The sequence below is a fragment of the Trichosurus vulpecula genome, chromosome 1 (genome assembly GCF_011100635.1).
Source record: "Trichosurus vulpecula isolate mTriVul1 chromosome 1, mTriVul1.pri, whole genome shotgun sequence".
In the NCBI taxonomy this organism is placed as follows: domain Eukaryota; kingdom Metazoa; phylum Chordata; class Mammalia; order Diprotodontia; family Phalangeridae; genus Trichosurus; species Trichosurus vulpecula.
The window spans coordinates 190,951,560-191,023,648 of NC_050573.1; the positions used below are offsets into that span (position 1 = coordinate 190,951,560).

A 72,089-nucleotide genomic window follows, 5' to 3' on the forward strand; every position below is an offset into this window, starting at 1 on the left:
CTCTGTCTATATATATATATATATATATATATATATATATATATATATATATATATATACATACATACATACATACATACACATATACATATATTCCCTTCAGCTACTATGATATTGAGGTCTCATTAATCATACACATCATCTTTCCATGCAGGAATGTAAACAAAACAGTTCAACTTTAGTAAGTCCCTTGTGATTTCTTTTTCTTGTTTACCTTTTCATGCTTCTTTTGATTCTTGTGTTTGAAAGTCAAATTTTCTATTCAGCTCTGGTTTTTTCACTGAGAAAGTTTGAAAGGCCTCTATTTTATTGAAAGTCTATATTTTGCCTTGGAGCATGATACTCAGTTTTGCTGGGTAGGTGATTCTTGGTTTTAATCCTAGCTCCACTGACCTCTGGAATATCATATTCCAAGCCCTTCAGTCCCTTAATGTAGAAGCTGCTAGATCTCATGTTATTCTGATTGTGTTTCCACAATATTCCAATTGTGTCTTTCTGGATGCTTGCAGTATTTTCTCCTTGACCTGGGAATTCTGGAATTTAGTGACAATATTCCTAGGAGTTTTCTTTTCAGGATCTTTTTGAGGAGGTGATCTGTGGATTCTTTCAATTTCTATTTTACCCTCTGGCTCTAGGATATCAGGGCAGTTCTCCTTGATAATTTCTTGAAAGATGATATCTAGGCTCTTTTTTTTGATCTTGGCTTTCAGGTAGTCCAATAATTTTTAAATTATCTCTCCTGGATCTATTTTCCAGGTCAGAGGTTTTTCCAATGAGAAATTTCACATTGTCTTCCAGTTTTTAATTCCTTTGGTTCTGTTTTATAATATCTTGATTTCTCATCAATCACTAGCTTCCATTTGCTTCAAGCTAATTTTTAAGGTAGTATTTTCTTCAGTGGTCTTTTGGATGTCCTTTTCCATTTGGCTAATTCTGCCTTTCAAGGCATTCTTCTCCTCATTTGCTTTTTGGAGCTCTTTTGCCATTTGAGTTAGTCTATTTTTTAAGGTGTTGTTTTCTTCCATATTTTTTGGGTCTCCTTTAGCCAGTCATTGACTTGTTTTTCATGGTTTTCTCACATCCTTCTCATTTCTCTTCCCATTTTTTCCTCTACTTCTCTAACTTGCTTTTCCAAATCCTTTTTGAGCTTTTCCATGGCCTGAGACCAGTTCATGTTTTTCTTGGAGGCTTTTGATGTAGGCTCTTTGACTTTGTTGATTTCTTCTTGTTGTATGTTTTGGTCTTCTTTGTTACCAAAGAAAGATTCCAAAGTCTGAGTCTGAATCTTAGTCCATTTTTGCTTCCTGGCCATGTCCCCAGTTTTTGTTGACTGCTTGTAGAGTAGAGAGTACTTTGTTCCAAGCTTGAGGGGATGCAATGTTGTTTTCAGAGCTATTTCTATACAGCAAGCTCTGCCATACCAGCACTCCTCCTCTCACAAGAACTGCCAGCCTGGACTGGACTCAGATCTTAAGCAGACTCTGGACTCCTGCTCTGATCTGCCACTGAATTCCTCCCACCAGGTGGGCCTGGGGCCAGAAGCAACTGCAGCTGTAGTTCTGTAGCTTCACCACCCCTCCTGCCCCTGGGGTAGTGGCTGAACTGTGAACTCTTTTCACTCTGTCCCCTGCAGCTTTTTCTACTAACCTTCTCTGTTGTCTTTGGTGTTTGTGTGTTGAGAAGTCTGGTAACTACCACAGCTCACTGATTCAGGTCACTAGGGCCTGTTCTGCCCAGCTCCAGGTCTGGTTGGTCCTGCCGCCACCCACGCTGGGCTCTGCTCCATTCTGCTCCCAGCTCTGTGTGTGATAGACCTTACCCAGTGACCATCCAGGCTGTCCTTGGGCTGAAGCCCTGCTTCCCTCTGCTATTTTGTGGGTTCTGCAGTTCTAGAATTTGTACAGAGCCATTTTTATAGGTTTTTGGAGGGACCTGGAGGGAGCTCACGCTGGTCCCTGCTTTCCAGCTGCCATCTTGGCTCTGCCCCCATAGGATTTGAATTTGTGTCTCCTTGACTCTAAGTTCAGGACTCTATCCAATGGGCCACCTAACTGCCTTACCTTACCAACTCCCATCAATACTATAGAATCCCTGTCCCTCACCAAAAAAAACAACAACAACAAAAGTCTTGAAATATATGTGCAGATTGAAGGAAATATGTCAAATTATTTTTTTTAGTTTGAGGTGTTAATAGGAAGAGAGTGTTAGGTATTATGTTGAATTGTTTAGAGAACTGTTACATTTTCATAATTCCCTTTGCCTAAATAAGCATACAACTCTTTTATGGCACTAGTCCCTAGCTTGGGTATGAGTGGACCAGCAACTTCCTCTTCCAAATCTATATCGTTTAGAGATGAGTTCCTGAGGTTACTTTTCTTTTAGCAGGCTCCATCTATCTAATTCAGCCTTCTTTATTTTCATCAACAAGGTTGCTTCCACCTTTTGAAAACCATGTTTGATAGAGAATAAGGATGCTAACTTGCATAATTTATTTTTATTTAACAAAGGAATCAAACCTCCTGTAGATCTATGTCTGAAAAGCTGTTGCAATCCCATTCTCCTTACATGACTTTGACCCATCATCAAGATTTCATAGTTTCATAGATTTGGAGATGTAGGGGACTTCAGAGGTCACCTAGTTCAGCTCTCTTATTTTACAGATGAGGAAACTGAGGCCACAGAGGCTAAGTGACTTGATCATAGATTTACAACTGAAGGAGACCTTAAAAGTCATTTAGTCCACAGTCCTCTCATTTTTGGATGAAGAAACTAGGTCCTTTTTCTCCAAATTCAGATATCTTTTCCATTGTATCATACTCTGTCACATTCCCTCAGAAGTCATTTGGGGCTTACCAAGCCCACATCCATCTGGATCTCTTATTGATCCAGCCAATTTTTGTGGGGAAGGAGAGATTAGGAGTAGGATAGGAAGCAAAGAGATGGGTCTCAGAGGGTGGAGACACCTGAGTCAGGTTTCCTAATGGAGAGGATAAAGGAATGGAAAGAGGTAGGGTGGGTCTGAATCAGGAGAGCAGGAGAGGAAGCCTGGTAGGGTAGATAGAGGGCAATCCCAGGTGCTCTTTCAGGCTCTCTTGACTCCTATCTGAAAGCCTGCTGGGTAGCCTAGATGGATGGATCATAGATGTTTGAATTTCCCTTCTCCTTTATCCCCTTTTTAATTTCCCTGGAAAGAGAATATTTCTCAATTATAACTCTATCACTACTCTGTGTTTGTTTTTGCATGATTTTCCTTGCTGTCAGTTAGACCTTTATATGGTAAACACTTCAGGCCCAGCTCCATTATGAAATGTAAATTTCTCAATAGCACTAGATTAGTTGATGATAGTATATTAAAATACAAGGCAACCAGGGATTTCTTTATTTGTGAATTCCTGTATCCATAAGGTTATATGATTTGCAAAGCCAACTATTTTTAGCTTGACCTTTCTTAGTATCTTAAGAAAATGTCTTCACACAATTTTAACTCTATTTCAACATTTTTATTTGACTATTTTTCAGAGAGGTTGTAGAAGGATTTCATCCTTGGAGGCAGGGGCTTGTACCATGTGACCCTCTCCACCTCAAAATCTGTCTTTATATATTCTTTCCTTCTTCCCTCCAGTCCCAAAGGATGAAGTGGTTTCCCTTTGTTGAGGGTAACTCTTCTGCATGTGCTTTTGATCTCATCACCATAAAATATCTCCAGGATGCTGCTATATCCATCATTCCCTCTGTCTTTCACCATAACAATAATGGTTGACATTTTTATAGTAGTTTGAGGTTTGTAGTGTTCATGATCTGGTTTGTCTTTCATAATAACTTTGAACCACAGGTACCCAGCCAGGTCCATATTGCCTAAATGAAAATAAATGAGTCTCAGACTAGTGTAGTCATGGTTGCCCAAGTAGCAGTAAATGTCAAAGATGAGATTTGGACATGACTCTCTCCTGTCACCTAAGCCAGCACTGTCTCCACTAATCCTTTGTTTTCTATTGGCTCTTTTCCCCCTAAGACTAAGATATTCAGATTTAACAAATTCTTCTTGCCTTAATGATCATTTCATGTCTTGGAAGATGGAGGAAATGGTGAGGGGAATGGCTAGTCTAAACCTGATTCTTGACTGAAAAGGAGATGTAATGCCTGAGAGACGTATATTTGACCCTGCAGCACTACCAGTTTTATCAATGCCTTTGAAGAAGGCACAGATATTCTAAATTTGCAGATGGTACTAGCCTGGAATACATAGCTACCATGTTGGATTACAGAATCAAGTTCCAAAAAGTATTTTATAGGCTATGATAATGTTTCAAATTTAATAAGACAGAATCTAGCAGAGATAAATGTATAGTCTGAACCCCATTTGGGGTTTCTTGGCAAATATACTGGAGTGATTTGCCATTTCCTTCTCAGCTTATTTTACAGATGAGGAAACTGAGGCAAACCAGGTTAGGTGTCTTGCCCAGGGTCACATAGCCAGTAAGTGTCTGAGGCCAGATTTGAATTCAGGAAGATGGCACTCTATTCACTGCACCACCTAGCTGCCTACGAGAGGTCTTGAGACAACACAAAAAAAGAATCAACTAAAGGAACTGAGAGTATAAATTGGTGGGGTGGGAAAAATTGGCACAGGGGACTCAGGTTCAGATCAATTCTGGCTCTGCTATTTTTATCTTTGTGACCTCCTGCAAGTTGTTTGTTCCCATATGTAAAATGATGGCGTTGGTGGGAGGTAGGGTAAAGGATCTGTGACCTGATGAACTCTGAAGTGTCATCTATCTCTAACTCTACAATCCTGTGGACAGGGGATGTTTAGCCTTCAGAAGTGGGGGTATGAGTGGAGAAACGAGAGCTGTCTCCAAGTATTCGAAGTGTTGCAATGCAAGAAAGGGATTATGGTTGTTCTACTCAACCCCTTGGGCACTAAGAACTATGAGTCTTGAGTGGAAGTGGTAGAAAAATAGATTTAAGTTTGCCATAAGGAAATTCTTCCTAACAATGAGGGCTATTCATAAGTGGAGCAGACTGCCTCGGGAAATACCGGGTTCCCCCTTGTTAGAGGTCTTCCAGTAAAAATCGACCACTTGATGGGGATGTTCAGGTTGAGACCTGCATGTCCTCAGAGCTTCCTTCTGACCCTGACATTTTGTAATTCTTCCATGCTCTCTCCCTAAGCTACTTCCTTAGATCTCTACTCTCTCCATGATCACCCCCATAAATTCCCTATCCTAGAGAAAGCCTTCCCTCCAACTGAAAGCGCTCTCTCTTTCCTCACATTCAGAATAGCACTAGTTTGGGCTTAACCTCCACCTGTACTCATCATCTTTTGCTTTTCATTTCACTTATATTTATCACCCTGTATGTCTCTTGAAAGTAGAAACTGTATTGTTTTTATTTTTTATCTCCAGTATCAAATGTAGTGCCTTGCCAATGGTAGTCATTTGACAAATGTGTGTATGTGTATTTAATGGAATAGAATTGCATAACTTTAAGATCTTTTTCATACCATTCATAATGAAATAGAATTGTGTAACTTTAAGATCCTTTTCATACCTATGATTCTAGCATTCTTTTGAATCATAACAACAACAAAAAATTGTCCTGCTGGGTTTGAGGTGGCATCTCAGCTCATGGGCCTCTAAGTCAAAAGGACAGGCTACAGTGATGTACCATGATAGGCAGGCATGTACAAGTACGCACGCGCGCACACACACACACACACACACACACACACACACACCCCACATGGACACACACAACTGATCCTTTCATCCCTTTATCTCGTCTTCATCTGGATGCCAGTTTCCTTGTACCTATGTTTTTCCATGCCTTAGTGGGTTAAGGACTATACTATTGAATGTGGTTTGATTTTATAGGGTGGGCTAAATACTTGAGCAATTGAGTTAGTCAGTGGACCTGGATTTGAGTTCCAAATCTACCACTCACTACCTAGGTGACATTGGACAAGTAACTTAACCTCCCTCGGTTTCCTTATTTATAAAAGGTGGAACTAAGGCTACTTGACCTCTGAGGTCTGTTATAGCTCTCAATTTATGATCTTAGGATTCCCCTCCAAACAGAATGAGCAGGCAAGATATGACCCCCAAATATTCGCAACACTTTACACTTGTATTCTTTGGCAATAGTTTATTTGTCTAATATGCAAGTGTGGTTCTCAATCCTTTAATGGTATAGCTGACATGAATCATTAGAGGGTAATAGCAGTTTTACTACTGATTTGCCATTCAATGAATTTGGGCAAATTGGCTTTATGTGTCTTTAAGGTGAAGTAGCCAATTACAGTACTCTAGGAATGCCAGTCTTTGTTTTATCTTTTTGTTTGTTTTTGTTGTTGTTGTTTTTTTTTAATAGGAGAACCATTTCAGAAAAGCATACATTATGAAGCAAGAAAGCCAAAGATCTCCTCAAGGGAGGGATCAGCAAGGGCAGTGAGACTATTTTGGGGAGGAACAAGGGAGATGTTGCCTTAGCAATTACTGTCATGAATAAGCCTGCATTTCAGGAGCTTCAGGTAGTTGTCAATCTTGTGTGAGTCTCTGCGTAGACAGTGTAGCAAATTATAAAATGCAAAGAGACGTGTGTCCTCATCAGCCATCTGCAGAGACGGAAGTCCTGACCAGACAGAGTAGACCTCATTTTCTCTGTCACCTGGATGAACCTAAACCACCAAAGGGACCAGGAAGATTTGTTAATTTTTGTTTATTTCTCCTTATTTCTCCTGATAGACTAATCAACAAAATACAGAGAAAGGATCTAAGCATAGGGAATTCTTTAAGCTAATTATATTAGGAAGTCATTGTGGACTGTTGGTCTAACATTGGGGGCTGTGCGCTGTATTGGGAAAAAGCCACTGTATTTGGAATCATGGTACCTGGATTTAAACCCCAGCTTTGTTATTTACTACTGTGTGACCTTGGGAAAGTCCTTTAACCATGCTAGGCCTCAGTTTCCTTAGCTATAAAATAAGATGGTTGGCCTACATGACTCCTAAGGCTCTACTTAAATCTATGACTAGACCACTCTTGCTAACTAATCACTGCTAATCACTAGGCACCTGGATCAAACTATCTTAATGATTTCCTCTCTTTTTTGTATTTGCATATTTGGCTTTGAATGCTTGGAAATGAAGTTTATGTGTATAGGAGTAGAGAGGTGGAATATAGGTGAGGGCTCAAAACTATGTGTTGCTATTAAATCTAGACTTTGGCATTTCCATATGAGGTCAGAAAGAGCTCTTCACTCTTACTCTATTTGGGTGGCTCTGGCTTCTCTGGAATATGTACTCGTTGGTCCTTCTATTTCTCTTGGCCATTTACCATAGCTTAACTTCTGTTTTGTTGGCTTTTAAATCCTGTTTCTGTCTATTCTTTGTATAATATAATTCACATGTGAAGGTGATGAGATGAGTATCCTATGAGTTTTAAGGTATTGAAGAAACTACATGATGAGATAATAAGAGCACTGTCCCAGGAAACAGAGGACCTGTGTTTAAGAAGAGGAGGACCTCTGCCATTTCCTTCATGTATGATCTTAAAGAAATTCACTGTCTTTTAACAAGCATTTGTTATGCTTCTACCATCCTCTGTTTTAGTTTTCTCATGTGTCAAGTGAGGATAATTATGGGGAGTGCTACCTGGCACAATTGTCTTAAGGATTAAAAAAGAGAATATATATGGAATCACTTTGTAAACTGAAATGTCAAGGACCTTGACCTTTGACACAGTTACACTGAAGACTATAGGGAAGGGGGGAGGTATTGTTGGGGGACATAGTTTTTGTTGTCCTTGTGACAATGGAATTATGACTGACCAACTCTTCAGTGTTTACTGAGCCCAAGACTTTTGGCTACTTGTAGCACAACCCAACACATGGGACTTTCTCAGGTACACATGTAATGCAGGGGAAGACAGAGTCACAGAGAGATAATGGGAAAGCAGAGCCCCAAAGAGATTGTCATTCAAGAATAATAGAATCCCAAAGGCTGCCCTGCTTTCTGCCTATTTCTTTCTTTGTTGCCGTTGTCATTTTTTTCTGTATTTCTCTCCCCCGCCTCAGACAATTTTCTCCTGCATTATCATGGGACTTTCTATAATTATGTTAGTCCAGAGTTTCTGACTCTCCCTGCTCAAATATGCCACCTATAAGCAGTCTCAATAAAAAAGTAATTAGTGAGCTCATTAGCTCTACAAGTAGCAGATTCTGCCATTCGGGCCCACAGATTAACTGTTCTGCTTCCCTCATTGGCATAACCTAAAATGTAGTGAAAATATATGTAAGTTATTGTTATATTATTGCTAATAACAATAAACATTAAATCCTAACAATCTAGTAATAATGATTAATAAGACCTGTTGAAATATTTAAGATTGAGAAGGTAAATGAGAAGACTTCTAGGATAGAGATTCTGAACCTTTTCCTAAATAATTCATATTTTCCCCAGTTCTTGAGAATCCTGAATGTGGCTGGAGGGACTGGTATTGGCATTGAAGTCCCTGAATCTTCGGAATTGGGGAAGGGTTCCTGACCCTAATGCACATGTTAGGGTTGAGGGAGGGAAGGGGTGCTACCACCAGGTAAATACTGGCTCTCTTGTTAAGATTCCAGGCAAATGAAAGATGGGCACAGCTGAGGAAGAAACTCAGTGCCAACAATGAGCTCAGAGGTTTTGAAATCTGCTGGTAGAACTGAGCCTGTTGTTTGGACACCCATGCATGTTCGAGGCAGTTACTTATCCTTTTCCAGGGGATGCTCAGTCTCCTAAATTCTGACACTCCAGGCTCACCTACCTTTTAAAAGTGATTCCTTTGTGGAGTAGAGCTCCAAAATGGATCCCTTACTGGGAGGTTACTAGAGTGTTGCTTTGCTAGGTATATTTATTTTAATGAATTTTTAATGGATGTTTGTTAAATAGGCCATGATGGGGCAAGGGAGGAGAAATAGAGGGGATAGAAGGGGAGGAAGAAAGAAAGGAGGAGAGAGAAAGAAAGGGAAAGAAAGGAGGAGAGAGAAAGAAAGGAAAAAAAAGAAAGAGGACGAATTGAGACAACCCTATCTTTCGTCAGTTCCTTGCATTGCAGGTGATGAATATAAATTATAATTTTCTCATCATTTCAAGTTTGTAGAACTGTCAACAAGAGACAAAGTATTCTGATAGCGTCTCACGTCCCCTTTCTTAGTATTCTCACCCTTTGAAGAGGAAAAAAGAGAAATGGAACCATACTGCACAGTGGAAGTCCTTTGAAGTTCTGGGAAGGGCCCTCAACATTAAGTGCTGTCAAATATTTGATACTTTATTCTGAAAACCAACTTTACTCACCTATAAGATGCCGAATCCTAGATTCTCATGGATATAAATTTAAATCCTAGTATAGGGCATCTTCCTTTTTGGCTCTCTCTCTCCCTCCCCTCCCCTCTCTGTATCCCTCTGGCAGTTTGGTGAAGCCAGCCTATGAGTCTTTTCTCAGAATGATGTTTTTAAATTATTGGGGGGAAAAAGCTAAAGTTTATTTAAAAGTTAGTATATATGTGTATATATATGTCACGTATAAAGCATATATAGTATTATATATGAAGAATTGTATCACATATAAGTACAAAAACACATAAAATTATGTATTATATAAATATATAAAATTATATGTAAATAGATGTAAAATTACATATTATATATAAGGTATAAATATATACTATATACAAAATATAAAGTATATATACATATATGTATATATGTATTTTATACATATGTGTGTATATATACATATACACACATATGTGCATATATATATATATAAATTTTGTGTAATTTTTTTCACATCGAAGTTCATAGACTCTGTGATATCTATCCATGGACCTCTTTGGTGGGAGGTTAAGAATGCTTATGCTAGTGCCTCAAGCCAAACCTTGTAAAGGGTCTCACTCTCCAACCCACTAGCACTCATCCCTCCATTTCCCAGCGTACTTCTCTCTACATGTAGGTCTCCAAGCAGTGCAGGAGTTGCTTATAGAGGAGCTCTGGTCACTGTTGAATGACTAACTCAAATGGCGCAGGAAATTGAAAGTGAAACTATTATAAAGAACCTCAGTGGCCAGGCTTCCAGCTTTCTACAGCCCTCTACTTCTCTAAGGGGTAAGATAGTAGAAAAAAGTTGGTAGAAGCATTCTTCCTGGACAAGAGGAAGGACATTCTTGTTTTCCACACCCATCCCTAGTTCCCCCATGCCATTCTGCCTTTTATTATCATTAATGGGAAAGGCAAAGAAATAAGGAAGAAATGAGGGTTCTTCTCACCTGACCCACAATCTTCTCCATGCCTTCTAGAAGTCGTTTGTTTTGCTCCTCAATCTCCATGGCTTTCAAGAGGATGGTGTCAGGGGCTTCTTGCATACTCCGCACTTCAGTGACCAGATGGTACAGGGGCTCATTCCAGGAACGCAGGACCCCAAGCACTAAGTTCAGAAGGTCTTCATGCTGTGCAGTGACATCAAGAGGATACCATTAAAACCAGTTCTATGGGAAGAACATGATCTTTTCTCCATCTGATCAGAGGAGCATAGAATAAGGGCTGAAAGAAACCTTCAAGGTTATTTAACTCTAACCCTCCATTTTACAGTTGAGGGAGCTGAAGCCCAGAGATAAGTGACTTGCCCAAAGTCATGCAAGAAGTAGAGAACTGGACTAAGATTTGAAATCAGATATTCTGTCTCCCAATTTAGCTATATTTCCACTGTAGCATGCAGCTGCCTTGAGAAAGCCAAATGGTTTATTATATATGGAGATAATTTTAAAATTTGGGAAAATGGAAAGAAAAATTTCATGATAAAAAAGAAATAATTATTCTATGTAACAAAAAACTACCTTCCAGGATCAAATGAGGTAATAATTGTAATGCCCACAGTGCTGTGGATGCCACATAGTAGGCATTATATAAATGTTAGTAGTTGTTATAATAATGAAATTATAATAATATAATTGCTGTATCAATTATTCTAATATTAAATCATATGAATTATAATGATATATGACATATAACATAAATCAATATAAAATTATAACATAATTATTCCACAATTGGTACTGACAATTATAATAAAATATTTTATTATTATTGTTTTTATTATTATTTTTATTTAAAGTAGAAGGTCCTGGAGTAAAAAGCACATCGCCCTCACTTTGAGTTTCTATTTACAATGACAAGCAGAGAGCGGGACTGTACTTCTGTTTGTCTCTCATCTGTGCAGTGATTGAATCATCTAGGGTCTGGTGGATTTGTCTGGGTTTCTGGAGACCAGGCATAACTTGAGTTCCTTAATAATTCAGGGCAAGAGTAAGGTTTAGATTGAAGAAGAGGAAGAAGGAGGAATTTTTAATTAGGAGGGACAAAATAAGCGATCAAAACCATGTTTTCTTTTCTGGGGGGTAGGGAAAGAAGGAGGGAAATAAGCATTTATTAAGCACCTCCTATGTCCCAGGTACTGGGCTAAGAGCTTTACAAATACATTATTTCTTTTGATACTCAACCCTGGGAAGCAGGTGCTATTATCATCCCCATTTTATAGTTGAAGAAACTTAGGTAGACAGTGGTGAAATGACTTGTCTAGGGTCACACAACTAGGGTCTGAAGCCAAATGTGAATTCAAGTCTTCCTGACTCTAGATCATCCTCTGCTCTACCTGACGGCCTAGCAGATCCTTCTAGCCAGATTGGAGAGTCTGATTTGAAGAACCCAAGGTCACCTCCATACCACAATGAGGCACTGGTGTAAGACTTTAGTGCAGATGGCTATAATACTTTTATTATATTAATCATTTTCTGATAAAATTTCCCCTCCATAAACATGTATGTTATAAACAGAAGGTTCCTGAAGATTTTTCTGGCTTAATATCCCTGATCCTACAGTTTGAAATACCATGTACCATAATGCATACATATAAAGAACTATTTACAATTATGTGAGGCAGCACAATGCAGTGAAAATGACTCTGTATCTGGAATAATAAAATTTGAGTTCAAACCTTGGCTCTGCCTCTCTGTACCCACGTGACTCTGGACAAGTCACCCTTGGGGCTTCTATAAAATGAGGGAGTTGGATGAGATGATTTCTGAGCTCCCTTCTGGCTTCAAATCTATGATGCTCTGATGTGCTCCTCTCTATCGTCCCTGTTAAAGAATTGGAAATAGGACTCACGTGGATCTGTTGAGCTTGCTCTTTGTCTTCAGGAGTAGAAAGAGAAGAAGTATGGCAGCTATTGATGGCCTTGGTTATGAATCCCCTGCCCTGGGCATACCGTTCATCCTAGAAGTGTCCAAACAAGTTATTAATTTTGGTTATTAATGTACCAAATGAAATGATTAGCAGGTTAGTAGCTGTGATAGGACAATGGAGAAATTTAAGCTAAAAATAAATAGTGTAGATAATGCTTTTTCCAACTTATTTTCCTATTATATCCATATTTTCATCTTTCCTCATCCAAACACCAAATGTAAATATTGCTGTTAGGATATAGGAATTAATGACTTCTTGGTATATGACTGTTGAATGATGATTATGAAGAAATATGTAAAGGACGGAGGGCAGATGGAACAAACATTTCCAGGAAATGAGTTTCAAAAACTGAGTAATCAGTCATAAAGATGGAAAAAAAATAAGATATAGTAAAAGTTTTGAAAGATAAGTTCACTTTTATAAAAACTTTGCAAAAATGTGAAACTTTAAGACTTGGAAGAGAAAAGGAGTAGTACAAAAAAAGAGAAGGTGGAAGAAAAGCAGTGGAATCACGGATATTCATATGGTAAATACTGTATCAGATTTTCATTTGGATATTACAGAATTCAATGGAGCCATAAAATATGAGATGGCACTTGATGACATAGGACTTTTAAAAAGTGCTCCATCAGAAAGAGAACAGAACTTTCTTCCCTTCTTCTATTACTAATGACCCTAGCTAACCCTATTATTGTAATTAGAAAACTCAATTTTTTTCTGACCTGAAATTCGCAGTGTTTTTGGATTTGTAATGTCCCATTGTTTTTTGACTTCCTGACATCCTTTCCTCCCTCCTCCTGGCTGTATCACATAAAAAGTGAATTAAGTAAAGTTTGTGTTTAATTTGATTAAATCCCTCCAGACAAATCACTAATTTACAATGATTAGGGGATATTCCAAGTTTCACAAAAGCAGGTGTGGGGATCCATGAGATAAAACTGATGGGACTAGAGGAGGTAAATGGCTGTAGGAAAATCCATTTAACTGAGTAAACATTAACAGGTGGCTAGCATAACTTCAAAACAGCCTTATTCTTTCTAGTGGCCCTGTTCTTAGCATTAGCCATGGATGTTTTCCATTGACCACTTTTGACTTGTGAGGTTTCTGTTTGGTGTTTTAAAGTTCAGTTACCCCAGAGTTCAGATGAGGGGTCATTCTGGGATGGAACAGATACTTACAAATTCATTGAACATTTCTGAGGAAAGAGAGTGGATGTAGTGAGAGAGCATGACTGCACGGTCAAAAAGGTCGCTGAGGGACACCTGGCAGTTGACAGCCCCACTGGGACAGATGGGAAGAGATTCCACACTCCTTGACAGGAGGAGGCTTGACATTAGCAGCAGTAGCAGTAATGACCCTGTATGGGTGAAAATGGACATGTTCAGAATGATCTATTCAGAAGACTTATTGAAAGTAATGGAGTCATATAGAGTGTTATCTCTTACCAATGTGCTCTGCTTTATGATTTGGCACTGTAATAGCTGGGGGGAAAGCCAACACCTTCCACTGTGTAAATTTAGATCTATAATTATATTTGCACATATATACAGTTTGAGAAGTAGGTCACTCCCTGCATTTTTGTATTGCTCCCGAGAGTGCTTCTATTCTTTGCAAACATTTGGAGCTTAAATTAATTTTGAGGCAGGGTGTCCAGGTCATTCTCTTAAGATAGCTTAATGTCCTGGGAATTCCTGCAGAAAATTTCCAGCAGCTGTGCTATGTGGCTGTTTGAAAATTTAACCCTCTATTGTCCAATTGCAGCAACAGTTAGGTTTTGTGAAATGAAGAATGATTGGGACAACCAACCTGCTTATTTTATCTATCATAAAAACCAAGGGGAATAATCATTGTATTTATTTATTTAATTAATTATTTTTGTTAGTATCAACTACAACCCGCTGGGGCCTAGCCCCCCTGCCTAATATAGAGATAGCCTTGAACTTTGCTTACAAGAGGTTAGAACAGGGTTTCATGGAATGTATGAGAGATTCTAGTGGGTCAGGGATTATCAGAAAGGTCACTGATATTCCTTTTAGAAGGCAAAATTTTAGCTTATGTAATATGCCAGAAATTCCAAAAAACTGAGTATCTCCATTCTTTTTGTTCAATTGAAAATTTTATACTTCCTAAATAACCATCAAAGAGGGCATTGTGCTTTGGTGGGAGATGGGAGGACAAAAGAGAGTGACAAAAAATACCACTTAAGAATACATGGGATATGAGGGATGTGAGTACATGTTAACAGGGATTATTGCATCTCTTTTAAAAGAAAAGGTATATAATTGAATTATCAAAACAACGTTGTTTCATAATTTTGGTGAAACTTATCCATAAGAACATCTGAAAAAACATTTTTATCTTAAGCAGAAGTTTCCAGTAGATATAATATATATGGTGGAAAATGTCCTAGAAAAAGTTAGATAAATACTAAAGGTTTATGTTTGGAAAATCCTACAGTACACATATTCCATTAGGAAAAAAAAAAACCCTCTAAGTTGTAAAATTGATTCATTTTAGTGCAAGGTGGATGATCCATTTAAGAGTTTTTATTTTTCAAAAACTTGAAACTTCTGAGATGATAATTCAGCATCTATATACATTATATATGAGGAAAAACAAGTTCTCAGTAATATAGCACATATAATATATATTATAGAGACACTGGAAATATTGAACCCAAGAAATGTACAATTAAGTCATTGTTTCTCACATCTGTACTTTCACTCATACATTAATCTGTTAACTTTTAGCTGACATTTGTTTATTTGTTTTGAGGATGGTGGCCTAGACCTTTGATTTCACTGGGATAAGGAACTCCTGGCAGGGGAAGCACTCTTTATGGATGCATAGGCAAAGGCAAGATTTGAACCCATGTCTTACTGAAGGCCATATCTTATTGACACAAAGGCCTTTATCCCCTGATTTCGCCAAGGTGCCCCTTATTTAGCTGTTTTTTAACTGTGATTTTATTGGTATAACGGATGACTGATAAAGAAAATCCCTCTACCAAAGAGTAGCTGTCATAATGCGAGTAAAAATGGATCAGGCTAACTTTGCCAATTTTTCTTTTCTTGCAAATTAGCCAGGAAACCACAGAGGACTTCAGTAGTTACTTGCTGTTCAAGGTGACAAATGATTTGAGAGAAATTGAGGCAGTTGTGTAAAGGAAATTCATGCTCTATTGTTCAACTCATGGTTATGTCTACATGAGTATAGAAGAAGTGAATGTAGTTTCAGTTGCTCCAATTTACTGTGGCTGGTATTGATAATGTCACAGATGTTAGGGAGCTAGAAGTTCAGTTCTTACCACTTACGGGCCATTGAATAGAAGACTATAACACCATAAATCTAGATTGATGAGCGTCCTTATAGGTTGTCTAGTTTGACCCCTTCATTTCATAGATGAGAGGCCTATGGCTCAGAGAGGTTAGGAGCTATCCTAGGTCATATGAAGAGGTAGAACCATGATTTGAACTCATATTTATTGCCTCCAAATATCTTTACACTGTACTATGGTTCAAACCAAAGCAAATTCTTAGTAAAGTCCTATTTTGCATGATTATATAAACTCATACTATGACTGCAGAATGAAGAGAGAATGGGCAACATATAGCTAGGCTATAACCCTGAAGACCCTCATTGACACTATATTTCCCACAATACGAAAGAAATGGAAAGGCTAAGGAAAGCCAAAGAAGTCAATAATTGAGATATTTTTGAGGAGTCGTACCTACCTTTCAATGATGACCTTTTGGTGCACATGGTGGTGATTGTAGCTTGCTCCGTGTTTCACCAGAAGGAGTTGGTGGTCCTATAGTTTCCTGTTCCACAGAGAGTGGCTTTATAAGGTCTCAGAAACTCACACTGCATATGTTAATCAAGTTATTCCCAACCCTTACCTGGGCATCCACTCCCGTCATTGAGATTATACACATAATTATAAACATCAAATGGCATTTTATTTCCTATTCATATTCAGGAAGACATATTGGTCAGAAATTGACATTCTCGGAAGGATTTTGATTAATTAATTTCAGTGTGGTGTCTTGGACCAGGAGCGTAGGTGAGAAATGAGAAGAATCAGGAGAATTGTGAAATCTGGCGGTTATGATGGGTCAGAATAAATATAATAGAGATCATTTATGTAACTACCTGCCTTCATTTTCTTTAAAGTTTCCTTTATGTGGTGTCCTTTCTCATTCCCTCTTATGTGACTGTGCCATAGTCTTAGGTACTATTGAAGGGCTTTCTCCTTCGTGCCAAAATTGAGTCACAGCAAATGAATCCATACCCGCAGATTCCAAAATTAAGATACTTTTGAGTGGAAGTTGGGAAAATTAAAACAAGATGTACAATGAATGAGAAAATAAAGTCAAATCAATAAATTCCCCCCAGGGTGGTAGAAAACTCATGAAAGTGGATAGGACATGTAAGTAGACCAGGCAGAAAATAAAAAGTCAAAGAAGGAGAAGAGGCCAGTTGAAAGTGAAAGAGGAAAACTGAAAATAAGTCTGGGAAGATCATGTAGGATTGAAGAGAAAAGGAAGAGCAGCAGCAAAGTGATGAACATGTCAATTGAAGAAAAAGGAAAGAAAACACAGCATCTAAACAATGGTCATATCATATATTTTGAATGTGAGTTGTATTCACGCATTCATAGAATTGTAGTGTTGGAAACCAACTATTCCAGCCTATAACTACACCTGTAAGAGACTTCTCTGAAGTATACCTAAAAAGTGGTCACCCCATTTTTACTTGAAGGCCTTCAGGGAGAGAGAATATACTACCTCTGGCCACCCATTGCACTCTGAACACTTCTAATTCAGGGGTTCTTAACCTTTTTTGTGTGTCATGGGCCCCTTGGCAGTTTGGTGAGATCTAGGAACCCTTTCTCAAAATGTTTTTAAATGCCTAAAATAAATTATATAAAATTAAAAAGGAAACGAATTATATTGAAATACAGCAATCAAAACTATTTTAAAGTTCACAGACCCTCTGCTCTAATAATTAGGAAGTTTTTCTATACATCTACCCCAAAATTTTCTCTCCATACCAAACAGAATAAATGTAATGCTGCCTTTAGATGATGGCCTTTCAAACACTTAAAAGCAGGTATCATATTCACCCTAAATTTTTTTCATCTCCAAATGAAACAATCCCCATTTACATCAAGTGATGTAACTATCCTTGACTATCCTCATTGCCCTCCCATGGATGCACTCAAGCTGTGCAACGTCCTTCCTAAAATGTAGCCCCAAGAACTGAGAATATTGCACGTGTCCTGATACAGGTAGAGTACAGTGGGATTATTACTATTCTGCCTCTATGGCTGTCTCACTTTAGAGCAAATCCATTATTTTGGATGCTATATTATCACACTGATCAGTCACAAGTATGGACAAAGGGAATGCTACCATGAGTAGAAGAGAGAATAACAGAGGACAGAGGAAAGAGAAAAACTATTCAAATATTACTTTGATACACTTTATTTCCCAAGTATTTTTTAGTGCCTTCTATATTTAATAGGCAGCTGGGTGGTGCAGAAAGAATGCGGGCCTGAAGTCAGTGAGACTTATATTCTTGAATTTAATTCTGATCTCGGACACTTACTCTCCATCTAACCCTGGGCAAGTCACTTAACCCTGTTTGCCTCAGTTTCCTCAGCTGTAAAATGACCTGGAGAAGGAAATGGCAAACTTCTCCAGTATCTTGGCCAAGAAAACTGTAAAAGGGGTCATGAAGACTCAGATGATCCTGAAAATGAGTCCAAGGTAGAGATGATATAGGTTTGAACTAGTGTATTTGTTGCTTGAGCATAGAGGAGACAGATTTGAAGAATGTTGTAGAGGTAGAAATGGCAAATCATTTCACTTCTGAAATCATCCCTTTCCTCATCTGTAGAAATGAGAATGCTTGACTAGGCTATATCTAAGTTGTAACGTTTATTATTTTAAATAATACTCTCAGTTAATTTCCTCACGATGTCACATGAGAGGCAATGTTTGATTAAGGGAAGGGGGATTTAAAAATAAGGACAGAACAAATTAAGGCAGAAAGTGGGTGACGTGTGAACAGTTGGAGAAAGTTTAGGAAATCATTGCATTTTAAATAAAATAAGCCTTTTGCGTCAGTTAGATATTGCAATATCCTGCTAACAGGAAACATGGCATGATGAAGCAACAAGGAAGCAGGCTAATAAATTTATACAGAAAATTCATGGTTCTTTGGAGCCAGATAAATCAATTGATCGCCATTGAATAAACACAACTTGGGTTTTTCTAGGTAATTTCTACTGTAGATTTCTACAGAAATCACAGTGCCTTTATTCTTTAAAAATACATTGCCAGTTCTTTGGGAGATTTCCTCATTTTTAAGTTCTTAGGAAAGAGGGGGTTGCAGGGAGGTGTATATTTGTTTGTCAAATAGCACAACTCTCCTAACAGCACAGCAGATAACTAGAATCCACTTATTTCTTCTTGACTCGGGTTTTGGATGTACACAGCTTATAAATCACTCCCTCTGATAGCAGACTAGCCAAAAATCTAGATGCATCTAAGCTTCATTCTGTTCACTCTGAAGCAATTAAAAAGCGAGCTTTTCTGTGAAGTTAGTCTTCATTACAATTATGATCACCAGGTCCACACCAGAGCAAGTAGTCAGATTGTTGCTATAGGGTGGCTGTAGCTTAGGAACTACAGTGATAGTAAGCACCTTAGAAAGAGATAGATTGATTGCCAAGTAGATAATAACCTTAGTCTTTATTTTTAATTACCTCATTCCTCATAGCCCATTGCTAAGGCTTATGGACATAGAGACATTGAAGAACGTAGCCAGTCCTCTGTGCCCATCACGTGGGCTTACAGCAGGTTATCTGAAATGAAGGAGGTCATTAAATGCTTAGTTCTTATTCATTGCAATCATTTCATTTAGGAGACTGTTAATGGATAAATGGAATGCAAGAACAGATGAGAGATTAGGGATTTATTATTTTATTCATATAAGGGCCACTGAGTTGGCAGAGAGGAGGGACAGGTGGGGTCTAACACAGGTTAGGAATGGCCCATTCACCCTCACCCTCTAGAATAGGAAGAGGAAGGATACCGAACTTGGATATGTCATGTCAAAGATGCCTTAGAAGGAATATTTTACACAGAGAGCTTTGACAGCTAAGTTCAATGCCATAGTTTGTAGAGAGTCATAAATATAGTTGTTCCATTTCTTCAGTCATGTCTGACTCTAGCTGCCCTCTGGACTACTACAATAGCCTGCTAATTGGCCTCCTTTTCTCACTCCACTCCAATCCATTTTCCACATGTAAAATGTTTGCTTAAAATATTTATTGATTGATTGATCTTGCATGTTGGGCCAAACACTGTTCTCGACATCAGGAAGAACTGAGTTCAGTTCCTACTTTAGACCCTTACTTTCTATATGATCTTAGACAGTATGATACTCTGGACCTTAGTTTCCTCATCTATAAAATAGAGGTGGTAAGACCCATAAACTTAGACATATATTTATATATATTTATGTATAATTATATACATATACTTAGACAGTATGACCCTCTGGGCCATAGTTGTGAGAATCGAATGAGTTCATTAACATATGTAAGGTGCTTTGTGGAACTTAAAGCTTGGCATAAAAATGAGTAGCTACTATTTTGGTGATATGACTATATCACTCAGGGTGTCTAATTGTCATCCCTCACTATCGTTACATGATTAGGACATTCCTCTTCAGATATAGATAGGTTGAGATTAGTGCGAATAATGAATTCCATGACATGGTGGAATGTATTCAAATTCACACTATTCAAAGTTATAATTATGTAAAATACAGTGATTGGTTTTAGCCCAATTTCAAATATGAAGTTCAAATTCAAATAATGCAAACATTTCACAGAATTCGTTATTCATATTAATCAGGACCTAGTTGTAATATATGTACCCTATTACATCCCTTATGGCACCTCTTTTCCAGAAGTCATTATTGAAAATATGCTGCTGATTGCATTGCTTCTCCGTTGTTCTTTCGGTCATTTTTTCCTCTTCCCCACCTCCCTGAAGTTGTGTATTTTTAATGGATTTTTTAAAAGTCCAGTCATGTTCTAAAACCTAGAGTCAAATATTTTAGATAGTCATGAGTTGAATCTAAAAGAAAATATGCCATATATTTTGAAGTGAGAGAATGGGTACAAATTGTGTTGGGCCATTTGAATGACTACATTTACTCTTGTTTAATACATCAAAGGTTTAATGCATTGAGGAAATAGCTGTTGGATTTCAGCATTTTAAAGAATCAATCCTCCAAAATGACTCTTTATTTCACTCAGTCCAGTTAATTTCTGCCATATTATGACTATCAAACAAGTAAAGGTAGCATGATGTAGTGGAAAGAAAATAAATTTATTCTTAGACTTATACCCAGTTTGGAGGAAGACTAGGCTTTTAATTCTGGCTTTGGTACTGTCCATATGACCTTGGGGAAGTCACATCAACATTTTGGGCTTCAGGATCCTCTTCCAGAAAATGTGAAGGCTATGCTAGGTGATCGCTGAGATCCTTTCAACTTTGAAATAATATAATCATAATTTATTTTGTCTAGACTCTTTGGTCTGGTCAAATTGGTTGAAAGTTTCTCTCAATGATCATAGGAGCCCAGGAATGTTTCTCAAGTATTCAATACTGTGTGTTCTATGGAGTTCTCCCACCCTTAGGAAAGGTGTATATTTCTACCCTAATGGGAACATATGAGAATTCCTATATATTATTCTTAGACTGGTGGATTTTTGACTTGATCATTATAATTATACATAATATAGTGATTGGTTCTAGCCCAACTTCAAATATGAAGTTCAAATTCAAATAATTAATACAATGGTCAATTATTAGGGCAGCTAAGTGGTGCAGTGGATAGAACACTGGGCTTGGAACCAGGAAGACTTGTCTTTATGAATTCAAATCTGGCCTCAAACACTTAGTACCTGGATAAGTCACCTAACCCTGTTTCTCTCAGTTTCCTCATTTGTTAAATTAGCTAGAGAAGGAACTAGAAAATTACCTCAGCACCTGTGGCAGGGGAACCCCAAATGGGGTCATGGAAAGTCAGACATGACTGAAATAACTGAACAACCATCGAAACCAATGATCAACAAAGCCTCATAGGTAAACACAATATATACCTCTGACAATGTATGTTAATGTTAGAGATATGGGAGATATGTCCTTGGCCTTCATAAATTCCTTCTTTACGAATGTAGTACTGTATTAGCAAGGCAAGATTTGTGACCTTGAAGATGACTATGAACATGCCTGTGTAGTTCGGAATTGCAAAGTATAAGGGATTCTCTAGGTAGAAGGCAGAGGAAGTATAACATTTATTTAGACACCAGAGGATCAAATTTCAGAACCAATAAACCCAAACCTGACATAGGAGTAATGGTATTCCAAAACCAGTAAGTCCACCTCAATGTAACAACAAGGAAATTATAACACAGTATTACAGCAAGGAACCAAGTCATCCTGTAACCTTCCCCCTTGCTGGTGCCACCCCATAAACACTCACTCAGAATCCCAACTGTCTGCTTGCCTGAATTCTCTCCCCACTCAGTTCTCTGGTCTCCACAGCATCCTGGTTTCCACTCTCCTCTTTGCACTCTCTCTGCAGTTCTGTTGTCTTGGAGTTTTTATTTCTGCTCCTTGGGCTGAATTTTGACAATGGCTACCTTCTGGGTATATATACTCTTTTTAGGGCCTGAGGCCTTCATGCCCAGTCAGCAAAAGGATGTAGGTCATGGGGCAGCTAGGTGGCGCAGTGAGTAGAGCACCGACCCTGGAGTCAGGAGGACCTGAGTTCAAATCCGGCCTCAGACATTTGACACATTTACTAGCTGTGTGACCTTGGGCAAGTCACTTAACCCTAATCACCCTGCCTTCCCCCTCAAGAAAAAGGAAAAAAAAACCAAAAGGATGCAGGCCTGGGGCTTAGCAGTAAGTAAAGGGTGTAGGCCTGCCTACAAACAAACCTCTAATCAAGCTTCCCTTAACTGGCCCCACCTGAGGCCTATTGAATGGGAAGGAAAGATCTTTTATCACTGATTAGCATCATAAGTACACAATTCAGAGGAGAGAATTTATCTAGAATGCTTGGAAGTGAGTCGACTGGGTAAAAGAGAACATTACTGCTATAGGAACTGGGTGATACAGCAGACTTGGCTTTAAAGATCTGGGTTTGATCCCTGGCTCTGACACCTATTAATTGTGGGACCTTGAGCAGATGACTTAATCTCACTGAGTCTTAGTTTTTTCATTTGCAAAATGGGCATACTAATTCATACAGCAAGGTGTGGTATAGAGCACTGGCTTTGGAGTCAAGATGGCTCAGCTCAAGTCCTGTCTCCAATATATAGCATCAGTGAGACCCTTGGCCAATCAATTTAATATCTCAGTGCTTCTAGGAAATTCTCTATGACTATGAGTTGAAGAGTATTTGCTGATCTGCATTGGTAGAAGTTTCCTCGCTGGGAAGCTCCCTATGCAGAAGAGATTCGGGATCTGGATAGAAACACATGTACTTGTGGTACTTTATAAACCTTAAAGAATTGTAAAGACTGTGAGTCAGGAAGACATGAGTTCATATGACCCTGGGACAGTCACCTAACCTCTCTATGTCTCAGTTTCTTCATCTGCAAAATGGGAATAGTAATAACACATACATCGTATGGTTGTTGTGAGAATCAATTGAGATAATACATGTCAGTTGCAAATCTTCATGTGGTATATAAATGTTAGCTATTATAATTAGCCCTATATATGTACATAATATGTACATACACATGTATGTATAAGTATGTATAGATTTTAGAACATAAATTTCTTGAAAATATAAGTGACTTCATTTTTTTGTCTTTATATCTCTGATACCTTGCACAGTCCTTGCATATAATAGGAGCTTAGTGAATGCTCATTAATTAATCAATCTAGCTGTTTATAATATTGAAAACAAAACAATAACCACAGTGATATATATTAATTACCAAGGATGATTAGTAAAAACTCCTCATACTTTGTTTTTTAAATCTACTTTATTTTGAACTTAAGAAATGAAAGCAACATTTCTATAAAATAATACAATAAAAAGACTACTGTACATGAAACTAGAAATCTATGATGTATAACTTGCTATTTCTTTTAAATAGATAATAAAGTTATCATATAGCTTTCTTTTTTCCCCTTCCCCCCTCAAGATGGCTGCCATTAGATACAAATATGTTTATATGTAAAATTATTCTATACATCTATTTATCCATTCTTTCTCTGAATGCAGATAGCATCTTCCTTCACAGGTCCTTTGTAGTTAATTTGGGTATTTATAGTAGTCAAAATGATTTAGTTCCTCAAAATGGTTTTTAAAACAATATTGCTGTTGCTGTATACAACACTCTTTTGGTTCTGCTCATTTCTCTCTTCATTATTTTATGCAAATCTGTTCATGTTTTTCTAAGATCATTAATCTAATCATTTTTTATAGCACAGTATTATTTCATCACTATGATATACCACAACTTATTCGTTCTCCAATTGACAGGCAATGTGTAATAGCACAGTGCTTGGCAAAAAGCAAAAAGAATGACTTAAATTCTTCATGTGGAAGACAGCACATATGAGGTCCTCATGCATGTGTGGAGAGTCATAAGTGAAGCCCAAAGAGGAGGAAAGTTTGACTGACTTGGCCCTTTCCTCAAAATGGAGGTTCTTGGAGGAACTCACCTAGAAGAGGACCTATGGGGAGAAGGCAGAAGGACTTTCCAAGATAAGAAGGCAGCTAGACACTGTGACAAAGTTGAGAGACTCCAAAGTACATCAAGGAGATCCATGAAGAAGCAAATGGTTCACCCCCACCCCACCGCCAGAACACATGGGCCTCTTTTCTTTTCACTTATCTAAAATAACTGTTATGTCTGCTTATCCTTTTCTCTTATTCACTCACTTTCAGAATATTGATCCTTCCTTAAGTGTGTATGATCCAGGGGTGAGGAACCTGTGGCCTCGAGACCATATATGGTCCTCTAGGTCCTCAAATGTGGCCCTTTGACTGAATCTGTACTTCACAGGACAAATCCCCTTAATAAAAGGATTTGTTCTGTAAAACTTGGACTCAGTGAAAAGGTCACATCCAAGGACCTAGAAGGCTGATGTGGCCTAGAAACCACAAGTTCCCCATCCTTGTTTGGTCTTCAGGGATTAGGTAAAACAAGTGACTCTTTTTTCTTTCATTGATCATTAGCATTTTTACAGCACAATTGAGAGTGTATTGCCATGGAAGCAATGGAATTTCCTAAATGGAATCTTTATATTTAAGCAAAAGTAATTTAAAATATACATCTAAAGGATTTTCTCACATTTAGATTCCACATAGAGACAAAACCTAGGTAGGAATCTTTGAGGAGGCTTTACCTTCAATAAATTTTTAAGTATTTGCATGACAACTGAATAATAGAATCGCAGAAGCTTTCTGGTTTCTCCAACCTCTATTCTTGCCTTCTTGCCTGAACTTTCATAATAGGCTTTTAACTTGTCTGTCCACCTCATGGTTATCATTCTCTCTCCAATACACATTTCACAGCACCTAGGTTTAGTCATGTCCAATCTAGACTTCCCTGGAAGCCAAAAATGTAATCACTATTCAAGGCCATCTACAACTTGGTTAGGCTAATGTTGAAGTTTCATTTGCTACTTATTCCTTCCTTGTTTTCTACATTCCAGCCAAATTTGACTCCTCTCTACCCTCTATTCTTGACATGACCTTTCCCATTCCTGTGCTTTTCTGATACCATCCCAATAGTCCAGGAATGGATTCTTCCCATCATCTCCATCTCCATTTCTTAAAGTAAAAGTCTTTTAAGACCCAGCTTAGGTCTTACTGTGTTCTACTGTCTGATCTTCTCAAGCTCTAAAGATTTGGAGTATGATCTCTTGGACAGACTCTGTGATTGTTATTGGTACCAATCTTGCTAAGTTTAGACAGATTCATTACAGATAGTGATACATTTTCAGCTACAGCCACTCATGAATGCAGTCTACTAAGGTGTAAAGGGGTTAAAAAGTACCCACATCAAGGAAAACATGGATCCATTATAAAATAATTTTCCTCAGTATAACTATATATATATATATATATATATATATATATATATATATATATATATATATATGAATATTTCCCTCAATATAACTATTTATACAAATGCCCATTTCCTCCCTCTCAGGCTAACTTATCCCAATTCTTTCCATCTAGTTCTATTCTCTGCAATGTCTCTGATGTTTCTAATTAATAGACAATCTTGGATTTTTAAGGTGGAAGAGTAAGTGGAGATCATTTAACTCAAAACTTTCACTTTGGAAATGAATAAAGTGAGCTATAGAAAGACTTTTAAATGACAGATCAAAGGTCATATGGTAGGAGAGTAGCAGACTGGGGATAGAGCCCAGACTAGCTGAATAACCTGGAACACTCTTCTCTTTTTCTGCTAATTTTTTAACTCTATCACACTCTCCTCATGTACTAATACTGTACTTATGTAAACACTGTGTTTTTTTTTATCCAGATGGTGCTCTATGTCTTTGAAAATATGCAGATGTTACCTTAAAAGGACATAAAAATTATTCTATATAAAACCACCCAGCCCTTAGGATGCCTCTAGGCTTTCCCTTTTTGGGGTGGGGAATTGACATCATAAGAGAAAATTTGAGGACTATTTAAAAGCACATTAAAAATAAATTTGTTAGGAAAAAATTTCTGATGACTGAAACAGGTAAAGAAGAAAAATCCATTAACAACTTAACTTTAAAAATATCATACTTTGATTTATCTGCCATTTTGACCTCCAAGACCTCTTTCACTAATATGAGTATTGCACCTGTCATAAAAACTGCATTTAACTTTTTCACTTGTCACTTTTACATCATTAGTAGAATGAAACCCAATGAATTCATGTAGATGAAAAGGTTATCTGTCGGTATTTTGAGTGAAGAAATATAGTTATGTTATTCTTGGTGATGGGGCATTTGAAAGTTCTTTCGGCTTCAAACCCATTGTATTATTATTCCTTATAATGCTATCTTTGAAAAATAGAAATGAAATGAATATTTTAGAAAAAGGGTGATGAGTGGTCCATGAGGAAAGGTGAGAGAGGTGCAAATAGCAACGGGCAATGCAATTAAGAATTACATCCATAGACCAAAGGACAGCTTTTGCATGTGTGGGAAAGAGCTTTTTCTCAGCCATATCTTCATAGTGGCAGGTCCTCTTTGAACATAAAGAAAACCAATATCTACTTATCTATATAGTGCAATTATCAAATTATAAAAATGTTTTCATGTATAGTAATTTGGCCTAGAATGATAAATCTTTCTATTTTTATAATCATGCCATATATGTAAAAGAATATATATGTATGTATGTGTATGTTCTTATGTATATATGTATACATACACACACACTTTCAATATATATCAACAATTTTTTTTTTATTTTATGTACAACCATTCAAACTTTGTAGGGCTCCACAGGCACATTTCTCTAGGAACTTAAGGCTAGTAGGATCATAGGTTTAGAACTTGAAAGGCCATCTTGTCCAGCTCCATCATATTACAGATGTGTGTGTGTGTGTGTGTGTGTGTGTGTGTGTGGGAGGGGGTGCTAATAAAATACATGCCACATAATATTTAAACCTGAAATATCAAGATTTTTTTTGGTTTAAGATTTTTCAGTTAATTAGCACATTCCATTACATCATTTGCTACTGTAGATGTGTGTGTGTTTGTGTATATGTGTGTGTGTGTGTGTGTGTGTGTGTGTGCTTGTGGAGAGAGAGAAAAAGAAAGGGAAAGAGAGAAAGAGAGAAAGAGAGAGAGAGAGAGAGAGAGAGAGAGAGATTGTTCTCAATAGAATATGAGCTCTTTAAGGGTAGAAACAAACTACACTTTTATATTTGTATATCTAATACTTTACTAAGTGTTTGGCACATAGCAAGTCCTTGATAAATATAGTTTTTGTTGTTTAAATTCGTTCTTCAGGATTAATGTTAGAGGGACTATGGGAATATAAGCACACTGATGTGCCATACATCGAACTGTTAAGTGGTCCAACCATTTTGGATTTCAATTTGTAATTACATAATAAAAGTGTCCAAATTGCATATACCCTTTAATCTGGCAAGCCTACTACTGGATATATGCCTGTTTAAGACATATATTCAGACAGAGATTAAGACAAAGACACAGACTTAAAGTCCAACAAACACTACATATTCACAGTTGCACTCTGAGTAAGCAGAGAACTGGAAACAAATAGAATGCCCATTAATTAGGGAAAGGAGAAGGAAAAACCAAAACCAAAATGAAAAAAACTATGAAATCTGCTTGTAATGGAATATTAGTGTGTTGTTTGAAATGATGACTATGAGGATTTCAGAGAAATGTGGGTAGAATTGTATGAACTGATGGGATAGAGATAAAAACTAGACTTGTGAGCTTCCAGAAGAGAAAATTTCCTCTCTCAATACAGGTCAGTGTCTCCTGTGTACTTTATACTCCTAAGAAATTTCCTAGAGCACTGAGAAGTTAAATGACTTGCCCAAGTCACACAGGCTAGTTTGTTTCAGGAGCAGGACTGGAACTCATGTGTTCTAGGATTCAAGGTCAGCTCTGTGTCCACCAATACCTTTGAAGTGATACAGAGTAAGCAAAAGCAAGAGAATAAAATTTGCAATGACTACAATGTAAATGCAAAGATGACTATAAAGAAGTTGAGGTCTCAGTGATAAGGAAAAAAAAAAAACAAACAAACTCAGAGCCATGAAGGTCCTGGAGAAGAGATAATGAAATATACCCTTCCTCAAAGCAGAAAGGCTACTGCCAGGATATTGTATAAATTGTGAGACATAGTCTCTACATCAGATGTTTTTGCTTAATTGCTTTTCTTTTTCACAAAGGAGGGTTCAATCTGGAGGGGGTGATGAGTGAGAAATCATTGTGATGTTAAGAGGAAAAGCAATAAAACATTTTTAAAAGAATTATATTGGCTTGATCTACTGCCAATGTAGCAGGAGCAGAGAATACATTTCAGCCTATCTTCCACGTTCCAAAATTTATACAAAGCACATGTCTTTCTCTATATGATCTTTAAAAAAACATTTCAACTCTGAAGAAACTTTGTCATTAAATTACTTAAAACAAGACTAACTTCTTATGCCAAATGGAGTCTGATTTACCTATACAAGAAGGTCAAGAAAGCAAGGAAAGGTATAGGAGATTGAAAACTCCATATTTAACATTGTAATAACTACTCTTCTAAAAATCAATGACGAAAAAGTACAGTAGAAATGATGCCCTCTCACTCCAGCCACAGCTCCATCGATATCCAAGGCTGCAAAGGTCAATTAAATTAAAAGGGTACACCTGCAAGTACATTTGTGTGTTTAAAAAATTCATTAAAAATGGAAGGTACTTTCCTGTTTGGCCACTTCTATAATGAATATATTTGCATTTAATCATTGCAGCCCACCTTCAGAGTTTCTCTGTTCATTTTCTCTGCCTTTACCCTGAGCAGGCACATTTCCAAGGTTAAGGCTGAAGTCTTTACAGAAATGTCATGGCTTTGTCCTTGTCAAAAATGCTGAATCTTATATGTCTTTCCTTGTGGTCTGCTTGTCTATTATTGCCTGCATATGGAATGCCATAAAATTCACTCCATGTTTCTTTGGATGATTATGAAAAATTTTATTACCCTCCCTTCCCCTTCCAAAGACCCATTTTTATCACTGTCTCTTTAAGTGGAAGACCACACTCAGCACACAATTCTATATTATAGATGCAGAAGCTAAACCTCAGCGAATTGAAGTGCTTTTCCCAGGTTTGTCCAGCTCGTGAAGGCTTGGACCCGAAATTCAAATCCATTCCTCTCCTGGCTTCAAGTCTATTGCTCTTTGGGCAAATTCAAACACAGAGTAATCTTAAGAGAATTCACTCTAGCCTTATTCTTTTAGGAGCAGAGAGGGTTTTGTCAGGGCCAACATCAAGATTTTGGGTGACTCAGGATACATGTGTTCTGTTGGGGACTTGTCAACCAAGATAGAAGAAATGTGTGGGCTTTTGAAGAGAATGCTCACTTGAGAATAAATGTTTTAAATTCTATTCTTTACTCCATTTCTGTTTGCTTGAAGCTGGATCGAGATGAGTAGATGGAATTGATGGATCTCATGTGGTGCACATCATTACTCATGACTCGTGAAGATCACTGCTTCTTTCATAGTCCCTGCTCCTCCTATAGCCTTGGCCCTGCATGTTGTCTTATGTGTCAAGTTCAATTCACTAAGCTTGTATGGCCTCAACCCTTAAGTCAGGTCAAGTCAACAAGTGAATGTGCATTTATTAAGTGCCTGGTATGTTTGAGTTTTAAGGCCCTTCATGGCCTATCCTCTTCTTTTGTAATCCTCATACCTTGCTCCCCAACCCCACTCCAATCCCCCCATTTCCACTTTGTACTTTATGATCCAGTGACACTCACGCCATTCCTTGAACATGACTCTAGATTTCCTGACTCTGGATGTTTTCACAGGTTGTCCTTCATGACTAGAACTACCTCCCTTCTCATTTCTGTTTTTGGCTTCCCTGGCTTCCAACAAGTATTAGCTAAAATGTCACCTTTTGCAAGAAGTCTTTCCAGATCACCTTTAATGCTAATTCTTTCACTCTGAGATTATCTATAATTTATCCTGAATATGTCTTATTTGTACATAATTCTTTCCATCCTGTCTTTCCCATTATATTGTGAGAGAAGGAACTGTTTCTTTTATTTTCTTTCTTTTCTTTCTTTGTATCTTTAACACTTAGCTCAATGCCTGGTACACAGTAGATGATGAAAAAATGCTTTTTAATTTGTTGGCTACCACATGCCAGGCACTGTGTTAAGCGCTAGAGATACAAAGAAAAATTAGAAGTTCCTTCCCTTAAAACAAAAACAAAACAAGCTCACAATCTAACGGGGGGGAGGTCCTTGTTACCTCTGCCCTGGACTGTTGTAATTGTCGTCTAATTGGTTCCCTTACTTTGAGCCCTCTGCTTTCCAATTCATCCTCTTGAAAGCTAAATTAATATTCCTCATTTTTGTACTGTAAGAAATGATGAGCAGGATGCTCTCAGAAAAACCTGGAAAGACTTAATTGAACTGGTGCAAAGTAAAACGGCCAAAATCAGGAGAACATTATACACAGTAACAGCAATATTGTACAATGATCGACTGTTAATGACTTAGGTATTTTCATCAATACAATGATCCAGGACAGTTCTGGAGAACTTATGATGAAAAATGCTATCCATTCCCAGAAGAAAAACACGGGGAATCTGAATGCAGATCAAAGCATACTTTTTTAAACTTTATTTCTTTTTATGGAAGGGGATACTATGTTTTCTTTGACAACATGACTAATATAGAAATATGTTTTGCATGATTGTACATGTATAACCTATATCAGATTTCTTCCCTTCTCAATGAAGGAGGATGGGAAGGAGGGAGAGAAACAATTGTTTTTATAAGTAGTTGTTAAAAACTCTTTTTACATGTAATTGGGGGAAATAAAATATTTAGAATTTAAGACTCTCTACAATGCGGTTGCTCCAAGCTTTCTGGACTTACTTCATATCACTCACCAACACATTCTAGTCAAACTGGTCTGCTCACTCTTCCCTATATGTGATAACCCATCCCTTACCTTTGTATAGGGGCTTCCCAGTGTTTGATCTATGCTTTCTCTGCAGCTGTACCTTTTGAAATCCCCATTTTCCATTCTGAAATTGCTCAAATGCTACCTCCCACATGATGCCTTTTCTGATCTGCTTCCTTTATCACCACTAGTTGTTAAAGCTCCCTCCCTCTTGAAATTGAGATGTTTGTAAAGTGATTTATAAACCTTAAAGCACTATATAAATGCTATCATCATCATTGAAATTATTATATATAATTTTAGATTTGTTCCATTATTTCTTCCTCCTGTTCTTATTTTTTTTGCATTCCAATGCTACCATTTTCTTTTTTCAGAGCATCTATGGTCTTAGAGTGATTTTTTTTTAATTCTTAAGTCTTCTAGATAGGTTTATAGATTTCTTGATTAAGAGCTCTAGTCCAACCTCTAACATACACTGGTTGAATGACCCTGGGCAAGTCCCATAATTTTTTCAGTGTCTCAGGCAGTACTCTAATCAATCAATTAACCCACAAGAATTTATAAAGTACCTACTACATACAAAGCAGGTGCTGGACATACAAAGAAAAAAGTGAAGCAACATCTGTCCTCAAGAAGCTTACATTCAACAAGGGTAATGTATATGTTCATATAAAGATATATGCAAACCAAAAAGGCAGGTTGTCATAGGAGACAATATATTAATTGCTAGGGGGACCAGAAAGTAATTCATGTTGAATATGGGGTTTGATTTGAGTATTGAAGGAAACTAGGTATTCTAAGAGGCAAAGACGAGAAGACAGTACATTCTAGGCATGAATGATAGCCAATGCAGTGGCACAGGGATGGAAGTAGTAAGTGTTCTGTGTATGGGACAGCAAGTAAGCTGGCATGACTGTGTCATATTTAGACTTGGAAAGGATCTTAGAAGCCGTTGAGTCCAACATCTTAACTTTACGGTTGAAGAACTGAGGCATAAAAAGGTTGAGTGACTTGTACATTGCCATATAGATAAGTCTTCTTGTCTCCAAATCCAGTGCCCTCTCCAACAGGCCTGCTGCCTTTCTGAAGGTTTGTAGAGTGAATAGAAGGTAAAGGAGTTTCAAAGACTGGAGGGTTAGGATGGGAACCAGGTTGTAAAGAGATTTAAATGCAAAAAGTTTCTATTTGATCCTAGAGGGAGCCACTGGAATTTTTTATGTAGGAAGTCAACAAGTCATAAGGACCTCCAACAGTCTGCATTGTTTGAGGCAACTTTTTCTCCCTAGGAGTTTCCTATAAGAATGAAATTATGAGTGTGTTCTAAAGAAACAAATTCTTAGTTGCTTTCATCTAACTTCTTGATTACTTTTCTGAACTTTTTTGGAGGTCCTTAGAATTACTTAATTGTTGTTGATGGTGGGGTTTGCAGAATTTCTTAAATGACACTAGCCAGTTGAGGACTGGACCATATGATTGAGTTTAAGTTCAGGCCTTTTGCCGGTTTGCTAAGGTAGCAGCATTTTGACATATGCATTTGTATAGCTCATATTTTCATTGCTTGGCTACTTACTTGTGTGGTGGCATCCTTGCTCCCATGTATCCCTTGGAGAGTAGATTTCTTTTGAAATGCATGTGGGAGCCAAAATGTTTCCAGGTGAAAACTGTGGATTTATTTTTTTCCTCCGTAAGCACCTTTTCTAGGTCCATATTAACAAAGAAAATAAAGATAGGAGTATCTCATGTGTATTTATCATTGATTTATTTTACAATTCTTATGAAAGATTAGCCTTCATATCTCCCCAAGTAAGTCTCAGCTATAGATTCTAGTTCATCTCAACTGAAAAAAATTTCTTATTTCATAAAGGGGACCTTCCTTTTCTTATTTGTATGCCTGAACATTAAGTTTCCAACAAATTGGGTTTCTATCGGCCAATAAGTTTTAGCACATTTCAAAGGACTATAAGTGAAAGTGACCATACTTTCTAAAGCTATAGCCATCAAGTAGGATGGATAGAAACAGAGAATGAAAGTGAAAAGATAACCCAAGACAACACTTGGGTTCTCCTTGGAGACAGAGAAAAGAGAAGGGGGTATTAACATCACTCAGCTCCACTTATATTTGTGCTGCAATGCTGATTTCACTCATTGTTGAGATTGTTCCCGTTGTCTCTGGTGAGGGATTTGCTGCTCCCTCAAGCTGATTGGAGTTGACTGACCTTTGGAATTCTAATGGTTCTTCTCTGACATCTTCTTATTCCTCCTACAAATTCCTTAACCCTCAAAATCTGCATGTTGCAAACCTAGGATCCTTGAGGAATACTTCAGGTATGCAAAGCCTTCAAGACTCCTCAATCGATACTCCTTCACACAGGATCAAAATGAGGATTCTACCATCTCCATTAGCCTTAGGGGATTTTGACTCATTATCCTTCATTGTTAGGTTTTGTCCTTCAGGGTGGCTCTTTTCTTTGAAATTGTTTTTCACTTCTTCAGTTACCTTTGACTGTCATTATCAATTACTACTGATTTTGTATTGTTTCCTTGCTGTCACTGTGACCAGCAATTCTTTCTGTTCAAAAGACCCAGTGCTGTTGCATTATGATTTCCTCACATGGGATATGTGTTCTATGTTTTCTCAGACTATCAGGATTGGACTTAATTGTTTTAAGGCATGAGGATGACTACTTGGGACCCTTCTACAGAGAGGCCATAGATGGTTGCTGATTCCCTTTGGTGTAGTACTTCACAGTGCTAATCAGTGCTATGCTTTTGGGTCTCTCCTCCCCGTTCTTGTCCCAAGGACTTGATAATCCTGTTCAACTTCTGTACCACATTTTACCTTCTCTTGTATCTTGGGTTTATTCTGGTTTTCTGGGACTTTGCCAGGGAATTAACTCCAGGTGAGATTCGGGGCTTCCTACGGTTGGTCAAGAGTAATTAATAATAATAATAACTAGCATTTATGTAGTGCCTACTATATGCCAGGCACTGTGCTGAATACTTTACAAATACTATCTCTTGTGACCCTCACAACAACCTTGGGGAATAGTACTGTTATTCCATTTTATAGTTGAGGAAATAATTAAGAGCAAGGAGGCAGAGGCAATGGCAGGGTATTAGGAGAGGAGAGGGCACAGTTGGAGATTCTCTGGTACTGCTTAAGGATTAACTCCAGAAATCATTGATTGAAATTGTAACTGCCATGAAGGATGGGATATGAAAGGGTCCAAACATATAGAAAGCATAGGTGAGCAAAGGCAGGCAGAAATGGCAGTAGCAGAAGCCACAGGCCAGAGTGACAGTCTTCAGTAATTACTTTTTCTGTTAGAATTACATTATGGGACATTCAATTTTCTTCTTCATTTGTGTGTGTGTGTGTGTGTGTGTGTGTGCGTGTGAGTGTTATGCTCTGGGCTATCTCTATTCTTTAAGCTTGAACCCATTTTTCTCTTAACTCTGCACATACTTGTTTTTTTTTTTTTAAATTGTTTCATTTTATTTTTTTTTCTTGTTGCTGTTGTTTGCTTTTGGTCTCCCTGACCATCTAGATTGGAAGTACAGGAACTAGTCACAGGCCCCCTCCATTCAGATTATCATGACAACTTTCAACTCCTCCATTTCCAATCTGGTCTAATTTATCTTTCCTTAGGAAGCTTGGTAGCCCCCTGCTTCTGGAGACTCATGGTGTTAATGACAGATTTATTGTGGATGTCTGATTGTCTTGGTCCCCTGTAGCTGAGAACTCCTGTGATCAAGAGATCTAGCAGCCTTAGCCTCCCCAGTAGTTCGGATTATGGAAAAGATCCATCATGCTCCACTTGATTCTGTCCCCACTTGTAAGGAAATGTATCCTAGATTTTTAGGGGAAATGTTTTTATACAAAATTTTTTTACTAGATGAATTTACTACATGACATTTTATAAAAGCTAATTGATATTAATTAATTAATATTGTGGAGATAGCTAAATGGTATGAGGAAGGAATACACTGAATGAGGACTTGTGAGCAATAATGATAGATAATATTATTAAGTAATATTAGAGTAATTGGTGGGATTCAGTTTATATTTGTGTAAACTTCAGTCACGTCCAATCCTGGTTATGGGTTTTGTGATGGCAGCAAGTCAAATGAAATTTAACAGCTTTTGCTATACTGGGGCAATAAGATGATTTGGCAGGAAACACTTGAAACATTTTTCAATTGCATAGCAAAAGGTCCATTAACAATTCAGTACATTCTGGTGTCCCTATTATGTATACTTTCTAAATAAATATTAATTTTCTTATCTCATAAAACTACTCACTCAATCAGTGGTTGATTTCCCCATGCCCTTCTTCAACAAGTGTGGAGAGCTAGGAGAATTCTTCAGTAACTGCTGTACAGTATATGTTATTCGTATTTCTGCCAAAACCAAGTAACTTATCTTTGCTTGAAGTACAGGCTTCTTCCTAGAAGAGAAAGCAAAAGGCCTGGAGAATTGGATTTCCATTCTTTATGTTATCAAAGTGGATGAAATGTTCTTTTAAAATAAAAGGTCTTCAATGTAGAAACAAAGGATCTGGAGAAGCAAAGAAATATTTTTATCTATGCTATAAGATGGGAGAGTAGAAGAATGTGAAATTAGGCAGAAAAGGTAGATATTATATATTATATGTATTGTTATATTATATATTAGATTTAGAGCTAGAAGACACCTTAAAGTAACTTAGCGCAACCTATCATTTTATAGGTGATCTCCAGAAAGGCTGTGACATTCCCAAAGCTCATAGACACTAAGTGGCAGGGTTGGGACAGGAATCTACAACTTCTGACCCCAAATCCATCACCTTTCTCACTACTGAATACTGAAATACTTAGTAAAGTAATATAGAAAGGAAGTTGATCAATTAGTCAATCGATAAACATTTATTAGTTACCAAGAGGCACTGGGTTAAGCTCTGAGGATACAAAAAGAGGCAAAAGACAGTCCCTCTCCTCAAGCTCCTTATGATGTAATAAAGGAAACAAAAGGCACAAAAAGCAGACAATCTCTCTCTCTCTCTCTCTCTCTCTCTCTCTCTCTCTCTCTCTCTCTCTCTCTCTGTGTATATATATATATGTGTGTGTGTGTGTGTGTGTGTGTGTGTATGATAAATAGGAAATAACAGAGTGAAGGCACTAGAATTAAGAGAGCCTGGGAAAGATTTTGTGTCATTGTAATTGGGACTTAAAGGAAGACAGGGAAGTCAGTAGGTAGAGTAGAGAAGGGACTGTTTCCTCATTTGTAAATTGAGGAAGTTGGAATGGATGGGCACTGAAGTTTTTTCCAGTTCTATAACTGTGATCCCAATAACACACTTTGCTTTGTATCTTCTGCAAATTGGATAAGTATACCATTTATGCCTCTATCCACGTCAATCATAAAATTGGCAAATAGCACAGGGCCAAGCTTTCCACTACAGATTTTCCCAATTGGTATCAAACAGTCAGAGCTAACCATTCCAGCCATTCTGAATCTACCTAACTGTATCATCATCTGTCATTTGTCCATCATCTATCATCTATCAGAAGAGAGTAGTAGCCATCAAGTTTTTCATCACATCTAGACACACACCCTGATGAGAAAGCAGATATCTCTATTGTTAATGTCTTTTCAACATGCTTCAGTGCCATCAGCAGGTAGTCACCAACCACAACTCAACATCCTACTCAATTTACAAATGAGGAAACTGAGGCCTACAGAAGTTGTCACTTTCCTAACTGTACACTGTATGACAGTCAGCATCCATACTGGTGTCAGCAGACTAGTAACATGCAAGGGCAGCTAGGTAGTGCAGTGGCTAGGTTGCCAGGCTTGGAATCAGGAAGGCCTGAGTTCAAATTTGGCCTCAGAAACTTATTGGGTGTGTGATCCTGGGCATGTCACTTAACACTGTTTGCCTCAGTTTCTTATCTGGAATGAGTTGGAGAAGGGAATGGCAAACCACTCTAGTACTTTTTCCGAGAAAACCGCAAATGGAGTCACAAAGAGTCAGACATGACTCAACAATAGCAAAAAGTAACATGAGAGTTATTTGGGACAAATGTAAAACCTTATAGTTAGGTTTTAAAATCAGCTTCACAAGTACAAGAAAGAAGAGGCATGGGTAGATAGTAACGTGTCTGAAAGGTTGTGTCATAACAGCCCCAAAGTCCTAATGTTATTTGAGGTTGCATTTAGAGAGGTATCATTGTCATGAATGAGGAGGTGATAGTCACACTTGTACCCTGCCCTGGTCCGAATCTTGAGTATTTTGTACTCGATAAACAAGCATTTGTTGACTACTCACTATGTGCTAAGTGTTGTGCTAAATGCTGGCCATAGAAAACAAAAAAAAAATACAACAACAACAAAAACAAGATGATGCTTACTCCCAAGGATTAACATTTTACTGGGAGAAGACAACACACAAAGGGGAGCTGGAAAGTAGGAGGAAGAAGAGAGTATGGCTGAGGGAGTGGGGCAGCCAATGGGTAGATTGTACAGGCCTGAGGGTGAGCAGAAAGTGAACAGTGTGGCTGGCACTCTTAAAGATATGTGAAGCCATAATAGATGGTTTTAAGTAGAGAGGCTTGGGTTTACAGTTTGTGGTGTACAGCCAGTTTGTGCCACGCTGGATTATCAAAATTCAGCTCAGTTCCTGCTTTCTGTCGCATGGGTCATGGCATTTAGAACTGGAAGAGTCCTGAAAAATGATTCAGGTCCAACATCCTCATTTTACTGGAGAGGAAACTGAGACCCAAGGAGGTAAAGTGATTCCCCCTTCCCAAAGTATCACAGGTGGTAAGTAGCTGAGCTGGCATTTAAACTCACTGCTCTGCATTTAGTACTCTGGAATTTGAAACATAGCAAGAATTATTTAATTATTATAATATATTATATAGTATTATAATAAGAATTCATTTTCAGATCACAGTAGATGCGTAGAATGAGATAGAAAGGACGGGCTTTCACTTTTTTAACTAAAAAATAACTATCTCAAGATGTTCATTTAAAATTGTTTTGGCCTTCCTTTAAGTAGAAAGATGAGAAGTTGAAGGCTAAATATTTTTTTTCTTCTCTACATAAATCATGGGATTGAATCCCCCACCCCTATCAGTCCTCAGTGTCAGTAAGGAGAAGCTTTCTTCTTGGTGCCCTCTCTGGCAGCCTCAATCAGCTATAATACTTAGGCTCTCATCAAGTTCTAATAAGCCTAGATAGTTTTTGCCCTAGAGCTATGGAAGGAAAAAAATAGTGAAAACCTGTGTTAGAAGTAGACAATAACATAACCACTGACCTTTGTAAGATAAGCAGAATTTCCAATGGAAATGAATGAACATTTTGCCTGAGTAAGGACTGATGAATCTGATCTTATCATTCTGAATGAGATCTGCAAATGACTGTTTTCCCAGTTTATTGGAAGGTTTGTAATTGAATTAAGGATAAGAGATCAGCTCTTACCCTGTTTCTTTTTTCTCTGTACTAGAAGTCAATTAGAAACAGGCATGGTATCTGAAAACAGTACTCCTATTTACAATTAGGTGGTGAAAACCTGAGGGATGGTCCTTAAGAGAAGAAATAGGTGTGGGAGAGCTTTAAACAAAAGGAGCTTCTTATTATTAAAGGCAGATGTAAGGCATACACATATAATGGAATGAATATGTGTGCATGTGTGTGTACATACATATATATGGATAGCGTAGAATAGTGGATAGAGAGTTGGCATCAAAGCCAAGAAGACTAGATTCAACTCCTTCCTCTGGCATATAAGGATTGTGTGACCAGTACACTTAACCTCTCAATGAACTGGGCAACTCTCATAAGACTTTGTGCTGGACAGAAGATGCTGAGGAATTCTCTTTACCCAGGACTTTCCATCACATCACAGGCAGTCACTCTAACCTTCTCTCCATGTATATATACATATATGGCCTGATTCACCAAAGAACCACAATATTGCCCCTAATGGCATTCTCTCTCCCAATATATATTGCCAACCCTTATTGCCAACCTGGGCAGACTATTTCATTAGTTGTTCTGACCAGAAAAAAAATATTCCATTACCTATGGCCAATAGTCTAGTGATAAATCTTTCTAAAGGTTGGGACAACTAGCTGGTATAGTAGATAGAATGCCAGGTCTGGAGTTAGGAAGACCTGAGTTCAAATTTTCCTTTGGACATTTATTAGCTGTGTGACCCTAGACAAGTCACTTTAATCTCTGTTTGCCTCAGTTTCTTCATCTGTGAAATGGGGATAATAATCTCAACAATCTGTCCGGGTTGTTTTAAGGATAAGAGATAATAATTGTAAAGCACTTAGTACAGTGACTGACACATAGTAAATGCTATTAATTTTGCCTCCTCCTCCTTCTCCTCCTCTTTCTCCTCCTCCTTTTGCTCCTCCTCCTCCTCTTCCTCTTCTTCCTCCTCCTCCTTCTCCTGCTCCTCTAAACTTAGCTAGGCCATTCTTTGGATAACAGATATATGAGTCTGTCATTAAGCCTTTGCTCAAAGCTTTTCTAGCCTGATAGTCAACTTACTAGATGTTATACTTTTCCAGCATAGCTTTAAAGAAACCAAGGTAACTTCCATACATTTTTGAGACATTCAAAGACTTCAGTATTTGTATTTGTAAAAATATCTACAAGATATATCTTCCATTGCAATAAATCAATCTGTAAACTTCTGTTAAGTTCCTATATGTACCGGGCACTGTCCTAAGTACTGGGAATACAAAAAGAGACACAAGACCTTAAATAACTCACAGGAGATAATATGCAAAGGAACATAGACAAAGCAAGCTATACATAGAGGATAAATAGGAAATAACCTAGAGAAGGCACTGGAATTAGGAGAGATTAGCGGAAAATTCTGGTAGAAGGTAGGATTTTAGTTGGAACTTAAAAGTATCCAGGGAGGTCAGCAGTCCAAACGAATGAAGGAGGGAGAGTGTTCCAGGCATAAGGGGCAGCCAGAAAGAATGCCCCCAGTGGAGAGATGGAGTGTCTTGTCTGTGGAACATCCAGGAGGCCAGTGCCACTAGATCAAAGAGTATGCATTGGGGAGTAAGTTGTAAGAAATTGGAAAGGTAGGAGGAAGAGCTAGGTTTTAAAGGCCTAAAATGCCAAACATAGCATTTTGTATTAGCTATCATTGAAGTTAGATGGTGTGTATTCTGGTATTTGGGTTCGATCTCCCTGCTCAGCAATTATAAGCTCACTGAAGGCAGGAGTCATGCCTGAGCTAAACTTTAAATCTCCTCCATTGCTTAACACTGGGCTCTGCAAAGCATACGGGCTTGATAAATTCTTACTGAATGAATTAATGTTTATATCGAAGTGCTTAGAATTAGTGTGAACACGGAATCACAGACTTTTAAAGACTGAAAAAGACCTTAGTATTTTGTGAGTTTAATGTTTTGGATGACTCATTGTCATTGTGATTTAATAAGTGATCTGAACCTTTCAATGCAATGAACACTGTCATTTAATAGAAGAGAAATGTATATGTAATTTTGATGTTGGAAGCTAACAGTAAAGGATAAATGTTGAGGAATGCTAGTACCAAATATTGTCTATAAACTCATTTTTCTTTTGTTTGAAAAGATTTCTCCCTCAAATGAATCACATAATCTCTGAAGAATTGAAATAAATTTGGAGGCCATCTGGACCAACCCTTACATGCACAAGAATTTTCTCAATAACTCTACTAAACAAATGATAATTTAGCCTTTTTTTGAAGACCAGATATTCCCCCCAACTTTTCCACAGTGAAAGGAAAATCCACTCCCTCCTGAGGCAAAATGTACTACTTTCAGTTAGCTTTCATTATTAGGGAGATTTTCCTTACATCCAGTCTGAAGCCACCTCTTTGCAACTCCACCCATCGATGCAATTTCTGCCTTCATCAAGGAACAAATTTAACTCCTCCATTACATGGTACATTTGTGAATAATAGAAAGACATTTAGCATGTCTTCTCAGAGTCTTTGCTTTTCAAGATAAAACATTCCTGGTCGCTTTAATTGATCATCATAATTTTGAAGGCCTTCACAGCCCTGGTGGTTCTTCTCTGAACAGACACCAGTTTATCAATGTCCTTCCTAAAAAGTGGTGCCCAGAAATGAACACAATAATCCAGACATATTTTGACCAGGTCAGAATAGCACAAGCTTTTTATCTCCCTAGACCTGGGCACTGTGTCCCTTTTAATATAGCCCCAAAGCCCCTTAGCTTTCTTATCTAAATAATAATAATAATAAAAATAAAACAACAATAGCTAACATTTACACATTGCTTAAGGCTAGTGAATGCTTTACAAATATTATCTTTTCATATATATTTACAAATATCTCTTTATTTACAAATATTACCACTTTATCCCCACAAAACTATTTACAAATATTATCTTTTTATTTGCAAATGTTATCACTTCATCCTCACAAAAATATTTACGAATATCATCTCTTAACTATTTACAAATACTGTCTTTTTATTTACAAATGCTATCACATTACCCTCACAAAAATATTTACAAATGTTGTCTTTTTATTTACAAATGTTATCACTTTATCCTCAAAAAAATATTTACAAATATTATCTCTTAACTATTTACAAATATTATCTCTTTATTTACAGATATTATCACTTTATCCTCACAGTAGTTCTGGGAAGTAGTTGTGATTATCATCTCCATTTTACAGATGAGGAAACTGGACTGACAGCTAAGGCAGAGAGAAAGGGAAGGGGGACAGGCGTTAAGCAGTCATATAGTGCCTACTACGTTTCAGGCACTGTATTAAGCACTTTTTAACAAATATTGTCTCATTTGATCCTTACAACAATGCTACGAGGTAGGTGCTCCTATTTTACACTTTACAACGGAGGGAACTGAGCCAAAGAGGTTGACTGATTTGCTTAGGGTCACACAGCTAAATGTATGGAGGAGGTCAAATTGGAACTCAAGTCTTCCTGAGTCTAGGCCTAGTAATCTCTCTACAATGCCACCAGCTGTCCCCCTGTTGCTGAGTCCAGGTCCAGCCAATGTTTGGACACATATATTGACTTTTCAGTCCACCTATATGCTAAGATAATTTGCAGATAAATCACTGTCTAACCAAAATTCCCTCATCTTATACCTGTGAAAATGATTTTTTAAAAAATCCAAGTGTGAGGTTTTATATTTATTTCTATTAGATTTCATCCCATTAGATTTAGTCTATAGTGCTGGACTAGGAAGATCTTTTTGAATTCCTTCTCTGTTAAGCAGTTTATTAGCTTCCTCTCACAGCTTTGTGTCACCTGCAGACTTGATCAGTATGCCATCTAGTCCTTGATCCAAGAATGTGCTAAAATGTAAAACAGAACAGGGCCAAGAAAAGATCTCCAAACGCACTCCACTGGAGATCTCCTTCCACCCTAACAGTGAATCGTTAATGACTGACTCCTCTCAGAGTCTGGCCAGTCAGCTTGTTCTCAGTCTACAAAACTGTACAATTATCTAAGCCACGTGTCTCCATGTTTTTTGTAAAATAACATGAGATACTTTATTAAACACTTTGCTAAAATGCAGGTAAAACATTTAACAACAATGTTCTTACCCATCTACTGGGTTTGTTGTTGACAAAAATCATGATGGCTATTTGTAACCACCATTTCCTATTCTAGATGTTCACTATCTAGCTCTTTAATATATTTTAATATAATTTTAGGATTTTGTCAGGAATTGAAGTCGAGGCCACTGGCTTGCAATATACGATCTCTGTTCTCTTCCTTTAAGAAAGTCAGACCCTCCAGAATGAGAATTTGTCCTTCCCCACGCAAGAATTATTTAAAAAATCTTCTGGTTGAGGGGTGGAGCCAAGATGGCGGCTGGAACACAGGGACTAGCATGACCTCCCTGCCGAGTCCCTCCAAAAACCTATAAAAAATGGCTCTGAACCAATTCTAGAACGGCAGAACCCACAAAACAGCAGAGGGAAGCAGGGCTCCAGCCCAGGACAGCCTGGATGGTCTCTGGATGAGGTCTATCCCACACAGAGCTGGGAGCCGGGAGGGCAGCAGAGCAGAGCCCGGTGTGAGTGGCACGGGCCACCAGACCAGGAGCCGGGCGGAATGTGCCCTACCACCCTGAATCAGTGAGCTGCGGCAGTTACCGGACTTCTCAACCCACAAACACCAAAGACTGCAGAGAAGGTTAGTGGGAAAAGCTGTGGGAGTGGAAGGAGTTCGCGGTTTGGCTACCAGCCCCGGGGGCAGAGGAGGTGGGGCAGCTACAGCTGCTGCTGCTTCCGGCCCCAGGCCCACCTGGTGGGAGGAATTAAGTGGCGGATCAGAGCAGGAGTGCACAGCTTGCTGAAGATCTAAGCCCAGTCCAGGTTGGGGGTTCTTGGGGAAGGAGTAGTGCTGGTGTGGCAGAGCTGGCACATCCCCCCTAAACGTGGAACATAGAACTCTGCAGTCTACAAGCAGTCATACCCTGCTGAAAAACTCAAGGGTCAAGTTAGTAGGTTGGGAATATGGCCAGGCAGCGAAAACGCACCCAGATTCAGTCTCAGACTTTGCATTCTTTCTTTGGTGACAAAGAAGACCAAAACATACAGCCAGAAGAAGTCAACAAAGTCAAAGAGCCTACAACAGAAACCTCCAAGAAAAACAAGAACTGGTCCCAGGCTGTGGAAGAGCTCAAAAAGTATTTGGAAAAGCAAGTTAGGGAAGTAGAGGAAAAATTGGGAAGAGAAATGAGAAGGATGCGAGAAAACCATGAAAAACTAGTCAATGACTTGCTAAAGAAGACCCCAAAAAATACTGAAAAATACATACACTGAAGAAAACAACACCTTAAAAAATAGACTAACTCGTTTCTTCTTTCTCATGATTCATTCCATTGGTCAAAATTCTTCTCCACGACTTGACTAGTGCATAAATTAATTCAATGCGAAGTTATACATGACAGTTATATGAGACTTCATGCCGTCTTGGGGAGGGAGGGGGGAGGAAGGGGAGAAAAACTGGAACTCAAAACTATGTAGAACCGTGAGTGGTAAACTAAAAATAAATAAAGAAATTTATTTAAAAAAAATAGACTAACTCAAATGGCAAAAGAGCTCCAAAAAGCAAATGAGGAGAAGAATGCCTTGAAAGGCAGAGTTAGCCAAATGGAAAAGGAGGTCCAAAAGACCACTGAAGAAAATACTACTTTAAAAATTAGATTGGAGCAAGTGGAAGCTAGTGACTTTATGAGAAATCAAGATATTATAAAACAGAACCAAAGGAATGAAAAAATGGAAGACAATGTGAAATATCTCATTGGAAAAACCACTGACCTGGAAAATAGATGCAGGAGAGATAATTTAAAAATTATTGGACTACCTGAAAGCCATGATCAAAAAAAGAGCCTAGATATCATCTTTCAAGAAATTATCAAGGAGACTACCCTGATATTCTAGAGCCCCAGGGCAAAATAGAAATTGAAAGAATCCGCCGATCGCCTCCTCAAATAGATCCCAAAAAGAAATCTCCTAGGAATATTGTCGCCAAATTCCAGAGCTCCCAGATCAAGGAGAAAATATTGCAAGCAACCAGAAAGAAACAATTTGAGTATTGTGGAAACATAATCAGAATAATCCAAGATCTAGCAGCTTCTATATTAAGAGATCGAAGGGCTTGGAATACAATATTCCGGAGGTCAATGGAGCTAGGATTAAAACCTAGAATCACCTACCCAGCAAAACTGAGTATCATGCTCCAAGGCAAAATATGGATTTTTAATAAAATAGTGAACTTTCAAGCTTTCTCAGTGAAAAGACCAGAACTGAATAGAAAATTTGACTTTCAAACACAAGAATCAAGAGAAGCATGAAAAGGTAATCAAGAAAAAGAACAAGAAAAAGAAATTTCAAGGGACTTACTAAAGTTGAACTGTTTTGTTTACATTCCTACATGGAAAGATGACATGTGTGATTCATGAGACCTCAGTATTAGGGTAGCTGAAGGGAATATGCATATATATATATATATATATATATATATATATATATATATATATATATATATATATATATATATATGTGAATGTGTATGTATGTATATATCTGTGTACATATATATATATATATATATATATAGAGAGAGAGAGAGAGAGAGAGAGAGAGAGAGAGAGAGAGAGAGCAGACACAGGGTGAGTTGAAGATGAAGGGAAGATATCTAAAAGAAATAAAATCAAATTAAGGGATGAGAGAGGAACATATTGAGAGAGGGAGAGAGGGAGAGATAGAATGGAGTGGATTATCTCGCATAAAGGTGGCAAGAGGAAGCAGTTCTGTGGGAGGAGGGGAGAAGGCATGTGAGGGGGGAATGAGTGAATCTTTCTCTCATCAGATTTGGCCTGAGGAGGGAATACCATACATACCCAATTGGGTATCTTACCCCACAGGAAAGAAGAGGGAAGAAGATTAAAAAAAAGGGGAGGATGATGGAGGGAGGGCAGATGGGGGTGGAGGTAATCAAAAACAAACACTTTAGAAAGGGGACAGGGTCAAGGGAGAAAATTCAATAAAGGGGGATGGGTTGGGAAGAAGCAAAATATAGTTAGTCTTTCACAACATGAGTATTGTGGAAGGGTTATATATAATGATACACATGTGGCCTATGTTGAATTGCTTGACTTCTTAGGGAGGGTGGGTGGGAAGGGAGGAGGGGAGGAGAATTTAGAACTCAAAGTTTTTAAAAACAGACATTCAAAAACAACAAAAAGAAGTTTTTGCATGCAACTAGAAAATAAGATACACAGGCAATGGGGAGTAGAAATTTAGCTTGCCCTACAAGAAAGGAAGGGAAAAGGGGATGGGAGGGGAGTGGGGGGACAGGAGGTAGGGCTGACTGGGGAACAGGGCAATGAGAATATACGCCATCTTGGAGTGGGGGGGGAGGGTAGAAATGGGGAGAAAATTTGTAATTCAAACTCTTGTGAAAACCGATGCTGAAAACTAAGTATGTTAAATAAATAAATGTTAAAAAAATCTTCTGGTTGAAACAAATTCATTCAGCGTCAAGGTGCCCTTGGAACTGGGGCCTTGTATTTGTTCTCCTCCTTATTTTGCCCTGCCCCTTGGGTTCCTATGATTCTTGACCATCTGCCTGGGCTTTGGACCAATCTGATTTATTTCACCCAGGGGTGGGGACCTTGAGGCTTTGAAACTATATGTGGCCTTCTAGGTCCTCAAGTTCAGCTTTTTGACTGAGTCCAAGTTTTACAGAACAAATCCTTTTATTCAGGGGATTTTGTTTTGTGAAGCATGGATTCATTCAGAGGGCTACACTTGAGGACCTAGAGGGCCACATGTGGCCTCAAGGCCCCAGGTTTTCCACCCTTGATCTTACCCTTTAGTTGGCAATTCCTCTTTCTCGTCAGCCTATCTGGTTTTCTGCAGACTGATATTTACATTTGCCCAAATTTAGTTAGCCATTTCGATTTCTGGCTCAGTTTTTTACCCTCGGTTTTTTACTTCACAAGTCACTTCTACCTGCTTAGTTGTTGATGCACAACCAAGCCTGGCACCTATCCCCAATCTGTTGCTTGTTTGTCCCTCTCTGTATTTATACTTCACTCCCACCACCTATAGTCTGGTTACTCATGTTATGCTGCCATCCTCTTTCTTTTTAGATTATTTTGTCATCTTCTCATATCTGTATATCCATGTGGAATACTTATTTTTCTACTCCAAATCCTACCAAACACCAGCTAAGAAACTCATATTCTCAACCTTATATCTATTCCCCTTTGGCCTAAACCTAAGATCCTATGATCCCAGGATATATCACAGCTCGGAGGTCTCAAAAAATTGGAAAACATAAATTTAAAAATCAAATTTGAAGATAAACCCCTTTGAATTACTTGTCAGTAGAGAGGACTGAGAAGAACTTAGAGAGCAGGAGCAAGGTGATCCACAAAATGAAGTGCCTATATCTGCAAAGTAAGTCCAAGTAAAATGTGTGCCTATGCATACATACATATATATATATGTATATATATATATATATGTATATATATATATATACACATACATACATATGTGTATGTATATATGTGTGTATATATCTGTATATATAGTATGTGTGTATTATATATGTGTGTGTATATACATATATATATAATGTATACTTGTGGGTATGTGCCATATGAACATTGTTTAGAGCAGTTTTGTTACATTTGGGTTAAAAACAAATAATAAGAAAATCTAAGTTGTCTACCAGAAGGATGGTTGAAAAAAAGACAAACCAAACAATTGTAAAGCAAAATAAACTCTAATAAAAAGCTGTAAAAGGAATTATGTATTTGGCCCAACATTGAAGAGAAGGAAAATTATTACAGATCAAACAAATGGAAGAAATTATTAAAAACAAAATTTGTGGATTTCATTATGTACAGATAAAAGGATTTCATACAGCAAAAAGAAATATCTCTATAATTTTAAGAAAAGAAAAATGATTTTAGAAAAATGTAATTTAATTCAACAAACATTTTTAAGCACCTACTATGTAAAAGACATTATGTTAGCATCCGAGGACATACTGAGAAATATGAAACTTTTCCTGTTCTCAGGTGGCTTATGTGAGGGAGGGAGGGAGGGAGAGAGAGAGAGAGAGGGAGAGAGAGAGAGAGAGAGAGAGAGAGAGAGAGAGAGAGAGAGAGAGAGAGAGAGAGACAGAGAGTGAGAGAGAGAGAGAGGAGAGGAGAAGAGAGAAGAGAGAGAGGGAGAGGAGAGAGAAGCTCGTATTAAACCCTTACTATGGGCCAGGCATAGTTCTAAGCACTGGGGATACTAAATCAAGCAAACAAGACAGCCCTTGAGATCTGTGAGCTCACACTTTGATAGGGGAAGATGACCCATAAAGGGGAACTGGTAGATGGGGATGAAGTACAAGCTGAGACAATGTGTGGAGATGACCCAGAAGTGGGGTGAAGGCCTGATCCATGGAAAGATAAGGAGAAAACTAACATATAGAGAAATAGATGCAAAGTATATACAAAATAATTTTCAGAATCTACGGCCCTGACAGCTGGGGAGTTCTGTGTAGGGGAAGGCTATGTTTTGTATAGTGAGAGTTAGGGATACCTGATGAAGAGATGAAAAGGGAGTGCATTCTAGCCTTGAGAGAAAACCTTTGTACAGAGAATTGGGGGGGGGAGGAAGGGAGTTGGAGGCAGGCTTGGCCCCAAGCCTCTGATTTCAGATATAAGAAACTACTGATGTGTATCCACTACTGTGCAGTCATTTCCTGGGTACTTAGAGGTTAAGTCATTTGCCTATGCTCACCCACCTAGTACATCATCAGATGCAGAATTTGAGCTCAAGGCTTCCTGACCTCAAGGCTGGCACTCTATCTACTATATCACACTTACTTAGCAGAAGATTAATGTATTATTAAAAAAATTAAATGTGAATATAAGGAAATCTAGTCTGACCAATGAGAAAGATTAAAATTACATATAAAATGAAGACTAAGGCTCCATATAAAACAAAGAAAACAGCCAGAGGAACTAAAATCCCCAATTGATTTGGCAAGGGACATAGAACAAATAGAGTTCTTATTAGTTTGTAGTCTGTTAATTTGTTCAGTTCTACTTTATCTCTTATTGGGAAATGTTTATTTAGTTGCTTGCCTTTGTTAATGGTTATTCATTTATATTAAAATCTTTGAAAGAAAATACATCCTTCAATCACTTCTACCCTATTAGGTATTCCCTTGATTTTTTTTCAACATGAAAGACTCTTGATTTGATCATTCCGACATCGATTTATTTTGCTTCTGATTTAGGTTTATTTCATTTTTTTAACGTCTGTGGGCCACTAACCCTCAGTTTGCTACAGGCTCAAAGATCCCCAAATGAATGGATTATTCCATGAACAGAATCATCAAATAAGTGACCAGAGAAGAAACAAAGCATTGGTCCATTGCTGTTGCCTGGTCTACATTGCAAAGCAGTGAGTGTTTCTCTGAATCCCCAAATAGTATCATTTTATTACAGTGATGGAATTCATCACACAAATAACTTCCTATATACTTCTTAATATTTGTCCTTTGTGGCATTGCAAGAAATGCACTAGTGTCATGGTAAAGTAGCATTTAGTGCAGAGGTGGGGAACCCTCAGCCTCAAGGGCACATGTAGCCTTCTAGGTCCTTGGGTGCAGCCTTTTAATGGAGTCCAAGTTTTACAGAATAAAGCCTTTTATTAAGGGGATTTGTTCTGTGAAGCTTGGATTCAATCAAAGGGCCCCACCTGAGGACCTGGAGGTTCCCCACTCCTGATTTAATGTTTGGAGATCCATCCCCCTATGTAGGTAATCTTCCCACCAGAGGCTGTACAATAGATTCTAAGCATTCTCCCAGCAAAAGGGCTCAAGCAATTAATCAAGGATGGAAAACTACTAGTAATTTGCTTCAGTTTTATTTACAAGACATTTTCTTCCTCTTCTTCCTCTATTAACTTGGTTCTTGACAATCTTTTCAGTACCAATGATTAGGCTAGCATCCAAAAATTGTCAATTGATGCCCTTGGGTGAATGGTCCCCAGATATGTTTGGCAGCTGTCGAAGCCCCTTATCATTTTAAGCAGGCTGTTTGGAATAAAAGCCACCCAGCCACCAGCCCCTCTCTCAGTGGGTTTATGGAACAGGCCAGAAGGCCTGGAGAGGGTTTGAAGAAGGCCTCGTTTATTTTGCCAAGCCGAGGGCCTCCTCCCTGTTGTGCACGGACAGACAGTCTATGGAATGCCTCTTGCTGCGTGAACCCTAATGGAAGTTGCAGATATTTTGTTTTAATAAAGGGCTCATTATCCCCATAAAATCCCAGTGTGAAGCAGGATGACTGTGGCCGTTTGCAAAGAGCTGAAAGTCAGGATCTTTCAGAGCTTACAAATGTGCCAGTAACAACTGATTATCCTCCGTTCCCTTTCAGCCACTTTCTCGGTGCACAAAGGTTTTTAATTTAGATCCTCTGCTTCTGGGAGTGGGGGGTTGTTTCTTGTTGTCTCCATCCCCTCTTTTGCAGAGTAAGGACAGAGCTGAGAATAGGGCCCTTCCCCCAAGCCACAAAACCTTGACATCTGGAGAGAATTTCAACTTGCCCTTCACCCTCTGAAATGGAATCTGCAAGTTTCTTAAAAGCCGAGCAGAAGGATCACTCAACAAGAGGCACAATTAACTTTTATCTGACAGGCCCGTGACAGCGTTCATGACTCCACGGAGGACTGGGGGAGAGAGACCTTTCATTTGCTTGAAAGGTTTCTCCCAAACATTTCAGGTTCCAAAGGCTTTTCTGGACTCTGAATAAAACCAGATAAGCTCACTCTTCTGCTGCTCTTGCTACTTCTCCGATGTAGCTTTCACACACTTTGGCCTGGCCAGTTAGTACAAGTCCTGGTTGGGATGATCGCTGCCAGCCTTAGCTTTACTGTTCTGATGAGTTTGGGGAGGGCTGGGGGACTGAAGGAGCGAGCAAAGGAGGGAGAAAGCCTGGGTTAATCTAATCAGGACTTATATTGAGTAAGGAATCTCCTTTTAAAGGCTGCCTATGGTAATTTTGAGAGGACTTCTTGAACCAAGGTTTGGGATTAAAATTTAATTAATGACAGTACTCTAAGATACTTCCAAGAGGTCACCTAATCTTCTGCATTCCTTTTGCTCAGACTTCACACAAAGTCACAAGAGAGAAGAACAGCTATCCTTGAAAAAGTCCAGGAAACTCAGTCCACTATCTGCCTTAGTGAAGTATTCCTTCCACTATAAACAAACCACACTATATAAATATGATTAGATATTTACCAATTCAGTTAGTCACTCGTTTTTTTCAATACAAATTTATTAAGTACCTACTGTGGGTTAGGTGTTGGAGATACAAAGACTAAATGAAAAATTGCCTCTAGTTCAACAATTTACATTTTACTTATAATTCTTTAATAAGAAAATTCAAAAGCCTGTGATCTAAATTAATTTTCTTTTTCTGTCCTTAGAGGAGTCATTTATTAAGTGTGTACTATGGGCCAGGCACTGCCAAGCACTTTATAAATATTATCTCATTTGATCTTCATAAAACCCTGGAAGAAAAGTGGTATTATTATCTCCATTTTACAACTGAAGAAACTGAGGCAGCCAAAGGTTAATGACTTGCCCAGTGTCCCATAGTAAGGGAGGCCAAATTTGAATTCAGGCAGGTCTTCCTGACATCCCAGCCCAGTGATACAATGTGCCACCTCCTCTCCTGATTATTAGCAAGCTAAATAGTTTGCATTCCTTTGGCCTTGCTTCCTAGTTTTCCAGATGTGAATTTGAGTGTATAAATATAAACTATTTCTGATCATATACATCCCAATTGTGCATCTAGAATCATTCCACGCTATTCCTAAAAAGAGAAAGGGATTGTAACAACAATGCTACTTGCTGCTACTGTGGGGGTGTAAGGTCAGTAACACCAGCACACAGGAGGGCTGCTAGCCTTTGATCTGCTTTTCTAAGGAAAGCAACTTTAAGGGGTTTGCAATCTCACTTTAGTTAAACATACATGTGTCATTCACTTAGTTCATGGGGGAAAAAGTCAGCACCCTGAACTTCAGAGCAAATACAAACAGAAATTACAAACAGAGAAAATATAAACAAAGCAAATAACACAAATCAACAGATAGACTTCTAGCTGTCTGACCAAAGCTATACATACATAATTACTTGAGAGAGAAGCACCAACATCTTGGTTTTCAAAGCCAGGGGTTCCTCAATGGCTGCCCAGAGTCTCCACACCAACATTCTTCCAATGAGTGAGCCCCAAACAAAATGCTAACCACACGGTATTCATATACTTCTTCAGAGTCAGAGTGCTTCACACTTCTCGAGGGGTTCACGCCTCTCAAGGGCTTTATATATCTCAAGCATTTCATGCCTCTAGAGGATTTCATACCTCTCATGACCTAACTAGCAAAAGAGTGTGAGCCTTCCTACAAAAGGCAAGACTCGATCAAAGGCACTTGATTGCCTTAGTGCTGAGAAGCACTCCAAAACAAAAGACAACAAAAAGTCCCACTTTGCTTGCCATCACAGGGACCAACTCCAATTCTAATTTTTGTTGATGAAGGACTGAGAAGCTCAGAGTTTCATAGCCAGGAAGTGACAGAGCTCACACTTAAAATCTGGTCTTTTCACTACCAGGCCAGTGCTCAACCATTAACATGTTGTTTGTCCTAGAGTACTTTTCTGCTCTTAACACCTAAAGCTTCTGTACACAATTGAGGTAATTTCCTATGTAACACCTCTATGAAATATCATCTCACTTAGACACTGCATGACACTGTGACCTGTCAATATACAACATTGCCTTAGTTTCAAATTTTATCTGTGCCTATTTACTAAGCTTCCATTTGTACCTGGCATCTTATTGGAGGTGCTATGGAGGGAGAGAAAGGTACTGAACATCTAGTGTATTTCCTGTACTCTGAGAGTTTACAAACTAACAGGAAAGAAAAAAAAACAAAATAAAAACAAATCTAAAGAATTCTCCTTTCTTGGATGTTTGCATTTAGTGATAGTGTTGATAATTCCCACTTAATTAAAAAAACCCTCCTCATTTTAGACAATAATTTCAGCCTCCCTCACCACCAAACAATGTAAATGGATAGTTTGTGACTCATATTTATAAGTAAAAATTCACAAGATTGGTTGTTTTTATCTTTTGCCCATGCTTATTGATTAGAGGAGATGCTAAAGATACCCATCAAGTATCTAAGAACCAGCCTCTGCCAACTTAGAGACTGATCATGAGGAGTTGCCTCGGACTAAGATGTTAAATGACTTGTCCATAGTTATCCCACTAGAGGTAATGTGAACACCAGCTTCAGCACATAGAGGGTGGGATGGATACGCCAGCACATAAGTTTCTATCCATTCCAACATGCTCCCTTAAAGGGCCTATAAAATGATCTAAAGGTAGGAAGGCAAAGGGAGAAGGTACTGGCAAAAGGCAAAGAGAATCTCATGGTATAATAATTAAATATGGAGAATAATAATGATGATGATGGAGAAATTTACATAGCTATCCATATGGATATATTATGCGCTTCCTTATTATGTAAAAAAATGATACCGTGGTGGTGTTTTTCCTGTCATCTTTGCCTATTCAGAGAAGGCTTCATGGAGATGTTAACCTTTAACTCTACGATTTTAGAAGGATGGAGAAGTTGAAATTTAACAAATGGTAAAAGAATAGTCTAGGTTGTTGCTGTTTTTCATCCTTCATTTTTGAAGGGGACCAGTGACATCAAGTGTGATATCTTGACTTGGGCCTGAACTAGAGTTCAGTGAGGTAGAGTTGCAAAAAGTCATCAGCTTTATTCTCTCTTCCTGAGTCACCGAAGTCCGACATCAGGACAAAAGTCAAAATGACTGGTGGTGGCCCAGGATACAGTGGATGACTAGTGCCTTTGATGCCTACGGAGAGGGGTGGAAACTCAGAGCAACTAAGAGGTACCCCTTCAAATTAACAATGTGATGGGTCCTAGGGATACATAGATGAAAAAGCACATAGTCCCTAGCCTTGAGGAGCTTATGATTGTAAAGGGGGTATTTGTGGGAAGGGGACAAGATGTGAAAATAACTGTTAGAATAAGATTAGTGCATGTAAGAAATCAGTCAACAAGGATTTGTTAAAGAAAGTCAAAGACAAGGCATCTTGCCCTCAGTGTGCATTCAAATGGGGGGAGTGGGGAGAGAAAACCTACAAACAACTATTAACTATGCACATCTAAGGTATATACAGTACAAATGGAAGGTAATCCCAGAGGTAAAGCGCTAGTGGTGGTGGTGGTAAAAGTGCGGGCCTTTTGCAGAACGTGGGATTCAGGCTGAGATTTTAAGGAAGCTAGGAGGTAGAGGTGAGAAGGGAGAAGAGTCGAGGTATGAGGAACAGCCTGTGCAAAGGAGATGGAGAGTTTTGTGTGAGGAACAACAAAGAAGCCAGTGTCAATGGATCATAGAATACTTGGAGAGGAATTAAGTGTAAAAACACTATAGAAGGGTAGGAAGGGGCCAGGTTTGGAAAAGTTTTAAAACACATAAAGAATATAACCTGGAGGTATTAGGGAACCAGGAGTTTATTAAGCAGAAGTGACATGGTCTGACCAAAGATTTAGGAAGACCACTTTGGCAGCTGAGTGAAGGATAGACTAGAAACCAAACAGGAAGAGAGGAGAGATCACAGGAAGGAGCAAGTCTGGGAGGGGATGGGGAAGTCAGAGAGGGCTTCATGATGAAGGTAGACTCTCAAGCTGGACCTTAAAGGAGGAAGTAGGTGGAGATGTAGAAGGATTCTGAAAGGAATAAACATGAGAGAAGTTCAATGGAAAGGACAGACTAGTCAGGGTAATGGCTGGATGGAATAGGATTTTCTTTTCTTTTTTATCATGCATAGCAAAACAAAATGGTACTACACTAAATACAAACTAATTTCTGGACCAAAATATCTCATAATATGTTCTGTGGAGTGAAGGTCATTATTTTGACTTGGCAAGATTTCATATTTCTAGGTATGTTATTATGCTTCAGCATGTCAATGGATCTGTGAACTCATTAATATGGGTGCTCCTGGAGAGGTCATTGTGCTAGAATTTGCTTTAAGACAGAATATCTGTTAGGCCTCCTTTTAAAACTAGAAATGTGTTTTAAGCAGTGGAAAGGAAAATCCTTCTTAAATAGCAATAACATAATTCTTTTGTTGCCATTATTATTTTGAACACGCTTACTGAATGGACACCATGGACATTCATAGACACCACAAATGAATGAAGGAGTCATATCTCTTCCCAAGATGTGAATGCATGAAGGAGATAGTCAGAGCTGACCCAGGCCCCTTTGAAAACACTGACATATTTCAGGCTGTTTAGTCAATGGATAAATTGCTCCTCTCAACCACATGGCTAGTCAATAGGAACCAGTTACAGAAAGTCCATACATGTACTTCCTTCATTATAGGAAGCAGCTGCCTTGTGCCTCCACGTGGGGATGCCATCTTAGAAAGCTGATATGTTCTGCACATGTTCCAGATTCCTATTACACTGCTAATCCCTGATATGGGGTAACTATGGTGTTAAGTATTTAAGGTTCCACCCCTCGTGAAATATTTGCATTTTAATAGAGAACTCCAAGAGACAGAAAAAACCCTAAGACTCAAACACATGTCCCTCTCTTCATACATACCAGACAAACAACTGCCTGCTTCAAAGGCTAGCCCGCATGTCAGATTATATTGCCTTTTGCTGATACACATAGGCACACAAGAATTTTGACAGGATGTCCTTTCTGGGTATATTATATTACTACAGAATACTGCAAGCTTCTCTCACTTCAGTCCATGGGCTCCATTTGGGTGGGCCTCAGAGAAATGTTTTCCAAGCTTTTTGCTAAACACTCTATAGCATGAATGTCCCCAAACCAGACTTTTTTGTTTTTCCTTTGTATTCCCCATGCATTATATTTATAAATAAACTAACAATAAATGATAGAACCATCTCCTTTTCCTAGGCCCCCTCAGAAGGGAGAATGGATTTACCAAGGTCCTGAACGTTTGAACTTTCATCCTGTTTTAGGTCATGATGAGAAAGTCAATGCTTAAAAATAGAAACTCCAGTTCTTCTTCCCAAACTGCCCCATTTGAAAGATGGGATCATGCATCAAGCCTTCTCTAGCTACTCTGGCTGTTTCCAGCTTGTACAGCAAGAAAGCTTAAAAGGCAATTAGGGTTTTTGGGTCAGATATTCAATGGTAAGAAAAAAAAAGGGGGGTAGGGCTGCCAAAGGAGGCGGGTGCAGAATCCCACAAAGAAAACAACCTCTTTTTGAAATTGGAAACTTTAAAGGAAGATTTATGAACTTTTGGGTTTATGAAACCATCTGGTGCTTTGGAGTTTGTTAGGCCCTTTGCTTTGACAGTTCAAAGTTTGGAGATTTTTTTCTCCCTGCTCTTGAACAGCTTAATTCAGTCTGTACATTGACATTTTAGAGGCCAGCTCTTTTAACTTACTGGACAACTTGTAAAAATCAGTAAGATTTAGGGGAATATACCTGTAACTTTTTAACAGCGGTTTTACTGTTTGCTACATGCATTAAGAAACCCGGCTTGTGAACTCTGACTCTTCAGTCTGCTCGGTTTCCTTGCAGGAGCACTGGGTAATTTTGGTTATGTTTTGACAGTTGGTGACCTCTGACCTTCTTCGATAAAATGTTTAGGCTGAGGAGGACCAAAAAGAGCTTTCAGATGGGATATTTCCAGGCTCTTTTTGAGACAGAGCAATTTTTCCCTGCTTTGGGCCCAGCAAACCCTTATATAGCGATGATCTTCAGTCTCTATACTGAGTGCTGGTGGAACAAATCGGATCAAAAGCTGGCTTAATATGTTTGAAAAATGCACATCCGCATTGTAGAGCAGAAACATGCTATGGAAATCAATAATATCATATTCAGGCAGTCCTCACTTCAAAGTGAATCCTCTGTGTGTTCTCAATTTCAAAAGAAAATGGGGAAAATGAGAACAGGGTGCCTAAGTTTTCTCTGCTTAATTCTATTTGTAACCCAGCTGAGACGTAGAATGTTTCTTTACTGCTCTCTGAAGGGTCCCCGAGGACCAGGGGTGCAGGGCAAGCTGCTTATTAATTGCCTGCACCTGCAATAATCCTGTACACTTAAGTTACAGGAGTGGCAAACTGTCTTTCACCCCCTGCTTTTGGAATGCAAATGATCTGTACTTTATTGAAGTAGAAGTATTCTAGGGAGGAAATAAAAACAGAAAATCCATGATAAAGTACCTTAACCCTTTAGCACCCTGAGATTGCACTCATTTGGGTCTGTTATCCCTAGGCATTGGGTCCATTGTGCTTTTGGAGAAGCCACCTGAGGTCTAGTACCTTCCTAGGCACATAGTTTTTAGACTACAAAATCACCGAAGAGGCAGAGGTGGATGTCTATTCTACGTAAAATGCTTTCAAATGTATACCTATACCTCACTCTGAAGGTAAATAAAGGCCAGACAGTTTAGAAGTTGAAAAAGCCTAGACCTCAACTGATGAATCTTCATTTGCATAGCATGGGTGATTATTTATTGCACAGCTGTGCTCTTGAATCCTCAATTCACATAATAGCTAACATTTATTTAAGTGCTTACCATGTTCCAGGCACTGTGCTCAGCACTTTACAATTATTATCTCACGAAGCATTAGCAAGAACTAGAAGGCCGAATGTTAAACATTCTGGGACAGCAGCAGCCTGGATGATCCACTCTCTGGCCAAATTGTGGGCTTCCTTTTTCCCTCTGAGATGTTTTCCTGAAGTGGTATCTGGGAAGTGTAATAGCTGAGGCATTATGGTAATCCCATTATGGAAGAGCCATAAAGCTGTTAGAGAGAGGGTGAAGGATTAGATCTAGTGTATCAGCCTGTTTCTTGATTTTATTTTCTTCCTTTTGGCATAATGTCAAAGGTCACCTTTGGAATTGTTAACCCTTACCTGGTCTCTATGGCTATGCCTTTTATTTTTTTTTTTCCCAAACTGTGAGAAATTTCAGTGAAAACCTTTCCTCAACCAAGTCTTAATCTGTCAAAGGCTATGTGTGGAACTGAGAATCAAATTGAATATGGAGAACTTTAAATGGTTCTAGATGATAACATATTTGGACATTTAGGGAACGATAAACTGATTCCATATGCACCCCTCAACATTTATCTAATTTTCATCCAGCTAACATTTGACTTGATTCTTAGATCAAAATAGGATTTAGACTTTAGAAGTACTCTAGAGTTCATTGGGAAGCTAGGTGGCCCAGTGGATGGATAGTCAGGAAGACTCATATTTGTGAGTTCAAATCTGGCCTCAGACACTTAATAGCTGTTTGAGCTTGGGCAAGTCATTTAACCCTGTTTGCTTCAGTTTCTATCTGTAAAATGAGCTGGAGAATGAAGTGGCAAACCACTCCAGTGTCTTTGCCAAGAAAGCCCCAAATGGGGTCACAAAGAGATGGGTACAATTGAACAACAACCAGAATTAATCTACCCATCCCCACCCCTCATTTTTCAAAGGTGAAACAGAACCAGAAGAGGAGGAATTACTTGCCCGAGATGATATATTCAATACACAGAAGAATTTGCAATTAACTGAGAGCTTTACCATGGTGTAGTGGAAAGTGAATGCTATATTCCAAGTCAAAGGGCCAGGGTTTTAGGCCCAGTTCCCTGATTCTTTGTGATTTTGGGAAAGTCACAACTTTTGTGTCTTAATTTATCTGTAAAATGAGGAGGATAGATTAGCTAACCCTAAGGTACCTTCTTACTCTAAATCTATGACTCTAAATTTGTTGTACTTTCCTTTAATAAAAAATATTTCATCTTCTTAAAAAGCTTAATTAATACAACTATCCTTCCATTTATTTTTCATTATAATCACCTAATTAAGAATGGATTTAGTTTTAATAGTTTAATATTTCCTTATTTGTTTCAGACACTCATTCTATTCTGTTTTGCTGTAATAATGTTTAAAATAAATTTAATTTTAAAAATAACATTAAAAACTCCATGGAACAATGAAGTGATATAGGTATAGAATGCATCAATGAATATTTCTTCGCCAATGGATCTTCCATATTCATCTGTGAATATTGATCTGCAGATGTATAAAATAATAAAGATTTTTTTTTAATAAAATGTTTCTTTTCTTTAGATAGGGAGGTAGCGTAGCCGTCAAATGGAAAACTTCCTTAGACAGTGGGTCAGGAAACCTGGGAGTCTAGTCCTGGTTCTGCTTCTCTGTATCCTTAGGCAAGTTACTTCTCTCCGGGGCACGATTTCCACATCTGGAAAATGAGGTTAGAATACATGATCTCTATAGTCCCTTCTACCTCTGATATTCTGTGACCTTTCTAAGTTCTCTCCTCCTGGGACAGCTGAACTTGAGATTATCATTTCAGGTTGACCTTTGGGGTTTTAGGACATGGTCTGCCATAATGCCAGAGAAAAGAGGATTCATTTTGTCATATGACATGTTTCTTAATTGGAGATATCTTGGAGCTTTCACTTCCTTCAGCTCCTCTGACTATTGTTATCATAAATGAAAAATCACTTATTTTGCCTCATGTCTTAGCTCAGACCCCATTCCTTGGGAATTTTAAGTCTCCCATTTTAAGAAGCTTCTTATTTACATACTTGCTTTAAAAAGGAACAAATGGAAATTCTGTTCACCTTTTCTACTTAGCCAGACATAGCCACACAAACACACACACACTCACTATAAGTGCTGCTCCAGGGGGACAGTTGGAGATTTGGATGTTTTTCTGATTATTTACTCAATTTCACTGGAACAAAGCTACAGATTCCTTCATAACTATCTAGTGAGCTGGCCAGCCATGACTTGTTGATCATCCCTTGGAGATTTTTGCAATTACCACTGATTTTTGAGAAAAAAAAATGGGTGCATGCATTTGATGGTTTTGCTGAGGTCTTATAGTAAAAGGCTTGCTTTAGTAGTTGTAACATTAGAGGTGGTGGTGGAAAATGATATATTTTTAGAAACAAAGTGACCCCAGGGTCCTGGGTAAAATGCAGAGTAAAGAAAAAAGCCATGGCTAGCTTAGGAATACTGGACTTGGGCCCAGAAAAAAGTCATGGTGGGTATTTGGCCCAACTTCTTGAGTCAATCTTTGTGCAGCAGCCTTGATTACTATCAGTTTGTCTGAAGTATTTGCATTCTTAGGATTTTAAAATAATTTTTACTAATTTTTTAAAAAACAGCATTTGAACACAACTCATACACATTCATTAGGCTCTCCAAATTCACAAGTAATGACTACAGCATAGAAAATATTATGGTCTTTCACCTCCCCATGCAATAAACTTGAGCTCATAATCTAGACTAGGGGCCAGACAGATTTTTGGTGGGACAAATTGTGATTTCCACAGTAATTACGGATAGTGAATTCCCTGTTACTACATGTAAACACTGCATCACTTGTTATATCTAGTGCTTTGGAGGGAGCAGAGTCCAGGGAATCAGGAGACTTGAGTTTTAGTTATGTCTCTGACACTAACTAATTTTACCCTCAACTTGATCAAATGTTTTAATTTCTTGGGCCTCAGTTTCCTTGGTATCTATGGATACTATATAGCTCTAAAAAATCTCATTAGTATCTGATGGAATTAGATCTATATGTCTGCAGGGAAAAGTGTTTACACAAATGTATAATGGTAAGAAAGGAAGTGTGAAATCTTAAAATTTATTATTTTTTTTCTCTTCTGCCCTTTGAGGTTTCTCTCCCACTAAGTGAATACGTAGCTTGAAGAATCTTACTTTGTTTCTTGTAGCATAGTTAATACATTTCTATAAAATCTAGCTTCAAATACTTTTTTTCCTCATAAAAAAATTAGGTTTTTTGAGCTTTCATTTTATTAAGCAGTGAAAATCTAATTTTCCTTATATGATGCCTAAGAATTTGGGGGAGGCAGTTTTTTAAAATATATTTTCATAGTCATCTTTTGTTTTCACACATTTTACATTTCCAAATGTACTTCTCCCACTCCAGGAAAGCAATCCTGTATAAAATGGAATAGAAAAGAGGGGAAAAGAAAAAAAATGATTTAGCAAAACTAACCAATATATTTAAAAAATTTGACAATAGTAGAGGGGAGATGTCTTTTCTCCTATCATTAGCTTTATCATTAAAATTTCACAGTTGTAAGTTTCAATAATTTTGTTCTTGTTCTTTCAATTTACATTGTCATAACCATTTTTATACGGTTTTCCTGGTTCTATTAACTTTACCTTGCATCAGTCCATAAATCCTCCCATTCTTCTCTCTATTGGTCATATTCATCATTGTTTGCATCACAGTAATGTACTATTATATTCATGTACCACAACTTGTTTAGCTATTCCCCATTGGCTATGTACTTTGTTTCCAATTCTTTGCTTCTATGAAAAGTGTGACTATAAATATCTTGGTTTAATAGAGGGCTTTTCTTTTTCTCATTGACTTTCTTGGAATGTATACTTAGCAAATCTCTAGGTGAAAGGAAAAGGATATTTTACATGCTTTTTCCACATAATTTCACACTGCTTTCCAAAATAGTTGGATTAATTCAAAGCTCCATCTTAGTAGGCATGGCTTTCCATCATGAAGGAAGAGCAGCAGTTCTTGAACGTTCCACATAATGAAGCATATACTTTAAAGATAGAAAAAGTGCACACATTTTTGTCTAATTGTTTTGAGAGCTGGGCTGCAGCTTCTTTATAATTATTTTTTCCATAATTATTATTGTAACGGCTTTATAGATGATGAAATAAAGGCCCATCATAGATAAATGAGGTATCCAAGGTCCCACAGTTGCTAAGTGGCAAAACTAGCACTTTAATGTTCTTTCTAAACAGTCTTGTTCACCTGAATATTGACACAAATATTTATTATACACATGTGATAGGACATGGTCCTACTTAGTTGCCCACTACAATAGCTTATATGGCAAAGACATCAAAGACAAAAGTTAAGAACCCATATACACACAAAAATTTTATTGTAAGAAAGAACTGGAAACTTAGAGATTGTCCATTATTTGAGGAATGGCTAAAGAAATTATGGTATATGAATGTAACAGAATAATATTGTGCTATAAGAGACAACAAAAGGAATGGATTCAGGGAAATATGGGAAGAATTTATGAAAGTAATGCTGAGTGAAGTGATCGGAAACAGGAGAATATCAGAGACTGTAACACTGTAGAGAAAAAAAGAAATTGAAAGGCTTAAGGATACGAATCAATCCAGAGGTCTAAGTAGGAAACAGAGTACTTACTTCCCAATAGAAAGATAATGGAGTTGAGATGCAGAAAGAGACATGTTTTTGAGCGGGACTGATGTGTGGATTTGCTTTGCTTAAATATATTCATTTTACACAAGGACAGATTTATTAGGGGAAGAATTTGGTGGAAAGAAAGATGAATGAGATCAGTATTTGTCATACATACATAAACTCACAAAAATAAAATTATTTTGAAATAAAATAATATCTCAACAGCTATTTCAAACTTGCTAAGAAATCAAATAAATAGGTAACTTCATTATTTCTCCTCTCTTCACAAACTGAAAAATGATATATTCTATCAAAAAAGTTGAAGTCCATGGTCCATTTATTTGTCAGGTGGTTTACTCTTTGATTTATTATATTCATGCGCTGACTACTTTGGTTTTGAAATTGAACTACATATTTTACATCTTATAACAAGCTAAATGCTAGTTTTTTTGCTTTTAGTAAAGTTTTCTCTTAAAGACCAATTTTAAGTCAAAAGATTACATCAGGGTTTACTTGTAAATTGAATAGCGGCTGGGAGAGGAAGGGCCCCGTATGCCACCTAACTGCTTTTGTGTATATCAATAAACAAAAGAGGAAAAATTAATTTTGTGGTGTGCAGCTTAGCCCAAGAAGGGTCATACTGGTCCTTATCCACCTGCAGCTAATCTCTGGATCTCATTCACTCTGGGTCCAACCAGTTATGGGTGATAGAAATGCAAATGTTGGCACTTGCTTTGGTCATGAGCAATTTATAGGCTATGAATGGTTTCAGATATTTCTTGTGTGCCCGTTTTCCAGAGGGATCAGAGTGAATAAAGAGGTTGGAGTTGAGGGAGCAAAACAGATAGGGTTGTTATGTAAATTAAAGTTTGTTTGCCATTTTAAAGGGATAAGTGATGTGCTGTCTGGCATTGAGATAAGTGCTTCAGATTGGTGCCAGTTCAAATCCATGCAGGTAGAAGTAGGAGGCTGGCAGAGGGTCTTACTTAGGTCTGATTAAAAAAAAAAAGCTTTTTGTGTCATTGGTGCAAGATGGAAAAGCAGTGACTTCTGGGTACTTGAATACAAGTGGAAATGATGTCATCTTGTAAGTTTCCATAAATACTTCCATGGCTTCTAGGCAAGGTCAGGCAGAAGCAAGGAAGTTTCTGTGTTCATTTTTATGGCTATTTTCTGTTTGGAAGCAGTTACTTGGAGATCTTTGAGATCTTTGATGCATCATAGATGTTAGGTATGCATATTCAGCCTAATGATATAATTTTCTCCAACAACCTTCCCTCCTGCCCCCTAAATAAACATATTTACATCTGCCTATGCAAACAGCTATTCTCATCTATCTAGCTAGCTAGTTTTACAAATTTACCTTTTTGAGAATTTGGTCCTTTAGTCCTAAATGCCTTTGAATTGTCTAAACAGTGACTGGCAAATTGAGAATTTTCTGAGAATGACAGAAATTAATAACAATTTAGAATAGTGTTTCTTTTTTCCACTCCATGCAAAAATTTAACATAGCATTGCATATTAGTTACAGAATCCATAACTTCTCTCAGCGAGGCATTGCAGGATAAAAGACTTCTTACAGATCTTTTTTTAATTAGTTTCTGTCATTTCAAAACAACATATCCCATTACAACTTGAAAATAGACTTTAATTATATTAGTCTCTTTGTCTTCTTTTTGACTTTACAGCACCTATGAAATTATCTTTTAAGGGAGTTTCCAATGAGAAATATCCTTTAGGAATGCAAATGAGTAGATTTCTACAAGTTATAGTCTTAGAGAGTTTCAGGGGACATTGAGGTGGTTAAATGACTTGTCCAGGGTAACACTGCCAGTAGGTGTCCAAGGAGGGACTTGAACCCAAGCCTTTCTGACTCCAAGGCCAGTTCTCTATCTACTATATCATGTGGCTATCTTAAATAAATAGCCTTCAAATATCTTAAAACTAAAGAAAAAGTCCAGGGAACAAAGATATATCCCCTTTAGGATATCAGGTGCTGTTTATTTTTAAAGAGACTGAAATACAGCATTGGTTACCTTTCTAAAGACATTTAGTACAGTAGTACGGGATACATGTATATTGAACTCTAAAGTGATGATAATTCATTTTGTCAAGAAGAAAGAGTGGAAGGTCTGTACTGTTTCATGAGCTGGAATACACACACTGCAATGGTAAACATTGTCTGGGGGTTTTCAAAACTTGTTGAATTTGTTCTGCGGAAAATGGGATTTTACAATAACCACAGTCACAAAAAAGACTGCTTGTAACAGACTATTGATACCTTAGCGCAAGGGTGGGGAACCTGTGGACTCGAGGCCACATGTGGCCCACCGCTACCTTAGCAAGAGGGCTGGCCCCTTCTGTTTATCAGATATCCTCAGAGGCAATGAGTGAGAGCTGACAAGGAAGTGTAGGCATGAGAGCAAGACAATTCTCTGGTTCCATCTCCCTTGAGATAACATAGATTCACACAGCTTTAACCAGGGCTTTAAGACCTCAACTCCCAGTGTAATTGGAAGTGAAGGGTTTAGGTGTGCACCAAATCTCAGGCTATCTCACTAAGGTTTATGTCCCCATGAATGGACACTAGGAGTTGAGAAAAAAAAATTCCAGCATGGAGGCAGCGCTAGGAGGAAGTCATGGTAGCATTTTTGAACTTCTAATCCCACCTGGGTCAGTAACACACAAACTGTAGTTACTTTGAATGTAAGGTGGCTATTTTGCCCAAATGTATCTAAATACTTTAGGGTGGCTAGGTGATACAGTGAATGGAGTGCTGAGCCTGGAGTCATGAAGACTCATCTTCTTGAGTTGAAAGACTGCTTCCGATACTAACTGTGTGACCCTGGGCAAATCACTTAACCCTGTTTGCCTCAGTTTGATCATCTGTAAAATGAGCTGGAGAAGGAAATGGTAAACCATTCCAATATCTTTGCCAAGAAAACCCCAAATGGGGTCACAGAGTCAGATATGACTAAAAGATGATTGAATAACAAGCTAGACACCTTTGCCTGGCAGACCAGTCTCGGCATGTTAACTTGCTATAGTCCCTAACTCACACCGGTTATCTATCTTCAGTGCCAAGTGGGGTATGTGTTTTTAAATTTCCAGACCTATTTAATCTTTTTTGCTCACTAGAGGATAAGAGAAAAGTAGAAGGAACCAAAGGAGACTTCAAATGGCTCAAAGGTCATTGAGATTACTGAGGTAACTGAGAGCTTTGCCAGTACTTACTTCTAGTGAAATCATGTTTGACTTCCCACCCAACTTCATTTATTTATTCAGAAAGCACTTATTTTAATTGGTTGTTCTGCATTGTACATATGAACCTCAACATTGTACAATGATCAACTATAAATGACTTAGCTATTCTAATACAATGATCCAAGACAAATCCAAAGGACTCATGATGAAAAATGCCATCCACCTCTGGAGAAAGAACTGATGGAGTCTGAATGTAGATTGAAGCATGCTATTTTCACTTTTTTGTGTTTTTTTTTCTTTTGGTCTGTTTTTTCTTTCACAACATGACTAATATGGAAATATCTTTTATATGATTGCACAGATAGAAGCCATATCAAATTGCTTATCATCACAAGGGGGAGGGAATTGAGGGAGGAAGGGAGCAAATTCAGAACTCGAAATTTTAAAAAAAGAATGTTAAAATTTGTCTTTATTTAGAAAAAATAAAATACTATTGAACTTAATTAGCTGTTCCTACCATTGTGGAAAATATAAAGAAGTAAAAGTATAGACTCTTCCTTTTAGAAACTTAATTTATCTGGGATAATAGGTCCACTTTAAGAAGCATCCAAGATGATAATCAAGTTAATGATCATAGATAGATACTTCAATACTTCCATTAATCTGTGCCTCCCTTCATGTGTTTTTTCTAGTGGTACAAATGGTGACAGACCTGTGCCCTCTTATCCACCATGTAGTTCTTGTCCATATCCTTATAGTAGAGCCTCCACAGGGATTGTACCCAATATGCTATGGGTCTGCCTTGTTTTAGATTTCTTGATAGTGTTTGGATACCAGTAGATCTTGTGGCCTCTTCCATAGGATAGGTTTGTCTCAGAGAATTTTAGAACTGGAGATAATTTTAGAGCTAAGAGATGATTTATTTTAAATCCCTCATTTTTCATACTCAGAAAATTATTCCTACAGAGATGAAGTGATTCACCCAAGCTGGTTAGTTACAGAACTGGGACTAGCCTCTAAATCTTCTGACTCCTAGTACAATGCTCTATTTTTCCCCACCACAAAATAATATAGCCCAGACATTCATATGTTTTGAAATGTCAGGTAAGGAGTGGTCAGTGTAAAATTGATGATTTTTAACCCTGGTTAGAATTATAAATTGGTTTCTGTATTGACTGGGCTGTTTGTGGTGAGTCCTCTTAAATGCATACTAATGACTATCTATCTATCTATCTATCTGTCTATACACACACATATGTATATGAAATTGCCCATTGTTACTGGGACATGAACTTGGGAGAATTTTTCTTCTAGGAGTTGTGGTAGACATATGATGAGCAATTCACACTTTTCTCTTGTCTCTTAGTCATCCTTGTGACTAACAACACACATTTGGCCAGGCCTTGGGAAAACATTTTTCTTTATGAGAGCCACCCACAAATATTATTTTTGAAAACAATTGTCTAGAGCAGACAAGAGCTGACTGACAAATAGAAAGAAAATAAAGTCCTGTTGTGCTTATTGTCTGTTGACTGAAAAAACCCCAACAACACACACATTTTACTCAGTTGAATAAAACGTAACATTGGGGGAATCTTCTCAAATAACATATCTCTCATGTCTATGCTAAGACCATAAATGACTCAATGATAAATGCTACCAAAAAGATAGCTTTGGTCAATTATTGCCAGAGTAACAAAATCAGATGGGACATAAAATAAATGCAGATGCTTCCCACAGGTGCTCACTTAAGTCACAGAAGATATCCTCTGCTACGTCTAATTGGAAAAAAAGGATTACCTATAAATAATGACCACTTCAGGTCAACCCATCAACAATAATTTAAATATTTACTATATACTAGACAATGCTTGAGGCTATGAGGAAAAAAAGATCCCTGTTCTCATGGAGTTTATATTCTATCTGGGTGAGTAACAGATGTACAAGTGCATAAGTACAAAATCTAGACAAAGTAAATAATTGTGACCTAATTTCAACAGCACTTAAAAAATTTAAAGGGTGATAAATACATTCTAAACACCATTTTGAATAGAGAATACCATTTGCAAGTGACACAGGCATCAATATTAATATATAAATACAAAATATCAAGACATTCCTCAACAAAAATGCCATTGATTGGAAGTGGAACTTGCTGATGAAATTTTATTTATTGTGCCAAGTTCAAGGACATTTTAGGAGTTTACATGGAAATTAATAAAACAGTCTAGCAAGTAAAGAATGAGTATTGCTCAGATGATTTTATGTTTCTTTGAAGTTTCATGGACAAGCTATTTATAACAACACACACACACACATACAGAAAGAGAGAGAGAGAGAGAGAGAGAGAGAGAATGGGAGGAGAATGGGCTACTTCACATATGGGATATTGCACATCTCTTTTAATGATTCTATGTCATCCCTGTCATAGAAATCTATTTTTAGCACCACTTTTGTGCTAACAATGGCATATAGCTATGAATCATGGATCACCTATTCTCAGAAGAATTGATTATATGACCCAAAAGGCAATGGAAAGACAGGGTGGTTGAGGAGAGGTTTCAGAATATTATTGGTGGTAACTTCTATGTGAGAAATGGAGATATGTATGATTGGAAAAGGAAATGGGAATATTGTGTATTAAGAGCAAGAGATGATAAATGAGCAGCTTGAGTGCTACGCTGGTATTCAGGAAATGTTACAAGAACCAAAAGAATGGAAGAAGACCTACAGATCTTTGGGAATGGATAAATGAATGAATCAATGAAAAAATATTTGTTAAGTGTTCACCATGTGTCAAACACTGTGCTTACAGTGGAGATAAAAACACAAAAGACATTCTTCTCTTTTCTCTTATTAGTCATCCTTGTGATTAACAACATACATTTGGTCAGGGCTTGCTCGGGAAAACATTTTTCATTATGAGAACCACCCACAAATATAATTTTTTGCCCACAGGGATCTTAGATTCTAAAAGCAGGAGAGGGCCCCTCTAGGGAAGTTTTAGTAAGAAAAAGATAAAATCAAAGAGATGATGAGTTGACTCATAGGACTACTAATTGTCAGGACCCTTGAGGGGGGATTTGTGAAAAATCAAGGGTAGAGATTTGTTTAGACTGAGAACATATAAATGAGTATAATCTAGGCTAATGGAGACAGTGTCCACATTGATATGATCATGGATCCATTGATATTTTGTGATATAGAAGCAGCTAATATTAACACGAACAACAAGAATAATTTTGTATTTACAAAGTTCTTTTAGCTTTACAAAGTCTTTTTCATATAACTGTGTGAGATAGATAGCATATCACTTTCCTCGTTTTACAGGTGGGGGACCTAAGGTTCTGAGGAGAAAAGTGAAATGCTCATGCTAGGACATATCTGAAGTAGTGTTCATATCCAATTCTCCTGACTCCAGGTCCTATACCATGACCTCCACATTGTACTCGCCTAGACAATCTGTACATCAAATTAGTGCCCATGATCACATGAATGCTATTCTCTAATCAAGCCTTTTGTTTGTTCAGCTATATACCTTCTGTCTTCTCCACCTCACAGTTTACCTGCAGTTTAAAGCTGGTAGGGGAATCTTATTGAAACATTATTTTTGGAAAGTGATTTAATATTTCATCCTCATTTTCAAGATTAAAAGAAGAGGGAATGAAATAGAACTAGGCAGAAAAATGCCAGCTGCTTCTGTCTGTACTTTCAGCTGGCTTACTTATTTATCATTTATTGAAGTGCTTATTCTTGGAACACAAACTGATTCAAAGTCTGTCAGAACATTCTCTTTTCCATTTTTTTCCCCTCCCACCTCATGATGGTATAGTTTCCCTGCTAGGGGAAAAGGCAAAATATAGAGGGTGATAAATACATTCTAAATGTCATTTTCCATAGAGAATAACATTTGCAAATGATACTAATGTCAATATTTATTTATATAACTCAAAAAATATCTTATCAAAATATTCATTGGCAATAATAGAGGCCAGAAATGGATATTTTAAGTTTGCAAAATTAGGACAAACTTAATTAAATCTAGGGAGTGCTTTATGATTTCCCATTAGTGTATTCCTTTGGCTTTTTGTTTACCTCTAAGCTTTATATTACCTCTGGTTCTACAAGCATTTATAATCAGACATTTATTTTGCAACAGTTTTTTTTTAAGGATTTGATCCTAGAGCAGGGGTGGAGAACCTGTGGCCTCAAGGCCACATGTGGCTCTCTAGGTCCTCAAGTGTGGCCCTTTGACTGAATCTAAATGCCACAGAACAAATCCCCTTAATAAAACAATTTGTTCTATAAAACTTGGATTCAGGCAAAAGGCCACACCCGGGGGACCTAGAAGGCCACATGTGGCCTCAAGGCTGCAGGTTCCCCATTCCTGGCCTAGAATAAAAAAGACTCTCTCCCTCAATTGCTTGAAAGAGCTGCAAAACTGGATGTCATTGGTGTTATATACATTTTTGAAATGAAATGAGAAATCCAAAGAAAGTTCTTTTATTTTTCCAGGTCCGTTTGAAAAATAAATTTAGCTTTGCATATTAGCTATGGAATTTAAAATGTGTTGTCAAATGATGGGTCTCTCACATAGTCATATTTGTGGGATGGTCATTTTTCTTACTGTCTATTTATTTCTTTTGGTTTGTATATTAAACTAGATCCCTTTGCTCACATCGTCTTGCATTACAAATGAAATACTGTCAACTAAGACAAATGAAGGTAAAAAGTAAAGGAAGATTTTGTGTCCCCTTCTTTCTCTTTTACCCTTCCCCCTTCTACTTGTATGCTTGTACTGAACATTTTAAAAGTAGAACAGCTGCTTAGGAAGCACCATGTCTGGTGTGTGGCATGCATGGAAGCAGATTTCAATCCATTTAGATGAACCTCCTGACAAAGGTCCTCTTTTCTCTTGTGGCCCCCATAATGAGGAGATGAGTAGGAAAAACAAGAGAGAGGAAATATGACTTTGCTTCAGTTAGTTTGAAAGCATGCTAAAAACCAGAAAAGAGTAAATAAAGGGAAAAAGAAAGAGTACAGTGATCTGTCAAAATGATTCACTTTAGAAACTACTACTACCACCACCACCACTACCACCACCACTACTATTGCCCCTTTTGGCTCTAGGCAAAATTGTGAGTTATGTGAAGTGTAAACTTGATTATAAGAGCTGTTTCTTATTTGTGTTTGTGTCTCTCTCCCTGCCTCACCCCCTAAACTTCTTCCTTCCTCCTTTTTCTTCCTCTTAAAATCCCCACCACAGAGCCTTGCACGTAGCAAGCACTCAGTAAATGATTAATTTTTTTAATGAAACCGTTCTTTTTTGTGTTCTTGTCCAATTAATGCTTTAATATTCTTTTAGTGCTGTCCCATCTACACTTGTTCCCCTAGGCTAAGTTCTGTTCTCTTGACCTTTCCTGATTCATTCTTGCCCAATTAAGATGAACCAATCCCATGTCTCATTGTTGTGTGGTCCTGCTAGGGAACTAGTAACCAATCTGAGAAACTAATTCAAAGTGTAATGGAGTTGATGCCCACATTTCATGTAGGGGTATTACTGTATGGCTCAAAGGAAGGCAGGATCGACTTATCTAGCCTCTTCTCTCCCATCCCCATTCTGCCCCTTACCCCCATTCTCCACTTTAATTCTTGCATGGAAGGGAAGTGAGCAGTTGAGTCCTGAGGCTGTGACTCTGCTATCTTCAGAGAGAGGGGATGTTGGGCTGGAATTATATCTATCTACTCCTCTAAATATTTATTGTTAGTCTAGGGGATGTGATTTCTCAGGTTCAACCTGACTTCTGATCACTTTGTCATTACTGGAGTGGGGGAGGAGGACCCCAAGTTTTGTATTCAATGCTTGACCCCTTTCCCACTAAATACCAGTTCCATATTGAACAAGGATAATTGCAATTAGCCAAGAAACCTATTATTCCATTCTATAGCAAAACAGAAAATCTGAGGAGGTATACACATGATACTATATACCAAACAACCTAGAGTGAAGGAATTCTCTTCTTGGGAGCAGGGTAGCTCAGTTCAACCAAGAGACGGGGTCCCAGATCTCACCCAAGCAGACGCTTCCCAAAGTCTCTAGTATAGCAAGCTAGGGATAGGGACATGATGGAGACTGGAACATCCTCCCATATTAGCTACTTCCCAGAATCTTTTTTCCATTTAGTAACCTAGAGTGGGATTGGAATCTTCCAACTTCTCCCTCAAAACTAGAAAGCTAAAATCTCTGAAAAGCAATTTAAAGAAAACTTGAAGATTAAAGAGATTGAAGATCTCTCTCACTCTCAAAAACTCTGAACCACCCCTGAGGCAGGCACAAGGTGCTGATCACCACTCAGGAGAGAGGGTCATACCAATGAGCTTTGGAACTAGGCTTACAAAAGTAAAGTATTAGTGACTAATAATGATTTACTGTGTCACCTGTCCTTAGCAACATTTGTATTTTAAAAGGAAACTGAAGAAATGGGTGACATGATGTGTAGGCACCAACAGAGAGATATTTGGTCATTAATGCGTTGTGGGCAGACCTTTTGGCACCTTTCAAATTATAGCATGCTGGTCAAATTTTAGCATATAAGTTTGCTATGCCTATATGTAAGAATAAGCCTCCTTCTGAATAAAACAATAAAATAATAATAATAATAATAAACAACCAACATTTCTATAGTGCTTACTGTGTGCCAGGTACTACCCTAAGCACCTTACAATCATTATCTCTCTTGACCCTCACAACAACACTGAGAGGTTGTTGTGGTTACCCCCATTTTACAGATGAGAAAAATTGAGGCAAACAGAGGTTATGTGACTTGTACGGGGTCACACAGCTAGTAAGTGTCTGAGGCTGGATTTGAACTCAAGTCTTCCTGATTTCAGGCCCAGTGCTCTACTCACTGCCTCACCACCTAGCTGCGTCACATTCTTCTGTTTCACAAATGAAAAATGGTCCTTACGATCAAATATAAGTTCCTGTGTTTGGCATTTAAAGTTCTTTATAAG

General features: G+C 37.9%; 1 protein-coding gene across 1 annotated transcript; it reads right to left on the reverse strand.

The window, feature by feature from the left end:
- Positions 1-6,127: 6,127 nt before the first annotated feature.
- Positions 6,128-35,977, reverse strand: PRL (prolactin). The gene is made up of 8 exons (XM_036741286.1): positions 35,924-35,977; positions 35,311-35,455; positions 19,053-19,151; positions 16,015-16,101; positions 13,459-13,637; positions 12,203-12,310; positions 10,306-10,485; positions 6,128-6,676 (listed from the first exon to the last, which is right to left on the reverse strand). The coding sequence occupies exons 4-8, from the start codon at positions 16,040-16,042 to the stop codon at positions 6,485-6,487; spliced, it is 687 nt and encodes a 228-aa protein (XP_036597181.1). The 5' UTR covers positions 16,043-16,101; positions 19,053-19,151; positions 35,311-35,455; positions 35,924-35,977; the 3' UTR covers positions 6,128-6,484.
- Between the last annotated feature and the right edge of the window lie 36,112 nt (positions 35,978-72,089).

Excerpts from the sequence above, each read along its gene's own strand:
- PRL (XM_036741286.1), bottom strand. The coding sequence starts at position 16,042 with ATGTGCACCAAAAGGTCATCATTGAAAG. Across the intron at positions 13,638-16,014 it reads CAAAAGGTCATCATTGAAAG|GGTCATTACTGCTACTGCTG; the intron begins GTAGGTACGACT and ends TCACCCATACAG. Across the intron at positions 6,677-10,305 it reads TGGAGAAGATTGTGGGTCAG|GTTCATCCAGGTGACAGAGA; the intron begins GTGAGAAGAACC and ends TTGGTGGTTTAG.